The sequence below is a fragment of the Erpetoichthys calabaricus genome, chromosome 2 (genome assembly GCF_900747795.2).
Source record: "Erpetoichthys calabaricus chromosome 2, fErpCal1.3, whole genome shotgun sequence".
NCBI classification, from domain to species: Eukaryota; Metazoa; Chordata; class Cladistia; order Polypteriformes; family Polypteridae; genus Erpetoichthys; species Erpetoichthys calabaricus.
This window is the reverse complement of record NC_041395.2, coordinates 26,053,754-26,125,842: the sequence shown is the minus strand read 5'-3', so window position 1 is coordinate 26,125,842 and position 72,089 is coordinate 26,053,754. Positions and strand designations below refer to the sequence as shown.

The window sequence follows — 72,089 nt, the reverse complement described above, 5'->3', positions numbered from 1 at the left end:
TCGCCTTCGGGTGGGGGGACGGGTCCTAACTGTTGTTTGTGCGTATGCACCGAACAGCAGTTCGGAGTACCCACCCTTTTTGGAGTCCCTGGAGGGGGTGCTAGAGGGCATACCTTCTGGGGACTCCCTCGTTCTGCTGGGAGACTTCAATGCTCACGTGGGCAATGACAGTGAGACCTGGAAGGGCGTGATTGGGAGGAATGGCCCCCCTGATCTGAACCCGAGTGGTGTTTTGTTATTGGACTTCTGTGCTCGTCACGGATTGTCCATAACGAACACCATGTTCAAGCATAGGGGTGTTCATATGTGCACTTGGCACCAGGACACCCTAGGCCTCAGTTCGATGATCGACTTTGTGGTCGTGTCGTCGGACTTGCGGCCACATGTCTTGGACACTCGGGTGAAGAGAGGGGCGGAGCTGTCAACTGATCACCACCTGGTGGTGAGTTGGCTTCGATGGTGGGGGAGGATGCCGGTCAGGCGTGGTAGGCCCAAACGTGTTGTGAGGGTCTGCTGGGAACGTCTGGCAGAGCCCCCTGTCAGAAGTAGCTTCAACTCCCACCTCCGGCAGAACTTCGACCACATCCCGAGGGAGGTGGGGGACATTGAGTCCGAATGGGCCATGTTCCGTGCCTCTATTGTTGAGGCAGCTGACTGGAGCTGTGGCCGTAAGGTGGTCGGTGCCTGTCGTGGCGGCAATCCCCGAACCCGCTGGTGGACACCGGCGGTGAAGGATGCCGTCAAGCTGAAGAAGGAGTCCTACAGGACCCTTTTGTCCTGTGGGACCCCGGAGGCAGCTGATAGGTACCGGCAGGCCAAGCGGAATGCGGCTGCTGAGGCAAAAACTCGGGCGTGGGAGGAGTTTGGGGAGGCCATGGAGAATGACTTTCGGACGGCTTCGAGGAGATTCTGGTCCACCATCCGGCGTCTCAGGAAGGGGAAGCAGTGCAGTGTCAACACTGTATATGGTGGGGATGGTGCGCTGCTGACCTCGACTCGGGATGTTGTGGGTCGGTGGGGGGAATACTTCGAAGACCTCCTCAATCCCATTAACATGCCTTCCAATGAGGAAGCAGAGCCTGGGGTCTCAGAGGTGGACTGCCCCATCTCTGGGACTGAGGTCACCGAGGTGGTCAAAAAACTCCTTGGTGGTAGGGCCCCGGGGGTGGATGAGATACGCCCGGAGTTCCTCAAGGCTCTGGATGTTGTAGGACTGTCTTGGCTGACACGCCTCTGCAACATCGTATGGACATCAGGGACAGTGCCTCTGGATTGGCAGACCGGGGTGGTGGTCCCCTTCTTTAAGAAGGGGGATCGGAGGGTGTGTTCCAACTACAGAGGGATCACACTCCTCAGCCTCCCTGGAAAAGTCTATTCAGGGGTCCTGGAGAGGAGGGTCCGTCGGATAGTCGAGCCTCGGATTCAGGAGGAACAGTGTGGTTTTCGTCCTGGTCGCGGAACAGTGGACCAGCTCTATACCCTTAGCAGGGTCCTGGAGGGTGCATGGGAGTTTGCCCAACCAGTCTACATGTGTTTTGTGGACTTAGAAAAGGCATTCGACCGTGTCCCTCGGGGAATCCTGTGGGGGGTACTCCGAGAGTATGGGGTACCGGCCCCCCTGATAAGGGCTGTTCAGTCCCTGTACGATCGGTGCCAGAGCTTGGTCCGCATTGCCGGCAGTAAGTCGAACCCGTTTCCAGTGAGAGTTGGACTCCGCCAGGGCTGCCCTTTGTCACCGATTCTGTTCATAACTTTTATGGACAGAATTTCTAGGCACAGCCAGGGCGTTGAGGGGGTCCGGTTTGGTGGGCTCAGGATTGGGTCACTGCTTTTTGCAGATGATGTTGTCCTGTTTGCTTCATCAGGCCGTGATCTTCAGCTCTCTCTGGATCGGTTCTCAGCCGAGTGTTAAGTGGCTGGGATGAGAATCAGCACCTCCAAATCCGAGACCATGGTCCTCAGCCGGAAAAGGGTGGAGTGCCCTCCAGGGTTGGTAGCGAGATCCTGCCCCAAGTGGAGGAGTTCAAGTATCTCGGGGTCTTGTTCATGAGTGAGGGAAGAATGGAGCGTGAGATCGACAGGCGGATCGGTGCGGCATCCGCAGTAATGCGGGCATTGCATCGGTCTGTCGATTTACCAGTCGATCTATGTTCCTACCCTCACCTATGGTCATGAGCTATGGGTAGTGACCGAAAGAACGAGATCGCGAATACAAGCGGCTGAAATGAGTTTCCTCCGCAGGGTGTCTGGGCTTTCCCTTAAAGATAGGGTGAGAAGCTCAGTCATCCGGGGGGGGGGCTCAGAGTAGAGCCGCTGCTCCTCCGCATCGAGAGGAGTCAGATGAGGTGGCTCGGGCATCTGATCAGGATGCCTCCTGGACGCCTCCCTGGTGAGGTGTTCCGGGCATGTCTAACCGGGGGGAGGCCCTGGGGAAGACCCAGGACACACTGGAGGGACTATGTCTCTCGACTGGCCTGGGAACGCCTTGGGATTCTCCCGGAAGAGCTAGAAGAAGTGGCCGGGGAGAGGGAAGTCTGGGCATCTCTGCTCAAGCTGCTGCCCCCGCGACCCGACCTCGGATAAGCGGGAGACAATGGATGGATGGATGGATGGGAAAGCCCAGACCCTGAGCTGAGCTGGGAGGAAGGGTGGCTAAGTGTCTGGTAGAGGAGGATTGGTATTGAGTATTGTTGAGAAGTATTGTATAGTGTTTATGAGTAGTGTGGAGTGGAGGGTGCTTGGTGCACATTATTATAATAAAAATAAAGAGTCTTGGACTTTTACCTGGTTTTTGGCGTGGTACCTGAGGGTTCAAGGGAGCAATAGCGCCCCCTACTGTTACACACTCTTAAATGGAACACTGATACAAAAACAAATTTAATTACAGTATTAAGAACATCTAGAACTCTACACACTAAATATAAAATTTTTTTAAATATCAACAATAGAGATAAAAAAACAATTTGCATCAAAATTGAATTTGCTGTAAAACTGAGAATGTTATGAACTTGAGAGTTCCTAAGCAGGGAAATTCCAATAATTGCTCAAAAATGACTGAAAAACTGTCAATATCCTGGCTAGTCAAACAAAGAGCAATGTAGTATCTTTATAAATAAATGTATTGATTATTCAAAATAATAAGGTTCAGTTTAAGAAGGGGAGAATGATGTTAAGGATATGGGAGAAGGATGCTAAGGATAGAGCTGCCAGGGAAGAGGGAAAGAGGAAGGCCTAAGCGAAGGTTTATGGATGTGGTGAGAGAGGACATGCAGGTGATGGGTGTGACAGAACAAGATGAAGAGGACAGAAAGATATGGAAGAAGATGATCCGCTGTGGCAACAACTAATGGGAGCGGCCGAAAGAAGAAGAAGTTTAAGAAAAGCACAAAAAAAAAACCCCACTAAACACTAAAAAATCTAAGAAACAAAAAGGGCCACTAAAAGCCAGAAAATCTATTGAGGGACCACCCACAGAACTCAAGGAACATAAAGGAAGAAGACACAGGTACACAGAAAGCTAATGATCAACAAAACTAACGTAAACCAGGAAATAAAAAGTGAAAAAAATTACAACCCTGACTGGAACATGACACAGATTTATTGAGCTCTAATGTCTCGTTAATTAAGCAATGGAAGAGCCGTGGGGGAGTGAGGGGGGCACCATTTTTGGACTGTGTTTAGGACATCAGTTGGCCTTAATCTCGCAGTGCGCTCATCCTAGTGGCATCAGGTACAAGGAATCAACCAGCCCTCTATGAAGCACCAGCCCATCACTGGGACCTCACACACACACACACACACACACACACATACACACACACACACACACACACACACACACACACACACACACACACACACACACAATGGGCCAAATAACATAACCAGTATGTCTTTGAGAGACAGAAGTACCTGAAGAAAAATCTATACAGACAGAGAGAGAGAACATAAAAGAAGTGATCAAAACATTGTGATCAAGAGCCTAGAAAATATAATCCATTGCTCGGATTTTGTAAATGGTCAACGATTACCACTTGGGCACTAAAAAAATTGATTTTGTTAAACATTTATGGTTTATAGCATTTGTTACGTATTGGAGAACCAACCCAACCTGCAAAATCAAGTATTGTGCTATCATATATTACCTGATACACCTACAGATAGTCATACCACCTGATCATCTTGAACCAGAAGCCGTCCACTTTATAAACACTTTACATACCAGAGTCAAGAGATGGGTTGGAGACTTCCATTGCAACAGGGTGTCTATCGAAGATGGTCCATAATTTGGCTAGTTTTTGACATTAATGACAGAAAATGTCACTAAGAAGCAAGTCACAATGGAGTATTGAAGAAACAGAAGACACAACAGGTTGTGGGAGTTAGCAGAAATTAAAGGGATTAGTTAGGGATCAATTGAATCCACTGAACAATCCAACTTGAGCGAGGTCTGTGAATGTTTGATACCCAAAATGAAGCATCTTCACATCCAGTGTTCCAAAGAGAATCTCAAGCTAATGAATTCTGACTGAGAGAAACTTAAGGAAGTTTTCATAACCTGGGGATGAAATGTTGATCCATAATTATGGCAGAGAGTCCGCATAACAGTCAAATCAAAGGAAACAAGGTGATTCACCAAAGACATTCAAAGGCCCAGACAGTGCCAGCAAGATCATGTATACAATTCCTTAACATCCTTGGCATTAACTCCAAGCCTGTCTCAGGCTCAGAATTCTGTGTAAAAAAGGTCAAGCCCGAGTGTCCCTCGGGTTAAACTGCTATGATCTGATGTAAAGTGTTAAGGCTGAATAACACTGGAGACAGTATTCTGCTGCTGTCTAGTGAATAAAATAACACCAGTCTGAAAAGATCATGAATATTTCTATGCATTTTGCCACACTTTTGTAACTTATCAGTGTTCAGGACACACAATAGCCTGTAAAGAAAAAGCTGTAAAGTCCATTTTAGAACAAACTGAAACTGACCTATTAGTGGAGTCAATCGATAGGAATGACATTGTGAATTGGCTATCAGGTGCTGACACAGATACTGAAACTGATGCATATGGCACTGTACGACTGAACCACCATGATGATCCTGGTGACTTGAGTATCATAAAGTTTTTTTGTTCTTTGTTTCGCCTTATACAATTTCTTGTATTAGGAATTTGGTAGTTTTCGCATACCCCTTGGGGTCAGAGCGCAGGGTCAGCCATTGTACAGCGCCCCTGGAGCAATTACAGGTTAAGGGCCTTGCTCAAGGGCCCAGCAGAGCAGGATCTCTTTTTGGCAGTGACAGGGATTTGAACCGGCAACCTTCGGGATACCAGTGCAGATCCTTAGCCTCAGAGCCACCACTCCGACCCAAATTGCAGCTGGGTTCAGTATTTACATGGCAAAAAGAGAAAATGATTGTGATCAAGTAGAAGGCCTAGAAAGACATTAGTCCCCGTAATCACTGTTCACAATGCAGAAACTGTCAATGTTGACGTCAAGAGAAATGTGGACGTCACTAAGGCTTACACTATGGTAGCCTGCAATAACACCGGCACTGACATTCTATCCTCTTGTGTGCAAGCAACAGGACAAATTTAAGAAAAGTGTGATTGTGACGTTGGGGTGTGAGTTGGTGACAGTTTCAAAATATTTAACATAAAGAAAATATACTAAATCTATATCAGTTGTGAGAGATGGCTGGGGTCCTTGCCCGGCCAGGATGTCTCTTCACTGAGAGGACCGGGACAGCAAGCATGGGCAGAACGCAGATGGCAGCCCCCTTGGAGGGCTTCAAGGGAGATGGAGTTGGACAAAGCCCCGTAGGGATCTGGGGGCGCTGCCAAGGGGTGCTGCAGCTGTTCCTGAGCCCATATGGGTGTTTCTTCCACCACACCCAGGAGTGTGGCAACGAGCACCTGAAGCATTTCTGGGTGACTTATACAAGGGACCAGCGGACAGTACTCAGTGAGTTAGAGTCGGGAGGATGGAGATGAAGTTTGCCAAGGAGGAGAAAAAGTAAAGAGTAAAGAAAGAAGAGAATTGTGTTAAGGTGTTCTGTTTGTGCTTGGACTGTGTTGTGGGCTCGTGAGTGAAGAAACCAAAAATAAAAGCACTCGTGTTTTATAAGTGTACCTCCTGTGTCTGTCTGTGTCGGGTTGGGTGGCTGGCACAGTACAGTACAATACAATTTATTTTTATGTAGCCCAAAATCACACAAGAAGTGCCGCAATGGGCTTTAACAGGCCCTACCTCTTGACAGCCCCTCAGCCCTGACTCTCTAAGAAGACAAGGAAAAACTCCCAAAAAAACCCTTGTAGGGAAAAATGGAAGAAACCTTGGGAAAGGCAGTTCAAAGAGAGACCCCTTTCCAGGTAGGTTGGGCATGCAGTGGGTGTCAAAAAGAAGGGGGTCAATACAATACAATACACAGAACAGAACAAATCCTCAATTCAGTATAAAAATAAAAATATTACAAGTACGGAGCAGAATTTAACAGTAGATGATATCCCATAATACGATTTGGATTTGTTCAGAGTCCTGGAGACCTCAGCCATCAAGCTGCCTCCCCCATTTGGCCATTCCACAGCTAAGGCAGCGCTGGGCCAGTCAGTCCGATGAAAGGACCCCTCTACCCCACGATTCCTGCAATTCTCCATCAGGGATGACTTTTCCTTAGGCAGGCAAAAAACAACTTGGCAGGTGGGCCATGGCACCAAGTGCCACATTTGAGTACCGAGAAGAGAACAAATAAGAATAAACCTCAATGTTAACGCTTGCTGTACACCATCTACTGGAATGTGTTCTGTAATGCATGTAGTAATAAAATAACTTGAACTTATCATTCCAACAGATGGCTATGCATCACAAACATTTATGATAATAAAATGTTTGTGATGTGCAATCAGTTGGAATGAAAAATGTAATGCATATCTATTTATTCTAGGTTTGTGATGCACCATCTGTTGGAATGACAAATGCAGTACATACAGTATGTCTCTGTTATATGGCATTTCTTTTGGGATGGCAAATGCAATGCATTTTATTATTAAAAATATTTGTAATATGCCATGTTTTGGAGAAACAAAGACATAGCAACCAGGAGGACACACACAGAAAGACAAATGGACAGTTTGAGTGACACTGGCTTAGCAACTAGGTGGATTCACTGATACACAGATGATAATCCTTTTATTAAGGTAGATTATGGGTAAGTGTGTGATTGTTTCCTGTAATGAGATCTGGCAGTAGACCAAAATGGTAAGGTGGGCCTCTGAAATACAAGGAGAGGGGTATAGTGTGATAAAGTCCATAAAAAACAACAAGTGACAGCATGCCTGACAGCACTCATTGCATTAGTTCAGCTTAAAGACCCCCCCAGACCTGTGCCTGCCTGTGATAGACTGGGGCTCTGTCTGCCATTTGTCCATAGATTGCGCTGGATGGTAATTTGTGACCCTGAATAGGAGTCAGTGAGTCAGAAAACAGATGGGTGAATGATTTCAGTGACTGCTCAACCTCGAAACACAATGACGATTCACCCAAAATGCTTGTACTTCTGATATCCCTGGCAACCTCTAAAGATCTGTTTGTGTTACTTGAGTTCAACCATCCTGTATAGGAAAAGGCATAATTCTGAATTAGTTTTCTTCTGATTTCTGACTATTTTTTGAGATGAGAAGAACCATCTTGTTCATCTTTTGCCAATGCACTTGCACAATGTCCTTAGACTGAAGTTTGCATAACCAAGAACACCACACATTAGCTGAAAGCAGGTTGCTGCCAATGGAGAAAACAATGAAGACCTTCTTATCTGTGGATGTTAATGTGTAACCACGTGCTACTTTTGGGTACTCAGAGGTTACTCACCTAACTGAAGTCTCAGCTCTTTGTTCTTCCAACCAAACACCAGACACTCATGCCTTTAAAAACCCAGTTACTCACATAATCCTGGTTTCTCAAAATTCCCTCTGGTTAGAGAAGCTGGGATTTTGGTCTCCCAGGAGCCTACTTACCAGATGTAGATTTCTCAACAATAACCTATGCAATTAGTCAAGTAAACTCTTAACCGGGATGTAGTTTGCACGTCCGTCAGCCTGCGCATATGTTACTTTGCACACGCTTACAGCAGCCACAGGTAGAAGATGGCATAGAAAGAAAGAAAGAAAGAAAGAAAGAAAGAAAGAAAGAAAGAAAGAAAGAAAGAAAGAAAGAAAGAAAGAAAGAAAGAAAGAAAGAAAAATTTGTTGGTATCCCTCCACGAGAATAGTAAAACCCATAATTATCTCTGAAATAACTTGAAACTGACAAAAGTAATTGGCATCCATCACTTCTTATTCTGTTATTTAACAAAAATCATGCTTTGCTTTAGAGGTTTGATTCAAAACGATATTTCAAATAATAACACAAATGAAAATGTCTTGGACAGAAATGATGGGACCCTCCATCTAATATTTTGTGGCACAACCCTTAGAGTTTGCAATCTCTGCACACAAGCAATTCCTGTCACTCTCCATGAGACTTCTGCTCCTGTCCACAGGTCATTTGGTCTCCTCGACCTGAGTAAACTGCTCCAGCAATGTCAGGTTTGTAGGGGGTCTTCTCTAGACTGCATGAACTGCAGTTCACGCCATAGGATTCAAATCAGGGATCCTAGAAGGCCACTTCAGAATAGTCCAATGTTTTGTTCTTAGCCATTTTTGGTACTTTTCGCTGTGTGTTTTGGCTCCTTATCCTGTTGAAGGATCCATGACCTGCGACGGAGACAGAGCTTTCTGACACTGGGCAGTATATTTTGCTCCACAATGTCTTCATAGTCTTCATATTTCATTGTTCCCTGCACAGACTTGAGGCATCCCGTGCCAGACACAGAAAAGCATCCCCAAAACAAAAGCGAGCCTCCTCCATGTTTCACAGTATGTTTGGTGTTCTTTTCTTTGATTTTTTTCATCTATGGACATAGAGTTGGGTGGCACTGCCTCACAATAAGTAGACCTGGGTTCACATACTGGGTTATCCCTGCATGGATTTTGCATGTTTTCCCCATGTCAGTGTGAATTTCCTCCCACAGTCCAAAGATTGGTTATACTTAATTGTCCCTAGTGTGGGTGTGTGGGTGTGTGTGTGTATGTTCAGACTGTGATGGACTAGTGCCCTGTCCAGGGTTTGTTCTTGTATTGCACCCTAAGTTAGCTGGAATAGGCTCCAGAAACCCATGCAAACCGTCTTCAGGACAAAGCCAAAAATGACAACATAGAGTTGATATGACTCGCTAAAAAGCTCCATTTTTGTCTCATCTGTCCAAGGGACATTCTCCCAGAAGCTTTGATGCTTGTTAATGTGCATTTTAGCAAATTCCAGTCTGGCTTTTTTATTTTTTTATTGTAACACTGGAGTCGTCCTGAGTTTTTGTCCATTGAACTCACAGTCACTCAAAAAGCTAGAGATGGTATGATCAGACAATGATGGACCTTGACCTTGGAGTCTGTCTTGTGTTTCTTTGGAAATTCTCCTTGGCTTTTTGTCTGTCATTCTCACCATACTTCTGTCCATGTAGTAACTGGTTTTCTTCTATGGAGGTTGGCTACAGTCCTATGGACCTTAAACTTCTTAATAATATTTGCAACCATTGTCACAGGAACATCAAGGCACTTGGAGATGCTCTTCGAGCCTTTTCCTTTATCATGCTTGTCTAACATTTTCTTTCTGATCTCCTCAGACAACTCTCTCCTTTTTTGTCTCTGGTCCATGTACGGTGTGGGACACATGATAGACACCGAACAGTAGGGTGACAACTTATCTTCATTTAAACAAGTTGAATGAGTGATTGCATGACTAGTTTGAACAATCTCTCTCTAATCCAATTATTTAGGATCTTTTCTAGGGGTACAAACTAATGTGTCCAGGCCATTTTAGAAGATCTTTGTAGAATAAGCAATACCTGATCTCTTTTCACACTTTTTTTGCTTTACTTGATGACATATCAAAGGCATGTGGGTATATATGGGACAATCGTTTTTAATTTCATCACTTTTCATGAGGCGTACAACACTTTTTCAATGAGCTGGAATGGCAACCTGCGGTGAACTGGTGCCCAGCCCAGGGTTTGGTTCCTGCCTTGCACCCTGTGTTGGCTGGGATTGGCTCCAGCAGACCCCCGTGACCCTGTAGTTAGGATAGGGCGGGTTGGATAATGGATGGATGGATGGAATGGTACCAATAAATTTGTTCACATCTTTACATAAATAATTGTGGAATGAAAATGTAAGTTGCTGGCATAAAACAGAAAAACTTGCAGACATCTTGCATAAGGCACAACAGGTGGCAATGAAACAGAGTTCGCCTCATGTGAGATACCTACACTTCAAATAAAATGATTAGTGAATAATTAAATAAATCAATCAGATACTATAAAAATATACATGGTGGATTGAGTACCTTCAAAAATTTAGGTTATTTATTCTTGTGTCTTTTGAAGCCAGCCAGCATGTCTAGAACTGGGCTCATGTACAGTGGATTTGGAAAGCATTCAGGCCCCTTCACTTTCTGCTTTAACTTTAAATGCATACAATTGCCATTTTTGCTCATCAACCTACACTCGATAACCCATAATGACACAGTGAAAACATGTTGTCAGAAAGGTTGGCAAATTTATTAAAAATGAAAAACTTAAGTCTCTCATTCGTCTAAGTATACAGACCCTTCATTTCAGTACCCTTTGACTACAATTCCAGCTTTCCGTCTTCTTGGGTGAGTCTCAACAAGCTTTCCACACCTGGATTTGGGCACTTTATCCCATTCTTCCTGGTGGAGCCTCTCAGGCTTTGATGGATAGATAGAAGTGCCTGCAAACAGCCATTGTCTGGTCTCCCCATGGATATGCTGTGGGGTTTAAGTCTGGGCTTTGGTTGGGTTACTCAAGCACAGTTATGCCAGTTTCCCAAAGCCACTTAAGCATTGTCTTAATGATATGCTTAGGGCCATTGTTGTGTTGAAAGATGAACTGTCGCCCCAGTCTGAGGTGGCATGCACTCTGGAGCAGGCTTTTATTTTTTGTATTTGACTACATTCGTTCTTCCCTCAGTTCTTACCAGTCTCATTTTCCCTGCTGCTGAGAAGCACCCCATAGCATGATGCTGCCACCACCATACTTCACTGTAGGTCAGTGGTGGAGGATGCACTCAAAACAATTTATACAAATAAACAAGCAAAAACTTATTCTAGTGAAAGCTGAAGTACCCCATTGATGTTTTTATTTAAGTAAAAGTAAGTAAGTACAGGAATTTGCTTGTGAACATTCCTTAAGTATTAAATAGTACTTGTTGAACATGTTCCCTGAAGCAGAAAGTGTGCCATATTGTGCTAAATACAAAATTAGTACAAACTGTGACATTTTATTTAAGAATGAGGCAGAGTATGCTAAACTTATTTTAATATTGTGGACATCAGGGGACATAAGCAGACGCAAGGCACAAGCCCAGCAAACACAAAGTCTTTTATACGGTGTGAAAGATAGAGGCACTGTCGACCCTCTTGAACCCTCAGATCAGACATCAGACACCAGATAAAAGTCCAATATGACTTTATTTTATAATAATTATGTGCACCAAGAACACTCCACTCCACTATACTCATAAATAACACAATAATAAATCAATAATCAATCAATCCTCCTCTCCCAGACGCGTTGCCACCCTTCCACCCAGCTCAGTTCAACATCTGGGATTTTCCACAGTCTTTTATAGTCCATGACCCGGAAGTGCTCCTGAACCCTTGTCCATGTGACATGTTAGCACTTCCAGGTCGGATAAAACCTCTCCTTCATCATCCCAGAAGTACGTCGTTTCCTCTGTCGCGGTAATTAAGATACACTTCCAGGTTATAGGGCACATGTAAGTCCTTGAGCCTCCCTGCAGCGTCCCCTGGTGGGCCCCACAGTGTCCAGCAGGGTCGGGAATAAAAACTCGATTGCCCATGATTCCCTGCTGGTCTTTGGGGCACTTCCATGCTACAGGTAGGGCTCCATCTAGTGGACTGGGGGTATTGGCCGGGATGAACGACCGGCCATCTCCCACAACGGGAAACGCCTCAAGCAAGAGTTTCCCACAGCAATAAGCACAGTCACAATAAGCACAATAATAAACCACTCAGCACTTCTTTCTTTGCTTTCCTCTCTTCTTCTTTCCTCCTTCTCAATTCACCTCCCTTCCTCCCAGCAAACTCCATCCTCGTCCTCCCAACTCTGGCTCCTGAAGTAGTAGTTAATTTCGCACCTGGGAGTGCTTCTGGTGGCCCGTTAGCGTGGTCTGGAAGCACTTCCAGGATAAGGCAGAATCCCAACAAAGTAGGGCTCTGCAGTCCCTGCAACACCACCTGACGGCACCTAAGGAACCCAACAGGGCTGTGCCAAACTCCAACTCCCATGGGGCCCTGTGGGAATCCAAGGCACCACTGCAACCAGGGGGGCTGCCATCTAGCGCTTTGGGGAAGATAATGCCCTATGTCTGTTCTCTCCTCCAGTCCTTCCATTACTAAGGCATCCCAGCCAGGTAAGGGCCTGAGCCACCCACCACAATTTGCTCATTTACTCTTAAAACAACTAAAATAACAAATTCTTCAAACCAAATAATATGTTCTGATATAAATGTATTTTTACTGCATAGTATTTGTATGATAAGTGAGAGAATGACAGAGTTCATGTTCACCAATGGTGATTTAGCTCTGACTAGAAGGTGAAACTTTCATACATGCTTTAAACATCAAAATGAAAGATGCTGATGGCATCATGCATGCAGTTTATCACTCCTATTGATTACAACTAAATTGATTTTTTTCATTTTTGCAAATCGATTCCTGTTATTCACCAGAAAGATATCATTCAAAAACAACAAATCATTTGTGAGTCACCCATCACTAGCTGGGTTATTATCTGATTAAAAATAATAACAACAAAGTGATGGTGTAATGTAATGCAGCGCTAAGAGAGAGGTGGAGTAATAAGTTGGGATATTTGCTGTAAGATCCATCCATCCATTATCCAACTCACTATATCCTAACTACAGGGTCATGGGGGTCTGCTGGAGCCAATACCAGCCAACACAGGGCGCAAGGCAGGAACCAATCCCGGGCAGGGCGCCAACCCACCACAGGACACACACACACCAAGCACACACTAGGGCCAATTTAGAATCGCCAATGCACCTAACCTGCATGTCTTTGGACTGTGGGAGGAAACCCATGCAGACACGGGGAGAACATACAAACTCCATGCAGGGAGGACCTGGGAAGTGAACCCGGGTCTCCTAACTGCGAGGCAGCAGTGCTACCGTTACGCCCTTAGTTTATTCAATCATTGCTTATTTCTTGTTCTGTGTAATGTTTAACACCTTTATCTCTGTCATTTTGGTTGTTTACAGACAGTGCTATTCATTCCTGTCATTGTTAGATCAGAACCTGCATGCATGGGAAAGGCACTATATAAATAAATAACCCTGCTGTTCCTGTTTCAAGTAGAATAAAGCTGGTTTTGCTAAAGTACTGAGACTCAGCCTCGTGTTTTGGGGTGCAGGACAGGGACTCAAATGTCACAATGTATATATCCATCCATCCATTTTCCAACCCGTTGAATCCGAACACAGGGTCACGGGAGTCTGCTGGAGCCAATCCCAGCCAACATAGGGCACGAGGCAGGAACCAATCCCGGGCAGGGTGCCAACCCACCGCAGGACACACACAAACATACCCACACACCAAGCACACACTAGGGACAATTTAGAATCGTCAATGCACCTAACCTGCATGTCTTTGGACTGTGGGAGGAAACCCACGCAGACACAGGGAGAACATGCAAACTCCACGCTGGGAGGACCCGGGAAGCAAACCCAGGTCTCCTAACTGCTGCAAGATGTAATAGATTAACAGTCAAAAGTATCCACAGCTAAATCTGCTTATGCAAAGTACAAATATCACTGGTCTACAAAAAAATATTTTTTGTTTGCTGCTGGGAACTTCAGAGCAGCTCTTTATGAAGTCTTTTTTACACTGATGTCTTAAATGAAATCAGAATTAAGATAGCACGTCAGGTTTTTGAAATGCACATCATTGCTGTTTTGACACTTTTGAATATCAATATATCAACACGATATCTGGAGTTTGGACTCTGTACCCACCAAAATTGTTTTGATGTGATTATTCTGAAAACAAACCAGAAGACGATACCAGAGACACGTTCAAGTATATTTATGTCAATTTACCTCAATATAAAAGTGAGGTCAGCGTACCCAAAAATGTTGGAGGCCCTCGCTTTTGCGCTTGTACTGCACATCCGTCTCTCTTTGCAAGAACCAACAGGAGTCACCCATCATGCTCGGAGTGAATTTTTCCCGATATCAGTTTTCCATCACCTTTATATCTTGATGAAATCTTTCCCCATGCTCATCTCTGACATCGCTCAGATTTAGTGGAAAAAAGTCGAGATGAGAATGTAAACATTTTGGCTCCCGTAAGCTAATATATTTTCAGCATATTCTCCACAAGCTCAGTATAATTCTGTGCTCAAGAAAATTCTAGACAACCTGCACGAATGAGGGTGCTGATTCAGTGGGCTTCAGTTTCCTTTTGATCTCATCGTCAAGCATCAGTTCATAGATTTCAGGGCCAACAAAAACACCTTCCTTAATTTTGGCTTCACTTTTCTCGAGACCAAACTTATTTCTTAAATGCTAAAATTCATCGCCTTTACTGTCCAGTCACCCAAGTTGTCCAAGACCTGGAGCATCATAACTAAAAAATGGGATGTGCTGAATGAAAACGGTTTTTCAGATTTGGAGTCAGCAAGTGAAATTTGTTAAAAGTACAGATGAAAGAATCCCAAAATGCTTGTTGACCAGTGTATGTGAAAAAGGTACTTAAGTAAAGTAACTCCATCCATCCATTATCCAACCCGCTATATCCTAACTACAGGGTCACAGGTGTCTGGTGGAGCCAATCCCAGCCAACACATGGTGCAAGGCTTTAAACAAACCTTGGGCAGGGTGCACACACACACACACACTCACACACCAAGCACACACTAGGGACAATTTAGAATCGGACTGTGGGAGGAAACCGGAGCACCCGAGGAAACCCACGCAGACATGAAGAGAACATGTAAACTCCACGCAGGGAGGACACAGGAAGCGAACCCGGGTATTCTAACTGCGCCACCATGCCACCCAAGTAAAGTAACTGTACTTGGTTATTTTCCACCACTGCTGTTGGGGTAGCATAAGACAGGTGCTGCCTGAAGAGTTCCGTTTTTTCATATTACACCAGAAAAACTTATGCTCTCAGTGTCCTTTAAATGCCATTTGGCAAACTCCAACCGGTCTGTCATTTGCCTTTTACTCAAGAATGCTGCTGAGATGCTTGTCTTTCCAACATGTTCTCTTCCCATCTCAGCAGATGATTTCTGAAGCTCTGTTAGAGTGACCATAGGTTTCTTGGTCTCCTCGCTGAACAAGGCCAAAATCAGACTCAGAGACTTGGTTTTTGTCCTGACATGCAATTTGAATTGTGGAACTTTACACATACAATGAAGGTGGCACACGGGATGGACTGGCATCCCATTCAGGAACCTTACCTGGACGGGAGAACCCGGGAGAATATAAAGATGTCCCGACTTAACACTGTCCCTGGCCATGGGAAAAGAAGAGGACAGGGAAGAACTGACCCTTGGGGATGTTTATTTCCCCCCAGGCGCTAGATGGCAGCAGCCCTCCATATTGGTGCCCATTCAGGAACCAGCAGGGAATGCTGGGAGTTGTAGTCCGGCAGCACAGCCCTGTTGGGGTCCGTGGGTGCCTCAAGGAGGCACAGCAGGGAGGTGCGCTGCCAAAAATATGACTCGGAAGTGCTTCCATTGGGCAGTAGGCCTGGCACCAAGTCCTTAATAAAAGGGACTGCACTCCCTTATCCAGGCGAGTTGGAGCTGGGAGGAATGAAGGCAACACTCGACTGGTGGAGGGCAGTGCAGTGGTGAGAGGAATTGAGAGGAGAGAATATTAAAAGAGAGAGAAGGAAAACCTGTATTTGTGCTTGTGCTACTTTTGGAGGACTTCTGGTAAATAAACCTTCCATTATTTCAACCCGGGACTGTGCTGGTGTGTTCATGTTGTGGTTTTGGGTTCACCGACATGCTGGTTTCCATCACAACAGGTACACGTGTGGCTTTCTAAATAATGTGCAATCAGTTCACATCAGCCCCAGGTGGACTGCAATCAAGTTCTAGAAACATCTCAAGAAGAATTAAAGCAAACAGAACGCGCCTGACCACAATCTGCAGTGCCTGAGCAAAGGGTGCGATTACTTACAGATATGAGAGGTTTCAGTTTTTGACAAATTTGCAAACCTTTCTGAAAAAATGTCATTATGGGTGATTGTGAATAGAATGATGGGCAAAAAATGTCAGATCTCTCTCTTTCAAATGAAATCTATAACACAGTCAAGTGTGCAATAAGTGAAGGGGTCCGAATACTTTCTGAATACAGAGAAAGTACTGTATATGCGCTCTGGCATTTGTAACTTTGTCCTCAAAGATTGAAACAAGTGGGGCACCTATGCAAAAAAAAAGACAATTCAAATAAATGGGGTTGTGTTGGTCTTAGTGACAGAGTGATCCCTGCTCTTTGCCATTAATTCCGTTACTCAATTTATCCTTTCACTGGGCTTTGTTTTAATGCCCATCCCCTTCAAATACACCTGTGAAGTACGTTACCTCTGTGGCTGGAGAGCTTCCTGAGGTCAGGAATCTATACAAGAGGATTATGCAAATAAAAGGGCCTTGAAGGTTTGTTAGTTTCCCAGCAATACACATCACACTTCTTCAAGTTCTGGGAAACATTTGTGTTTGGGCTTGTCAGTCGATACCTCTGTTTACGGATTTTTTTTTTTGCTGTGCTTAACATCAAACTTGTGAAAGTGTGCTATATATTAGTAATGGTAGTATTAAAGGAGGCAGCCTCACGCTCTGAGCAAAATTCATACTTCAAAATCCATCCAACATAAAACACCTACCCTTCATCTGCCACCATGATAAATGACACATTTTAAGTGGAGGAAATTGTCTACTTTTAATTGAATTTATGCAGTATGTAGAAGAGGTGTTGGAGGGGACGTCATGGGGTGCTTACCCTGTCCTCTATGTGTAGATCCCAATTTCCTAGTGCAGTGACAATGACACTGTGCTCAGGGACATTTTAACAGCATCATAGGCCCCTAGGCTAAGTAATGCACTGGGTCCCCTGCTTTACAAACAGAATCATCCATCCATCCATCCATTATCCAACCCGCTATATCCTAACTACAGGGTCATGGGGGTCTGCTGGAGCCAATCTCAGCCAACACAGGGCTCAAGGCAGGAAACAAACCCTGGGCAGGACGCCAGCCCACCGCAGAGAATCATACCCAGACATCAGGAACATCGTGGGCCCCTGGCCAGTGCCAATTGTGCCCATACACTAAGACGGCCCAAGGCTGATGTCGCCCTTCAGATGGTTAGGTTAGGTTAGGTTAGGTTTCTTTATTTAGTCATGTTTACACAGGAAAACATGAAATTTGCCTTCTCAGTTGCATCTAATAACAAGTAACAGACAGAATGAAATAAAACATACAAATAGAAATAAGAAAGATTAAGGTAAGGCAGTTAGATAAAACATATCTATACCAAAAAAAAAAAAGATGAGATGTAAAACCAAAGGCCTTGGTCATAAATGCTACCTGGACATTTTTTGAAAACAGTAGGGGGTACCCCAATGACTTGACTAAATGGCCCAGCACATTCCAACCCCCCCAATGGTGATTATTCCCTTATTGGCTAACAATCTCTATCACCCCAAACTGCCTAGTGTCCTGGCACAAGAATGGCTGCCATCTCATCATCCTGGTGTACACTGCAGATTGGTGGTGGTTGATGTGGTTCCCCACTGTCTACAGTATGTAAAGTTCTTTGAATAGTTAGAAAAAGCACTATATACAGTACATGTAATTAATTAATATATTAATTAGAATTGTGGGATCTTACATATGATTTGTTTTTATTTGTAAATAATAGTAGAAAAATGTCCACTAAAGTTTCACTTTCTGTTTCAGGAAAGTAATAGTGGGTGCAGTTTTTTCACACCACCCATTCAAAAAACCAGTTCCTACAAATATTAATTATTATCAATAAATGTATTTCTAGGACACATTTCTCAAGCTCAAAACACTAAATTATGGTAAATGAAACTCATTAATTGATCCTACAGCTTGACGCCATTCTCATTCTAGCACGCTCTAGTATTGCCGATTTGCTTTTTCCTGACACCTCATGCACGTGTGGTGTGGACCAGACGGCTTATCATCACAGATATTTTTCTGGAATATGCATTCATGGAAACAGGTGTACTGAGTACTTTAAGTGCATTTGGATGGTGCTCATCAGAGAAAGGGGCTAAATAAAATAAAGGTGGTCTCCTTGTCTGTTTGGTATTAAATGACGAACACACACAGGTGCAAATGGGGCCAAATCAGCAGGTTAGCCATTGTCTCCCTTTGCATGTCATTGTTAATTGGCAGCTGGTGAAGGGGGGAAAGAAACAATTAAGGGTCCTGAATCTTGAAATTGGAGTCTATAACAGTCAAAGCAAAAAAAACAACATCTGTTCCATTAACAGCAATAATTAGTTCCTAATTAAGGCACCACAGTGTCCGTCTCTGACATGAGCACTGATTAAGAGAACTTCACATTTGAGGACACTGATTTACACTCTACACTTTTAGAAATACACTACATAAACTTTACAGGAATTTATATAGTGCAATCCACTGAGGCCTATACGCATTTTAAATTCTGTAACATAGAGCTATGAGCATTTTAAATTTTAATTCTGCTAGTTGTAGGGATGATGCTAAATGTTAAATTCTGCATTAATATTTTGTATACTGTTTAAGGTAATTCTTCTTTGTATTGATCTTGAGTGTGTGTTTATGCCATTAACATTGGCTGTCAAGTGTTGTGTCCTTGCTGTATCTATTGGATGTCTATAACAATGTCTTCTGTTTTTATACTTTACTACTGAAAACAAATTTCCCTAAACCTAAACCTTCTCAGAAGGATAATCCAATGCATCACAGCATTCTCACGCTCACATACAGTGGTGTGAAAAACTATTTGCCCCCTTCCTGATTTCTTATTCTTTTGCATGTTTGTCACACAAAATGTTTCTGATCATCAAACACATTTAACCATTAGTCAAATATAACACAAGTAAACACAAAATGCAGTTTGTAAATGGTGGTTTTTATTATTTAGGGAGAAAAAAAAATCCAAACCTTCATGGCCCTGTGTGAAAAAGTAATTGCCCCCTGAACCTAATAACTGGTTGGGCCACCCTTAGCAGCAATAACTGCAATCAAGCGTTTGCGATAACTTGCAATGAGTCTATTACAGCGCTCTGGAGGAATTTTGGCCCACTCATCTTTGCAAAATTGTTGTAATTCAGCTTTATTTGAGGGTTTTCTAGCATGAACCGCCTTTTTAAGGTCATGCCATAGCATCTCAATTGGATTCAGGTCAGGACTTTGACTAGGCCACTCCAAAGTCTTCATTTTGTTTTTCTTCAGCCATTCAGAGGTGGATTTGCTGGTGTGTTTTGGGTCATTGTCCTGTTGCAGCGCCCAAGATCGCTTCAGCTTGAGTTGACGAACAGATGGCCGGACATTCTCCTTCAGGATTTTTTGGTAGACAGTAGAATTCATGGTTCCATCTATCACAGCAAGCCTTCCAGGTCCTGAAGCAGCAAAACAACCCCAGACCATCACACTACCACCACCATATTTTACTGTTGGTAAGATGTTCTTTTTCTGAAATGCTGTGTTCCTTTTACGCCAGATGTAACGGGACATTTGCCTTCCAAAAAGTTCAACTTTTGACTCATCAGTCCACAAGGTATTTTCCCAAAAGTCTTGGCAATCATTGAGATGTTTCTTAGCAAAATTGAGACGAGCCCTAATGTTCTTTTTCCTTAACAGTGGTTTGCGTCTTGGAAATCTGCCATGCAGGCCGTTTTTGCCCAGTCTCTTTCTTATGGTGGAGTCGTGAACACTGACCTTAATTGAGGCAAATGAGGCCTGCAGTTCTTTAGACGTTGTCCTGGGGTCTTTTGTGACTACTCGGATGAGTCGTCTCTGCGCTCTTGGGGTAATTTTGGTCGGCCGGCCACTTCTGGGAAGGTTCACCACTGTTCCATGTTTTTGCCATTTGTGGATAATGGCTCTCACTGTGGTTCGCTGGAGTCCCAAAGCTTTAGAAATGGCTTTATAACCTTTACCAGACTGATAGATCTCAATTACTTCTGTTCTCATTTGTTCCTGAATTTCTTTGGATCTTGGCATGATGTCTAGCTTTTGAGGTGCTTTTGGTCTACTTCTCTGTGTCAGGCAGCTCCTATTTAAGTGATTTCTTGATTGAAACAGGTGTGGCAGTAATCAGGCCTGGGGGTGGCTACGGAAATTGAACTCAGGTGTGATACACCACAGTTAGGTTATTTTTTTAACAAGGGGGCAATTACTTTTTCACACAGGGCCATGTAGGTTTGGATTTTTTTTCTCCCTAAATAATAAACACCATCATTTAAAAACTGCATTTTGTGTTTACTTGTGTTATATTTGACTAATGGTTAAATGTGTTTGATGATCAGAAACATTTTGTGTGACAAACATGCAAAAGAATAAGAAATCAGGAAGGGGGCAAATAGTTTTTCACACCACTGTATCTCAGTCCAGGGCTGCAGAAGGAGGGAGGCTATCATGGCAGCACGGAGTGCAAGGTACAGGGGATGAGTTCATCACAGGGCTCATCTCAGCCACACAGGGGCCAATGTGGAGTGGCCTGGGAACCTCAGATGTACATCTTTGAGGAAGGGAGAGAAAAATCTACATAAACACTGGGAGAACATGCAAAAGCCACAGGTGTGTGAGCCACATGGAGTACTGCACTACTGTGCCTATAGTCAGTCAGTTAGTCAGCCATCTTCCAACCTGCTATATCCTAACTACAGGGTCACTGGGGTCTGCTGGAGCCAACCCCAGCCAGCACAGGGCAAAGGCAGGAACAAATTCCTGGGCAGGGCGCCAGGCCACCACATAGCACACACACACACACACACACCAATCACAATTTCAGTATTGCCAATGTACCTAACCTGCATGTCTTTGGACTGTGGGAGGAAACCCACGCAGACACGGGGAGAACATGCAAACTCCACGGAGGGAGGACCTGGGAAGCGAACCCAGGTCTCCTTACTGCGAGGCAGCAGCGCTACCCACTGCGCCACCATGCCACCCTTGTGCCTATAGTTCAAAATAAAAGAATTAACTTTTGTGGATAAATTTTACCCAAATGGGCAATTTAAAACCAAAGTTAACATCACAAAGAAAAGCTAAAAGAGATGAGAAATTATTAGCATACATACTAGGATGAGGAATTAAAGTCAATCTAACAAAAGTACTTACAGTAAATCTTCTGTAGTGTGATGTGCCAAGACTTGCATACATATTTTTGTATAAATTATGACACATTATAGTGATTCCACTGACTTATTGTTTTCCTTGTTAGCAAATGAAAGGCATTGTTTAATATAAAATGTGATTTTTTTTTTTTTAAGGCGTTATGCCCTTTCTCTGTTAAAGGTTTGCGGAGAGTTGGATCCTGTTTTGGCAATTTGGAACCAACACTTGAATGGGGCACAAGTCTGCTGCACTCACACACCAACACACACGCACTAACTGGACTGGTGCTCACATTTTTGAGATGTGGGGGAAAGCAGAAATCCTCAGAAGATAATCCGATGGGATATGCACGCTCCACATGGACTCAGTTCCCAGTGCACTTTCTGCCAAAGCCCCTGGAGGTGTTAGGTAGCTAAACTAAGCTAAGTTTCACATATTCTGCACTTTCAGTCTATTTATTCAAGAAATTGTTGTTAAGGAGTAAAGAAACAACACGAAAAGGCAAGTCATGATATTTTAAAAGGGGAATTAGCAACTATGTACTTTTCCGTGTACTATTCGAAAATGCTTCCACCAGCAAGAAGCATGGCTATTAAGTGTCCTAATAGGACCCTCACTCGGCTAATGAGCTTACATATGGCCAATGTTCTGCAACCAATCTGTGTGATGGAGGAGGCACACCTGTAGAACGAGATCCTGACGTAGGCCACCTCTGACTTGCAACATGACAAACAAGCTAATGAAATGGAAAACTAAAATGATCTCCTGTAACTTGCCTACTTTGCAGAACTCATGGCAAAATGCTGCTAATGCTGCCCTGGAGTCACTGACTGCTTAATGAGGTTGGCTCAGAGAGGCCTATAAATGCGACAGCTCCTCAGACACTTGTCACAACTGCTCTGCACTTGTCAACAGCTGCCACATTCCAACTCTCCTCTGTGAAGGTAAGGGTGTGAGTTTACAAAGTGTCTGTGCTTCTCGCTCTCTCAGTCTTACTGTGCTCATCTCTCTCTTCCACTCCACATCACCGGTGTAGCACTAGGAATTCATTGGATTTACGGTTCTTTCTAGAATGCTTGTGAGACGGATCTACCGCGGAAGGCACACCATAAGACAAATTCATTAACTGGGCAAATGGTAACGTGCATAAAGAACTTATACAAAATGCCAGTGTTGGTAGAAAATTATTCATAAATGTTACAAATTAAAAAATACATTGCTTAAGAAATGTTGCTTATAATGTTAAATTTGAAAAATATTTTGTTATCATTCAAAGTAATATAATATTGGTTAAAACATAAGGAAAACAGAAAAACACAGCAATATGCCTGCACTGTGGCACTTTGGTATATCGAATGATAAAATAACACAAAGTCGGTCAAAAGTTGATATTTTACCACCCTGGTGACTTCTTTTAACAGACTTTCTGACTTAAATGTATGAAATTCATTTTACTCCTTAGAATGTCTTTAATCTAACTTGATCTATCAAGGCCAATATGCGATATAAGCTAACTATTGATTGATTATATAATCACAAACGGGGATCTTATGTTTAAAATGTAATTATTTAAAACAATTCATGACTGAATCTAGTGAACTTTAGATCAAAAAGAGAAGAATGCAGTTGTGGGGCAGCTTTTAATTAACACCCCCGTCCCTAATCCTCCACCCCCTGCAATCAGATGGATGCAAATTCTACATTGAAAATAAGACAAAAAGTGTCGCTTTCTAGACAAAACACCATTAACATATTGTTATTCAATTGTTACAAAATAAGTATTGAAGGAGCACACATCTCATTTATCTCACCTAGTAAACCTGATGATTAAATGTTTCTCAATCAACATCTTCACTATTGTTTATTTAAATTACAATTAGAATAATGGCTTCAATATTTCAGTTTACCCATGTCTTTCAAAATGTTTTTTGTAATTTCTCAAAAACCTTAATAAATAAAAGTGAATTAAATGATACTATTAACTGAAATACGTCCTATTTACATTTTATTAATATTCATACTGTGTATGTATATATTATATATATGCACACACACATACATACTGTATATATATATATATATATATATATATATATATATATATATATATATATATATATATATATATATATATATATATATATATAATTTTCTGCAATTTATAAATTCAAAATGTCCACAAGTGTACATTTTTTTCCATATGTGCCCATTTGACACCATTTCAGTTAACTTGACACTGGAAATTTTGCTGTGCGCATACTTCAGAATTCAAAAGGTTCATTAAACTATAATATTACCCTATTCAAAATTTTAATATAACATTTTAAATACATTTTTTTAAATATAATCTAACAAATATTTTGTAATAGAAAATGTATATTTAATTATAATATAATTGGTTTACATATTGCATTATATATATTTCCATGTATAGTAAATTTCTCAGATATTTTCTATTTTCAAAAGTACTTAAAATAGTGATGCAAATTACAATTAACCGAGTGATTCTACTTAACCTTTATTAACATGTAATTTTTTTTTTTTTTTGTGAAATTTAATTTACCAAATACTTTACAGTTAAAATTTACATTAAATAATACTGATTTCAATATACTGCCCCCCAAGATTCCGGGCCTGAATAAGTGGCAGAAAATTTATGGATGGATGGAATGAAAAGTTTCAGTTTACTTTTGATTTTCAGTGTGCTGCTTAGGGAATTTGATTTCTAAAATGCATTGCAGATAAAAAGTGCATTAATTACAATGATATTGATCAGAATATTGCAGTTTTCCTATGTTTATTAATACTTGAGTAATTTCACAGATGTTTTCCATTTTCATCAGAGCATTAGAACATTAGAATTATGATCATCTTATGTTAAATTCTTCCATTTTACTTTGTGTATATTGGTATCATTTCACAGATGTTTTATGGAGTACATTAGAATTACCATCCGATTGACAAACAGTAAATACTACAGGTTACTGTGGTTTGCAGTAATGTCATTTGTGTGTGCATGAATTTTTCAGACAGCTTAGAATTATAAAGACCTTCCAGTGGTAGCACTGTCACTGAAACTCTGACAACATGCAATGCAGGCCACTCTCTGATGCCAGATAAACAGGAATTGATTCAAATATACAAATGTATTTTATTGATAAGAAAACACAAATCAGTTTAGCTGATACACTTCTTACCCTTCCTATCACCTGAAACCCTGTGGGAAAGAATCCTGAGGAAAATTCCATTATACTTAGCAATCGTATAATAACACTGAATGCAATTTTCCAATTTTGAATAATGTTTTAGTGTAATTTATTTTCTAAGCTATTTTATATTTAATAAAAAAAAACTGTCTATTTTAAGGTAACAGATCCCATTCACTGAGCCGTTTTATGTTTAAAAAAGAACATTTGATTTACAGATAAAGTGCATTATTTATAATGATACCAACTTAAATTTTCAAGTTATCTTTTGCTTATTAATGTTTCACAGAAGTTTTACATTTTCAAGAGTACTGTAGAATTGTAATCATATTGACTTTTTTACTGCACCTTTGGTTTTAATATAATGATTTTTGTGTGTAATTTCATTTCCTAGATGGTTTAGAATTAAAAAGTACTTGCAATTATAGCTGTGGGAAACTCTTACTTACATTACTGCCCAACATGCAGCACATCACCACTCTGTCTGATGCCACATAAGCAAGAATTGATTAAAATACAGAATTTTACTTTGTTGAATAAAATATACAAATCAGCTTAGCTTATTACTCCATCCATTGCTTGAAACCTTGTGGAGAAAAAAAATCCAGAGGAAAACTCTAGCATGGCTAGCGATCAAACAGAGTGCATTAACATCCAACGACATTTTTCAATTGTTTTTTTTTTCCTTTAATTAATATGTTTTTTGTTCAATTCAATTTCTGAGCAATATTATATTGAGAACACCTGATAATTTTAAAGTAACTAATATTGTCCATGGAGCTGTTTAATATTTTAAAAAGAATATCTGATAATACCAATTCATTGTGGTCTTTAAGTCCTGTTAGGAATTGTTGATATGCGGCATGCCACAAAGCTCGTGAAATAAATTTTTCTTTCACATTTTATACACAACTGATCTCTTTTAGCTCAGTGATTCTCTTCTGCTCAGTGCCCTGGGGCTGCAGTAGTTGATATTTTTGCGTTTCAATGGGTCCTTGTGCTTAGATTTGAACTTTAAAACCAAGGCAGCTGGCCCAGTCTGCACCTCTGACTCCCTTTACATCAAGTCACCATCAAGTCTCCCAAATAAATAAAAAGAGCAAGACTAATAATCATTATTAGTATTATTTCTACATGAAGGTAGCACAATAGAGCTGTTCCCTCATAGAGAACAAGCTCGAACCCCAGTCCAGTTTATATGTACACCCCTTCTTTTCATGGCTTTTCTGCTGCTACTCATCCAGGGGTCTCAGAATTGGCCTGGTGTGATTATGCCTTGTGATGGACTGGTCTGGTCTTTCACCCAGCACTGACATGGTAGGCTCCGGCTCCCTGAGGTTCTAAATGGAAATAAGAGAGTTAATAAAATGGATGGATTACCAGTTAGTGTAGTGATAATAACGTTTATGTAGCACATTTCCATGACCAGCAGCACCCCATTCCCAATTGTGCACATTTATGTTCTTTAACAACTGGGCCACTGGAAAGTGTAATAATTCCTCTAGGGATGTGCAGTAAGTTGGCATTTGAACTGATAACCTTTACTTTATTAAGACTTTTCTTTAGCAATTACTTTCCAAAGTTCTTTCTACATAGTTCATCCATTTAGCAAACACAATTAATCTAAATCGAAGGTGACAAGCAGCTGTGGCCTTTCTCAACAGTCTCAAGCAAAAGGAAGTAACCCATCATGGACTGGGTGCCCAGTTCTTTTAACTTACCTTGTCAGATATCTTCCATGTCTGATCATGGTGGAGCTCAGACTAAGAGGGCAAGGGTTCCATTCCTGGTTGGAGAATTAGCTGCGCCTGGCAGGAAACACAAGTCCAAATGGTTTCATTGGACTACTAAAGTTGTTCTGCCAGTCTGTCAAAGGGCACACTAATTTCACACAGTCCTTCATCTTTGAGATAGGTGAGGAAATTCAGAGCACCTAGCAAGAAAACCCATAAAGAAATGGAGAGTAGGTGCAAACTGCACACAGACATCAACCGAGCTGAGGTTCAAACCCAGTTTCCTGGAGCTGGAAGGCTGCAGATCTAAAAACTAACCATCTGAAGGTACATGACCTTAATGGAACAGTTTAGCCATTAGCTAGCCAAACAAGCTTGATGGACAGAATGGCCTCCTCTATTTTATAAAATGATACAGGGTTATTAATATGGAACCACACCTGTACAATTGTTTTCAAAGTCCTGGAGCGTGAGCCTTGAAAGTCTATGTGACATTCTCAGAGTCGCACAGTGAGGCAGAAACCTTGTACTTGACACTCTTGTCGGGTCACTCAGCTTTTTGAAGCTCACCGTTTCATGCTTGCCAAAAACAGCGATACTAGAAAATAAACTAAATATTAAGAGAGTGGTCAGCTTGATGCTGCATTGGTTAGTTCTGCTGCATTAATTCTGTAAATTTACTGTATCAGTTGAACTATTTATAATAATAATAATAATAATTCTTTAAATTTTTATAGCACTTTTCTCACCCCTCAAAGCATTTTAACATAGAGAATGGGGGGCCACTTCAACCACTACTAATGTGCAGCATCCACTTGGATGGGGTGACAGCTGCCATTTTTGCACCAATACGTTCAACCACACATTGGCTGGTAGGTGGTGAAGTGGTGAGAGAGATAGCCAATTAGAGACAAGGGATGAATAGGGGGCCAGAATGACAAGGCTGTGGTGGGCAATTTAGCCACGACAAAGAGATACACCCTACTCTTTACAAATGATGACCAGGGATCTTTAATGACCACAGAGAGTCAGGAGGACCTCCGTTTAACGTCTCATTTGAAGGGATGGCACCATTTTTACAGCACAGTGTCCACGTCATTGCACAGGGGCATTAGGATCCACATTCAGACCACAGTTTAAGTGGCCCCTGCTGGCCTTGTCAACACCTATTCCAGCAGCAACCCAAGGTTTTCCTGGTTGGTTTCCCATCCAAGTACTGGTCGGGCCCAAACATAATGGAGGATATGGATAATATGGAATTGTTCCTGCTTTGCACCGGATATTAGTGCTACTGTGCATGTAATAATCATTTGACTTTAAAAAAAAAATATATATATGAGTTGTCAGATAATACAAAGAGCAAACGACATATGTATTGCCCTAATTGGGGCTCATCAGGTGTACACACTTTTGCTTACCCTTGGCGGGATCAAAACTTGGACATCAGCGATGCCTCCAATGTTGCACCACAGTAGCTGATCCGCTTACTTGACAGAGTGTAGCTCGGAGTATTACATGCATATAGGTCTGATCACAATCGGATTATTTGGGTGATTGCCTACCAGGTAATGCTTGTGGTTGGTTGGCCAGTACAGTCTATTCTTCATTCCCATTAAACTAAAAATAAAGATAATTGTGACTAATTGAATGTGTGAATGTGCCCTAGGAAAGATTGGTATTGGACTGGCACCTGTTCAGGGGTGATCTGCGTTTGATGCTACTTTGAGTGTGTTACAGTAATAATTTGTCTTACAATAAAAAAAAAAGAGGAAAAAAAAAGAAAAATGGATAATATAAATTTCTGTTGATATTCTCAATTGACAGCATGCCTGTGAGCAGCGGCGTGCCAGGCGGCACATTTTTTGGGGGGGGCGGCATTATTGGCCAAAAGGCTCAGTCCAATTCGTGTGTAAGCAGCAGGGTTTGGAAAAATATCACGCATGAATGAAAAAAGTAAAATTCTCTGATTTTTATACACAAATGCTTCAAAAATAATTTTCAGACTGTCCTTCTGTGACGGCATCAGACACAGTAGTTGAAATGTATGAGGCTATAACAAAAATAAACATAAACATTACACCGGTAATACATTTCTAGGAGGATAAACAACAAATTTACAATTTAGAATTTTGCTTCGTTATCAATCCGAATGCGTTCCTGCTCTGCGCAGAAAACATCCCCACCTATCACTTGTACACTACACTGGTTCTGGTTTTCACAGCGTAATTATATTAAACTAATAATTAAAACACGGCTTATCAGTGCGTCTATACTATATTCTTGTCTAGTTGATGGTTTTAAATAATTATGTGAAAAATTATTGTTGTTTCTAGATATATGAATAAATATATGCAAAATTTATCTTACTTTTTTCTCTATACGTCATTTTAACTTTCTATTTAAATAGGTTAACATATTCAGATATGTTGGAGAGCAGAGAAAAGCCAAGCAAAATGACACCTTTTATTGGCTAACTAAAACGATTACAATATGCAAGCTTTCGAGGCAACTCAGGCCCCTTCTTCAGGCAAGATGTAATCTTGGAGAGCAGCAAATTGAAGCTGCGCCACTGCCTGTGAGTTAAGCTATTGGGGAGCGCGGACAGCTGCATGCAAAAACGTTTACACCGCTTATTACACATGAAAACTCTATAGAAAAAAAAGATAATCCAGCCTTCAAAACCACTCATATAATAAGGTACTTTATTAATTGTATTAATTAAATATTCATGCACTTACTGGGGGCTTTTTGCTATGCCGCGATGCTACCTACCACAACTTTGACACGGCTTGCACATAGGATAACTCAGTTGAATTAAACCACCTTATATAGCCACTCAGATTGTATTATATGTATGCTTGTGAAAGATCTGCTTCAAGTCCCGACCTACCTGGCCCACTTACTCATTTTTGGCGACTTTTTTTTTTTTTTTTTGCCGAGTAATATCTCAACTACATTTTTGGCATATCAGCTTGGTGCTTTCGGAACCCGTCTTACATTTTTTGCTAAACGAGCACAAACGCGTGGTCACATTGGCAGATTATGCACGTGGGTAAAGCAAGCTGTCTATGGATAAAGCGCCTTAACGTCGCACATGCGCAGTTCCCAGTCTGTAATCCTCGCTTCATAAAATACGGAAAATCCGATTGGACCGTTACTGCTTGTTTAAAATAGAATTGACTTTAGTCGTGACTTTTAATGCATTGAAGGATTTAAACCCGAAACATGATTGTACGATGAACAGCATACCGTTTTGTATGAGAAATAATACAAAAGATTAAAAGTAAATAAATCGGAACACCAAAATTGGCCAAGAAAAACGTAGGGAACAACTCTAACTCATAGTTAATATAAAAATGGTGATATGGCTAATTGACCACGTAGTGTGAGCGAGTCCTGTGATATACTGGTGTTGGACTTTTTTTTTTTTCCTTTTATAACTCTGTAGCATATTAGTCTCATAGGCTCACAGGGTTTTTAAAATATGTTAAATAAGCAACTATTGTCCCAAAAGGATGCAGGTGGCTTAAAGTTATCCTTGAAAAAGTGCCATAAAATAACCGATGATTTAAAGTATGCAGTCGCTTTTCTAAGAAGCAGCATCTGATCTTGATTCTAGACACCATGAATATATTCCATTACAATATTGGGTTTAGATCATCCTAGTTTACCTTTTAAGTAAATCTGCTCGCCCTCAACATCTGCATGGTATCAGCCATATACGTATATCTATAAAAGCTTTCCCTGAACAATAACTGTTAGTATATATGAGATTACAGTGCAGCAGTAACATCTTGCTTGATATATTCCATTGTGGTCTTTGTTAAATAAATTCCCTACATACTTACTGGGGTCCGGAGAGCCTTTGTGTTCTATTGCCGAAGTGAACTGAGGATCAGAAAGAAGTATCGGGGATCAGGAATTAATCCCTAACAGCTGGCACTTGTTCAGAGGTGATCCCTGCTTTGCGCTTGATACTAGGGTGAGTGTGCACTAAAATTGTCTTAAAATAAAAAAGATGAACAAAGAGAGGAAAAAATAAAAAATAGCTAATATTAATGATAATATAGAAGACTGGCGATATTGGTAATTGACATCATACATTATAAGAAATTGCTTCCTGTGGCGGACTGGCACCTGCGTGCGCCTGGTGATAGAGTGTGTAGTAATGAACGGCTTATAATTAAAAATGATATCTTATCTAAATTCGCATTGGAATAATTGGATCAATGATCAACTGATTGCGTACGATACGAGTTAAGTGTGCGCTCTAAATGACTACCCCCTGTCTAAAACTGATTACTCTCTTGATCCAGGTGCAAGATAAAGGGGATTCGGTAATGGTCAAATTTATTGATTTTTTTGCTCCCCCTTTTACCTATGAAATGGTACACTATGCGAGAACTACAATCATCGCTCCGTAGATTGGTAAATTAACTTATATGTCATTGTCAGAGACATCGACCTGTCTCTCTTTAGACCAAGACGAAGACGAAGAAAGCCTCCACACTTTCATTCTCGATGCGCTCTTCCTGACTAAGCACTCAGCCCAAGCCGGGTTTGCCAGATACTGCAGTCCAAACCCCCCAGCAGCATGCCAACTGCACCCCTTTTGAACATTTTCCCCCATTCTGAAAATCTACATTTCTTGAATTATAGATGAATATTTTCACACTCAATAAACTTTTGTTGTAAAGCAAGGGATTGTCATTACTTCATCTGGAACGGTACTGAAATATTTAAAACTATTTGGTGTAAATTCTTTTGTTATTCAAAACAGGCTAAAATATTTGACTTATTTGACTTGATAAACAATCAGTGAATGTATTCTTTGATATTAAAGTTTTAATGATGTACTACGTATATAAATCTCCCATATAGGAAACATCATTGTGAATATATATATATTCAAAAAAATGTTGATTGATGAAGCGCCCACGCTTTTATTTTACGAGTGATGTATGAGAGACTTATTTCTTACTTTTTAGTACACTTTTTAACTTAATATAAGCGTGGTTTTTAAAAAGTATTATATATTATTTTCAACGTTTTCGTCTTGGGTTTGTTTTTAGTATAATTTTGTAATCAATATTTTAACACTTCCTTTAATATTTCTATCCGTTACTAGCGCCATCCATCCATCCATCCATTGTCTCCCGCTTATCCGAGGTCGGGTCGCGGGGGCAGCAGCTTGAGCAGAGATGCCCAGACTTCCCTCTCCCCGGCCACTTCTTCTAGCTCTTCCGGGAGATTCCCAAGCCGTTCCCAGGCCAGTCGAGAGACATAGTCCCTCCAGCGTGTCCTGGGTCTTCCCCGGGGCCTCCTCCCGGTTAGACGTGCCTGGAACACCTCACCAGGGAGGCGTCCAGGAGGCATCCTGATCAGATGCCCGAGCCACCTCATCTGACTCCTCTCGATGCGGAGGAGCAGCGGCTCTACTCTGAGCCCCTCCCGGATGACTGAGCTTCTCACCCTATCTTTAAGGGAGAGCCCAGACACCCTGCGGAGGAAACTCATTTCAGCCTCTTGTATTCGCGATCTCGTTCTTTCGGTCACTACCCATAGCTCATGACCATAGGTGAGGGTAGAACATAGATGGACTGGTAAATTGAGAGCTTTGCCTTGCGGCTCAGCTCCTTTTTCACCACGACAGACCGATGCAATGCCCGCATTACTGCGGATGCTGCACCGATCCGCCTGTCGATCTCACGCTCCATTCTTCCCTCACTCGTGAACAAGACCCCGAGATACTTGAACTCCTCCACTTGGGGCAGGATCTCGCTACCAACCCTGAGAGGGCACTCCACCCTTTTCCGGTTGAGGACCATGGTCTCGGATTTGGAGGTGCTGATACTAGCGCCATCTATTGGTGAAATCTTTAACTATTCTTCATATGAAAATTTAATTTCTTAATTAACATGGATTAATTGACAATTAGTGAAACTGATTATTGATTCATGTATTTTCATCCATCCATCCATTTTCCAACCCGCTCATCGGAAGTGAGTAAGTGTGCAAAATTGTCATTTGGACAATAGGAAGTGGGTTAAATATTGATTACAAGATTTGTCCCAGACAACAAACAGGTGAAGTTAAAATAATAAAATAATAATAATTAATAATAATAAATGCAGTGTTCTGCGCTATGATATTAAGAGTTTATTTTAAAATTGAAAAATGAAACAGTGTTTATTCCAAAGTATAATATGTAATCACAGTTTCAATTACAAGCTAAAAAATTTAGCAAAGCAAAAGAAGTCTTTTAAATAATAATGACATTAACTCTAAACTGGTTCTGTACTCCTTATTGCTGAGCCTCTGCCTGGAGCTTGATGCTTTGGGTGTTGTTATATTGAAGTAAAGATCTGATTCTGTTCTTATCTGGCTTAGCGGACAACTTCACAGAAAGCTTCAAACTCATATTAGCCCTAAATTTGCTCTTGTGTCTAGCTGAAACTGAATGTTGTCAGTGAAATTTAATAATAATAATAATAATAATAATAATAATAATAATAATAATAACAGTACGCTGGAGCGGGGTAAAAATGCCTGTCAGATGGCTTGTCAGTCCCAGCCCACTCCGGCATCTAACCAATTATACGCGAGTTTCGAGAACAGTGGGCAGGGCAATGAGAGGTAGCTGATGGAATTTGTTGCATGTTGGCTAAACTCTTTCTGGATGAGGCTTTCATTAAGTATTTGGGGATTAGAAGATATGAAATATATGGAAACTTAAGACAATTCACATAGGAACACCATCCACCTACAAACAAATCCCCCCACCCCTCATTACCCTGGATTCCTCTAAAACAAGGGGGGAGTTCACCCTGAACTACGCAACAAGTATTGTCAGATAGGAGAGGACGGGACAGCGCATAGGTGCCGAATGTTACAGAAGGTTGTGGGTTCAAATCCCGCTACTGTGTGACAATATGCAAGTCACTTGACCGGTCTGTGCTCCAATGGGAAAACCACTAAGAAATGTAACCAATCTATATATATAAAAATGGAATGGGTGGGTCGTCGGGTGGGCCTTTTTTTCATTCCGTCGTTTTTTCGACGTTTTGAAAATGTAGAATGATTATTTGATTTTTTTGTTTTTATTTGATCGTGTCTATGTAGCCGCCGTCGTAATAAAGTATCGCTAAAATCGTCATTTATCGTAATTTATTTTTGACGTATAACGTCGCCGTCGTCGAGGTCAGTGATACCAGTGCAAAAAATCTGCTTACGGTTGAAAGACACGCCCTACTCACTGGACAGTTAAAAACACCAATCAAACTAACGATGACATCAAGTATTACCCAATCAAAAGTAGGAAAGGAGGCATCTTCATAAAATGCGTGTGGGATGATTTGCATGAGACGCTGCTTTAAAAAAAAAATGATTAAAAAAATACGGGATAAATCCCGTCCAGTATTGATTCAAAACGGGACGCGCAATTTCATTCTCAAACGCGGCACGATTCCGTATTTTAAAGGACGGGTGGCAACCCTACAGTGCCAGGTAACCACCCATACAATCACATTGTGATTCAGACTAGGAATGCAATGAATGTAATTACCCCGATCTACATACAAGGCGAAAGTCTTGCAACATTCAAAGATGATGGTTTGGGATAAGTACACCATACAACATAAAAGAGCTTATGAAGCCTTGAACCGAAAAAAGCAACATCTCAGAGATCGTAAAAAAAAAATAGGAGCTAATGTCGTTTTACTCGCTGTACATTTTATTCAAACATTACCAGTTATTTCACGAGGGAGACCAGCACATCAACTCAACGCGTGTTTAAAATCCATGCTTCTCCCACGCTCGGTTATATGTCGCGTGTTCTCGGGTAGGTACACCAAAAAATTTATACATTTAAGCATGTAATGGGCAAACAAAAAATGAGGTATACCCGAAGGCACAGCAGTAGTACTTAATGTAACTTTACTTCTTAAATGTTAATGTTTTACTGTTTAATAATTTATACGCTTCTTATATGTTGTTCAAATTCTTTTATCAAAATACCAGTGACAGCGCAATGCATGATAACATGGAGTGAATACACCATACGCATCCGCCCACGGCTGCCCTGCTGTGCGCAGATAGGACTTGATTGTACAATAAAATAAAATAAAGATAAAAAGACTAAAACAATCATCACCCATAAAGCGGATAGTAGACGTGACGTACTATATGTGTACCACATTTCAAGTGTATAGGTGCAACGGTTTGCGAGCTACAGGTCATTTAAAATCCTGGACAGACACACAAATTGCCACGGTAGCAAATTACAGAAGAAGATTTTACTGTTTAATAATTTATATTTATATGAAATGTGCTTCTTATATATTACTTCATATTCTCATATGATAATGATGTTAATGTTTATATTGATTTCTGTGTTATTAAAACTGCATGTATGTGTGTATATGTATATATATATATATATACTAGCAAAATACCCGCGCTTCGCAGCGGAGAAGTAGTGTGTTAAAGAGGTTCAGATGAAAAAAAAAGGAAACATTTTAAAAATAACGTAACATGATTGTCAATGAAAGCCCGTTTCACTCAGTAAGTCTTATGTGTGTGTTTATGTATGTGTGTATATATATGTAGATGTGTATATGTAGATATGTATATATATGTATATGTATATAAATGTTTATGTGTGTGTGTATATTATATATATATATATATATATATATATATATATATATATATATATATATATATAATATATATATATATATATAAAAGACAGCAACAGTTATAACAATGACAACACAATTACATTGACAATCATGTTACGTTATTTTTAAAATGTTTCCTTTTTTTTTCATAACCTCTTTAACACACTACTTCTCCGCTGCAAAGCGCGGGTATTTTGCTATATATATATACGAGCTGTATATACCCGGCGTTGCCCGGGGCAGAAGTAACCTAATCGGTCAAACACTTACATATATACCAAAGTAAACCTAATCGGTCAAACAGTTACATATATAAAAAAAGCGAACCTAATCGGATAAACAGCTTCATATATACAGAAGCGAACCTAATCGGACAAACAGCTAATCTATATACATAAGCAAACCTAATTGGTCAAACAGTTACATAAATACAAAAGCAAACCTAATCGATGAAACAGCTTCATATATACAGAAGCGAACCTAATTGGTCAAACAGTTATGCATGTGCAGAATAATTTTACAAAGATTATGCGTGTTAACAATCATTAAAAAGAAAAGATTGAGGAACTCTTCTTCTATATGTGATGAAGCTGGATGAAGCTGACTTGACGAAGACGTAGGTGGCATAGATTGGTTTTTCTAAAACAGAAGAAAAAAATGAGTATCTATTATTATTTTAAATTAGAATGAAAATGAGAACCTTGATTAGAGATAGATTATCCGTATTAAAATATGTGCATGAATAAACTTTTGCTAACTCTCTAGCAAAAGTTTATTCATACAAATTGGCATGGGATGGCTTTGTGAAAAAGTAAAAATTAGATAAAAATAAATTGAGAATGCGTACTTCGATTTGACTGAGATTATCTGTAATGATGAAAAAAAAGTTTAGTATGTTTTTTTTTCCATACGGGAACGATGTAAAACCTTACATAGGCACCCTTCAGCCCGTACTGAAGGGTACTGTCAGATTCTTACTGACTAAAAAACACCCTTTTTATTCCACAGCTACCCCAAAAACCACTATTAGGCATTACTTTGGGGTGGCAGTAGTTTAGTTATGAAACAGCTGGGTCCTGAAAAAAATCTGTCTTATTAGTGGCTTCATCACATATAGAAGAACAGTTCCTCAATCTTTTCTTTTTAATGATTGTTAACACGCATAATGTTTGTAAAATCATTCTGCACATGCATAACTGTTTGACCAATTAGGTTCGCTTCTGTATATATGAAGCTGTTTGACCGATTAGGTTTACTTTGGTATATATGTAAGTGTTTGACCGATTAGGTTACTTCTGCCCCGGGCAACGCCGGGTATATACAGCTCGTTGTATCATAAATGTTGTAAGTCGCCTTGGAATAAGGCGTCAGCCAAAAAAGTAAATGTTGGTAATGTAAAAGTATAGGCGGACTTTTTACATTTTGGTCAGGATAGATTGGCTTTGTGGCAAACCGTAAAAAAAAATTCATTTTTTTGGCAGTCACGGGGAGAACACAGTTTACTGACGTGCAAGGGAAAACTGCGTAGGTAGGATGGAGTTAATTGTGCTATTCGTTGATTATCAACATTTATATTAGCTGTAGGCAAAAAATTAAATAAATAAAAAAATAAATAGTTCTGAGGAAAAAAAAACAACTTTAACTTAACTTTAGTTACTTAGTGCATCCGTTGAGTTGACCATGCTCCTCCGGCCTCCCCTTAAACACCGCCTATCAATCAAATGTTTATGACATTTATGAAATATATAACCGGACAGCCAACCATATTAATATCTTGATATCCACACATATTTACAGTACGTTATAAAGTTTGTTCATTTATTTTACAAGACTACATGGAACTGACGGAAACGAACAGTCAATGCCTTCTCAATCAACATCTTATGCAAGTAGTAAACCAGCCCAGTCCATCAAAAAGTCAAAATTAAATAATCTAAGGGGCGAGGTTTTGGTATTTGTGACCAAACCGGAGAATCTCCGCAAAGGATGCGATGGCTGAAGGCACAAATTCCAAACTGCGACCATTGCGGGGATTTGAAATCAGGACTTTGAAACTGGGAGGCAGAATATACACTAGGGAAGAAAAGAAAAATCTGACTTCATGGCTAAGTAGACGCCGCTAATGTTGCATATCCATCCATCCATTTTCCAACCCGCTGAATCCGAACACAGGGTCACGGGGGTCTGCTGGAGCCAATCCCAGCCAACACAGGGCACAAGGCAGGAACCAATCCCAGGCAGGGTGCCAACCTACCGCAGATGTTGCACATTCAGCCTATAAATTCCTACCGTTTTTGAAAGGCGTTGCCACTTTAACACACAGCCCCACCCATTCGTTCTTTTAGCCAATCACCGAAGACGTCTTGTTAAGTTGTCACCAGGAGTTCACGCAGTTGGGATGCTCTGTACTTATTTGTTATTTTTTTTCCCCTCTACTAAAAGCCAACATGATGCCTCCGGTTTAAAATGATTAAAACAAGCAACACAACACAAAGTGAAAATGGGAAATGAGGGGAAAAACACGAAGCAATACACATCTGCAAGTATGACCTACGAGAGCACTTCACGCATTGTCTAGCACTCGTAAAATACAAACAGTAGCTAACAATGATAATGTTTAAGCAGGAGTTCCACTGACCGATATAAACCACTCGCAGCGAAAACGTGCTGGCACTTCGACCGAAGATCATCACCTGCGGGTAAGTAAATCAGTCAAACGGGCCAGTCAGACGAACAGCCGCTGTGGTGCAAATGTGCGCGTGTAGGAACAAAGGGACAGAAAATGCAGGGTTAATTACTGGCGAGCGTTTCATTTACAAAATGTTTAATTACTAAAAGTAGTAAAGAAGTGCATGTGAGAAAACTCAAACAAGCAAAACATCACAATACCTTTAAAAGTTCTCAGCTTCTGCAAGTAGCTCTATATTTATGAATGTTCTAGATCAGTTAAGGCTCTTTAAGAAAGAAGTAGCTAGTAATACAAGCAGTATAATAAAAACAAATTCTGAAATGTTTTTTGGAGGCAGTGGATTTACTAAGCAATTCTCTTAATAGTATTTCCCATTATAAGCATAGGACAAGCAAGGCAGGAAGAAGAATAATACATGGAATACCAGTCCATTGCAGGGTGCACTTGTACAAACAGTCAATAACCGATTGAGTTAAAACATGTTTAAACACATCAGAAGTTAAAACACATCTTTAGTGGACCCTGGCAGAACGTGCAAACTGGGCATTTAGACAAGTTTTGAGAGTTGTGAAGTAGTGGTGCTGAATACTCTGCTGCCATCTACTGCCAGGCCAGGCTAGGCTTGGTGCTGTCCCACTTCCCATCAATTACACGGTCGTGGGGAGCCAGATGGCACAATAGTGTGGTTGTAGTTCTGCTGCCTTGCAACAAAGAGACTGGGGTTTTGCATCTTGATTGCATGGAGTTTGCATGTTTTCCCCACGTCCATGTAGCTTTCCTCTCGGTGCCTCGGTTTCCTTCCACAGTCTAAAGACTTGCAAGGTTAGGTGGATTGCCATTGCTAAATTGTCTCTAGTGTGTGCATTTGTGTGCAAGTTTGTGTTTACCTTGCGATGGATTGGCACCTGTTCAAGGATTGTTCTAGTCTTAGACCCTGTGCTTGGTGGGATAGGCTCAAGTGAACTCCCCCTCCCCTCCCCTGTTCTGGAAAAGTGGGTTTGGAAAATTGGTGGATGGATGGGATACCACCCAAGTACACCTGCACTCCGGAATAGGTAATCCACCCGAAACTAAATATTTTTGCACCTTGCATGTACTCAGATGAGAGACCAACCATGAAAGCTTGGGTTGCTACTAGAAGAGGTGTTGGTGAGGCCAGTAAGGGGACACAGAGCTGAAAAACTGGTGAGATGAGATGTAGAATTGATGTCCTGACTCTTTGTGATCATGAAAGACCCCTGGGTATCTTCTGAAAAGATTACGGTCTACCCTGATGTCCTGGCTAAATCTGTCATCACCACCGTGTCTATTCTGATCCCTCTATCATCCCCTGTCTCTAATTGGCTGTTTCTCACAAAGATTAATTCTCATACTAAAAGCTGTAGGCATCTGAAGTAACCTGCAGAACTTGGTCTTAAGGTGGTCAACCAGCTGGGCAAAAACAGTTCAGATAAGAGAACACTGTTCCCTGTGGAGTGAGGACATCAGTAGAGCACCTCACAGGTCTGTCCTTGGATTGTCACTTTTCCAGATTTGTACTAATGCCATACAGTAGATTCCAGTATAGTTAGTAAACTTCTCAAATTTGCAGATTATGCTAAAATTGTAGGAATGGCAAACACTGAGATGACCGTAAAACAATTCAGAAAGACATGGACAAACTTCAGAACTGGGCAAACACTTTGAAAATGCAGCTTGATGCATGGGAAAAAGGGCAGTTAATTATAATACAAGATGAGAGACACAGTCCTACGGGAAGCAACCTTTGAAAAGGGTTTAGGGGTTTATGATTATACAACATTGTCATTATCTAAGTAATGTACAGAATTGATTAAAAAGGCAAATAAAATGCTTACATCGTAAATATTGTTGAATATAAATGAAGGGATGTTGTGCTCAAACTATATAATACAATAGTAAAACCACATCTGGTGTGTTGTGTGCAGTTCTGGTCACCACAATACAAGAAAGGCCTAGCAGCAATTGAAGCTGCGCAGAGGAGAGCAGTCAAGTGTATCCCGGGACTTCAGGACACGTCCTACTGTGATAGACACAGAGAATTAAACTGTTTAGTCTCGAGCAGAGGAGACTGCAGGTCAGGTTAGGTTGAGGAGCATGCACTGATGCAGAGCATTGCTGCACCCACCACACAATGAAACAGCTCAGGATCCTGGGTGGCAACTCCTCAGACAGACACGCGGTCCAGTCCCACCCTCTGGGAATGACCCTCTATCTGCTGCAGCCAGGTATTACGTGGGCGTCCCGTTGGCCTTGTCCAGCCACTCGGGTCCTGTGAGCCAGATCACCCTCAGGGAAACATGCCACATGGCCGTTGTGCCATAACTGACGCTCCCTCACAATGCAGGTAATGTGCCTCATTCAGGACTCTGTGAGAAAGACAAAGTCAAACCAGCGATACCCAAGGATTTTCCGGAGAGGCATAGTACCAAAGGAGTCCAGTCTTCATCTAAGGTCACTGGATAGCGTCCACGTCTCACAACCATATAGCAAGACCGGAAGCACCAGGACTCTAAAGACTTGGACCTTCATCTTTAATAATAATAATAATTCTTTGCATTTAAATAGCGCTTTTCTCACCACTCAAAGCGCTCAGTAATTTCAGGTTAAGGGCCTTGCTCAAGAGTCCAACAGAGCAGAGTCCCTATTGGCATTTACGGGATTCGAACAGGCAAACTTCCGATTGCCAGTGCAGATCCTTAGCCTCCGAACCACCACTCCTCCTTTTCATCTTTGTGAAATCAGGAGCATCACGTACCCATTTCCAGCAACCCCATGACCCCCCCATGCTCTCCCAATCCATCTAGTGACTTCATAGAAAGAGTCACCAGAGACATGAATGTCACTGCCAAGGTAAATAAACCTCTCGATGAGGTTGACACTCTCTCCGCAGACAGACACACTGCTGATATCTGTGCCCAAGAGGTCATTAAAGGCCTGCATCTTGATTTTTATCCAGGAGACTGCGTGAAGACCTAATCCAGGTCCTTACAATTCTCACACGGATTGATAAAGTAAATCCAGTAGAATTCTTTCTATGGTGAATCTCATACTCGAGGGCATCACTACAGGGCTCTCTTAACAGCTTCATAGGCCCCCGGACAAAGCTGTATGCTGGGTCTCCTATTTTGATAGCAAAACAGAAACATACATAAGCATCACAAACATTGTGGGCCCTTATGCTCCTGGGGCCCCAACTAGTGCCCGTTGTGCCCACACGTTAAGACGGCCCTGCAGAAATTAAGGGGAAGTGAATTGAATGAAGTCAGGAAGCACTTCTTTACACAAAGAGTTGTGGGAATTTGGAGCAAACTACCGAGCCTTGTAGATGAAGCACAAACCCTGACAACCTTTAAGAGGAATCTCCGTGAAATATTGGGGACAGCTTAGCTATTAGCTAAACAAACGGGCTTGATGGACTGAATGGTCTCATCTCACTTGTCAAATTTCTGATGTTTTTCACCACCTAACAGCTAATGTGTGCCGAGCAGACATTCGGGTAGGAATTGCTGCTGTCACATCCTCCAAGTGGAATTGGCTTCCCTCTGTCTCTGTAAAGCACTTTGAGTAGCTAGCAAAACATGATATAAATGAAATGAATTATTATTTTTGTGAGAAGCTTGGAGTATGTCCTGGCAGCAAGTGTCAAAATCCTGAAACCAATCTTGGCGGGCACCCCAAATCCATTGCATCTTCCCCACACTTTCTTATTCTGGGCTGATCTATCTGATGTAATTATGCTTTGGTTTTGGGAGGATGCCAAGAGAAGACCAACAAGAACTTTGTAGACACAGATTTGAGCAGGCGTCCGCTTTAGTGGGTTCAATCATTGGCAAACTGGAGTGGGTATTGAGTGTTAAAGACAAGGTGGCATCAACACAAAGGAAGAGGTTGGGAGCATGCACTGATTACAGCACCTTGCCGTACCCACCACATGGCGATCCAAGTGCTGCCAGTGAAACGGGTGACACCTCAGCACCACACAGAGAGAAATAACTGCAACTAAATATAAGTGTTAGTTTAACCCCTCCTTGGTCTTATTAGTATCAGGCCATAAAAAGGGGTGCAGTGCTGCCGACTGAGTGGAACACGGAGTCCCCAATCCTAAGGATGATGTATATTGACTGAAATGTTTAGATACATAGATAGATACTTTATTAATCCCCAAGGAGAAATTCACATACTCCAGCAGCAGCATACTGATAAAACCAATATTAACTAAAGAGTGATAAAAACACAGTGCAAGTTAAAAAGTGCAAGGTGGAGAGTGCGAGACAGGTATAACAGTCAATGACTTTGTATAATGTTAACGTTTACCCTCCGAGGTGGAATTGAAGAGTCGCATAGTGTGGGGGAGGAACGATCTCATCAGACTGTCAGTGGAGCAGGACGGTGACAGCAGTCTGTCGCTGAAGCTGCTCCTCTGTCTGGAGATGATCCTGTTCAGTGGATTCTCCATGATTGACAGGAGCCTGCTGAGCACCCGTCGCTCTGCCACAGATGTCAAACTGTCCAGCTCCATGCCTACAATAGAGCCTGCCTTCCTCACCAGTTTGTCCAGGAGTGAGGCGTCCCTCTTCTTAATGCTGCCTCCCCAGCACACCACCGCGTAGAAGAGGGCACTCACCACAACCGTCTGATAGAACATCTGCAGCATCTTATTGCAGATGTTGAAGGACGCCAGTCTTCTAAGGAAGTATAACTGGCTCTGTCCTCTCTTACACAGAGCATCAGTATTGGCAGTCCAGTCCAATTTATCGTCCAGCTGCACTCCCAGGTATTTATAGGTCTGCACCCTCTGCACACAATCGCCTCTGATGATCATGGGGTCCATAATGGGCCTGGGCCTCCTAAAATTCACCACCAGCTCTTTGGTTTTGCTGGTGTTCAGTTGTAGGTGGTTTGAGTCGCACCATTTAACAAAGTCCTTGATTAGGTTCCTATAATCCTTCTCCTGCCCAGGGCCGGATTTATATGAAAAGAGGCCCTAGGCTATTCCACTTATGAGGCCCTTTCACCTTCCATTTTTAAGTTTGTAAATTACATGAGAGATAATAAAATACGTAATACGCGTTGATCTTAACCAATACATTTTTATGTTTGTTTATTAGTCATATGCGTAGAATTTCTCCTTATTTTCGGTTCAGTGTTTTAGTGTTCACTGTTTTTAGAATAGTGTAATTTTAATTTTGCTAACAATTTGAATGTAGGCCCCTCTTGATCTTGAGGCCCTAGGCTGAAGCCTAGTTAGCCTACAGGAAAATCTGGCCCTGCTCCTGCCCACTCGTGATGCCTATACGTATTATTTATTGCCTATACTCCAGGTTTACTTTAAATCACAAGCTGTTCATTTCTGAAATTAATATTTGTGCTTCTTAACTTTATAACACGAGTCAAACAGATGGATTTAATATTATTTTCATTCTCTCATTCTTGTTTCTGCAGCACACCTGAACACCTTTGCCATGGCCTTTCTTCAAGTCTTCTTCTTGCTTGCCTGTCTCGTCCTCTCTTCCCCACAGGCTGCCAACGCAGCCGCTAACCGGCACCTTTGTGGCTCTCATCTGGTGGAGGCACTTTACTTAGTTTGTGGAGACCGAGGTTTCTTCTATATTCCTAGCAAAATGAAGAGAGACACTGAATCAAGCTTCGGTAAGAGAAACATCAAGCTGTCCCTTCCCCAGATGAGGTCTCCAATCTTGTGCCATCTTGACATTATCTATGACCTTCTCATATAATCAGACCATTTTTAGGAAAGCATGTTACGCAATAAGAGATTTGGCTAGCTGATAGACTAATTCAGGGGTCCTGGAGGTCCGTAGTGGTGGCATATTATCAATCTGATTGGTAAATTAGAAGCTAGTCCCTGTCAGTAACAGATCTTATTTAATTTTATGGCTTGTTAGTAGGGATTGGGCATTTGACACAGAGGTTGTATCACTTTGATGAGGCACATAGCTTCGAAACATCATGTTGAAGCTTTTTGATCACGACTGAAGTACCAGGAACGGCCAGACTGCTTTGAAGCTTTGCCTTGTCCAACATGCTATAAAAAGGAAATGCGAAACTACCTGTCGTGTTTTATAAAGAGATGATATTAAATTAAATATGGAATGCAGGTGAACATTGGGATGGTGCTACAATATTCATAATGATGTAGCAACATTAAACAACATCTTTAGGAGAACACATTTAAACATTATGTTATAGCTGGAAATTCTCACCCATGCTAATGTGCATTTATTCCAGCATTTAGTAAACACCATGATTATCATAAGTTCAGAATGAACACAAGGAGTTTTCTTGAGCTGTTAGTGCACCTGTCCGACTGAAACTATGCAATTAACAAGGTCTTGTGTGTGTGCGCTTACTCCGTCAGCCTTGTCGAAGTCGTGGCTGCTATGATTTCTTAAACCACTAGATGTCGCTGTTTTCCAAGCTTTGGAATTTGGTTTCCAGCACAATCGGAACAAAGCATCAAAATCCTCAGTAGTACAGGGTGGCGCAGGGAAACGAGAATTTTTCAATTGACATTCATTGCACGAATAAACACCTTATATAATACATTTAATGATGAAATGTATTGTACAGGATATGCAATTAATGATGGTAATCAATATTCCATTTTATGTTTTGAAGAAAACATCACCAAGATGTTGTCCATTTGTCACATTCTGACAGCCTGTTGTGGAAATTCTGCATGGCTCGATGTAACATGTCAAAAGGAATGGCAGCGATTTCCTCTTCAGTCCTCCTTTTTAGTTCAGCAGTAGTTGCAGGACATGTGTGGTACACTTGGCTTTTAAGATGGAAAAAAAAAATCACAAACAGTGAGATATTCACCGTTGCGTGAAATAACGCGCCTTCCAAACAATCGTTGAATAGCTGCCATCGATTGTCGGGCAGTATGTGAAGTGGCTTCACCTGGGGACTTCTTGTTTTAAGGCTGAACCCGTCTCTTCGAAGTTACGCACCAATATTGAAATCCCATGAGCTGACGGGACATGATCATGATGTCCTAACTGGCGTTGACGTCAAATTTCCCTTTGTGCAGCAGTCACACTATCTCCATTCTCATAAAAGGCTTTCACAGCGAACGCTCGTTGCACACCACTCCACTGGTCCATTAAAACTAATGGCAAGGGGCTCTAAACAAGGTGGCATTGGTCCCAAATAACTGCCGACGCCCCAGGGTCACCAACACCTCATTCTAAAATTTCCCGTTTCCCTGCGCCACTCTGTATCAGTGATGGACACACGGAGCCCATTGAGACTTCTTCATGATTGTGCCAGAAAAAGATCTGAAGCTTCGAAAACAGTGACATCTGGTCAGTTTCAGAAATCATAGTAGCTGTGAGCTAAACACAGCCCAAGTACCTCAATGATGGCATAGTTACAATCAGACAGGTGCATGAAAGCACTAGAAGCTTAACATCACTCTGCGTGTTCATTTTGATCTTTTGATAATCATGGTGTCATTATTATTACAAAGTGCAGTTCCACTAGCGTATCTGAAGCTGATTTCCCCAATTTGTACATGAACTTGATGTTAGCACACTGTTCGAAGTGCGACATTGCGCTGAATGACTATGCATACCTCTAAGTCAAACGGTAACTAAAACAATACTACACAGCGAAATCCAGTCCTGTTGTAACTGGTCTACAGACGTGCTGCGCTCCCCTCCACAACCATGTGCGCCTAATCTGATCTCTCACTCTCCCGCTTAATCATAATTCTGTGAACTTTTTGACTGCCCCTCGTATTTGACTGACACGGCTGTCCCAGTGACCCACAAAATCTGAGATACAATTGGCTGCATTTCTTTTGATTCTCCAATTGGAGCGCTGGTAGGTGACGTGACTTGCTCAGGGTCACACAGTGTCAGTAGCAGTTGGTGTTTCCATTCTACCATATCACAGATTTTTTTTTTCCCCAAAGGACATTATCCAAATGATTTGTAGCCTGGAGTGGCTGAGTAATCCTTAGTCCTTCATTTTCCTTCCAAATATTTTATTGAACCAAGGAATACACACAGGTGTGGATGGAGACCTGGTTCCTTTGTCATTTCCATTTTATTGCTAATTAAGAGCCATTAGAACAGTGAATGCAGATGTTTAAGACTAAAATAAGCAATTAAAGGTGGGAAATCTGATTAACAAGGGAGACCATTAAAATGTAGCATTAAAATGTCACTTGAGGAATAAATGCTTTCAGAGCAATGATTGACTTCTCATTAAAAATTGGATTGGAAGAAAAGCTTGTAGCCACTGTGGCCCTCCAGGACAGACTTTGCTGAGCCCTTAATGTATGTGAAAGTAAAAACGTCTTGCAGATTCTGTCTGTCTGTCATATAGTCCATCCATCTATTTTCCAACCCGCTGAATTCGAACACAGGGTCACGGGGGTCTGCTGGAGCCAATCCCAGCCAGCACAGGGCGCAAGGCTGGAAACAAACCCTGGGCAGGGTGCCAGTCTACCACAGGACACACACACACACACACTAGGGCCAATTTAGAAACACCAACTATTATATAGTGCCTTTCATGTCATCTATCTATCTATCTATCTATCTATCTATCTATCTATCTATCTATCTATCTATCTATCTATCTATCTATTATATAGTGCCTTTCACTCTATCTATCTATCTATCTATCTATCTATCTATCTATCTATCTATCTATCTATCTATCTATCTATCTATATTTCTAAATATTCCAATTTGTCCAATTTGTAAACTGCACATCTGCCAACCCTGTGCCCGAGGGAGTTCTGGGCAGGCAAACCCAGAGGTTCAGTAGGGTTATGACTGGTCCAGAACTTCTTCAGAGGAGAGCAGAAGTGACCCCTGTAGTACTCCAAGGATGTGACATAAAGGTAGCCAGTGGCCATTGCTCTGGGTAACTTAGCATCAGGTGGAGAGTCGATGAGAGTTTACCTGGCAGAAGGAGGAGGAAGTTGGAATAAAGAAGTTAGGAAGAAGGTGCATACAGGGGGAGATGTGAACAGTCTTTTTATTTTTCCGTCATGCTTAATGAATTGTATTTGTTGCTTCTAAAGTCCTGTACCTTTTCTTTGTTATTGCATTTATCTGTAATGAAACCTTCCCTTTTAACTTTCTCATATACAAAGTGTAGGGAAGTATTGTATTCATCCAAAAATTTGATATTGAGAGTTTGATGAATCTCAATGTTTTAGACCTCGCTGAGTCCAAAAATACCATTTTCATTGGAATTCTATCTGTGTGTGTGTATGTAAATGTGATAACTTGAGTACGCTTTCACTTCGGTCAACCAAATTTGGAAAGTGGAAGTGGTACTTTACCTTATATTCATGCAGCTGCAGAGTCTGATTTATTCAACTTTACTTTTATAATAATTATTTATTATATTCATTTGATGGTTCTTTGATGTACATACTATAAAAATATAAATCATTGTCTTGCGGTTTACATATCCATCCCCATATCTGAGTATAAAAGAGAGTCTAGGGGAGACTACTCCTGATTTTTTTCTCTTTGTCCCCTAGACGCCCCAACTATAACTTCAGTCTGTTCATTATTTGCAAATGAGTGAGCAGAGCTTTACTCCTCTGTATTTAATCCAGATCACAATGGTCACTTTGAATGTTTCCTTTCATTAGGTTTGCTTTCTGGAAAGACTGGATCAGAGACAGAAATGGACGATTTTCCATTTAAACAACAACAAGGCCAGGCCAAAGCAAAGCGAGGCATCGTTGAACAATGCTGTGACACACCCTGCTCCTTGTATGACTTGGAAAATTACTGCAACTAAAACAGAGTGGTTTCTAGCTGATGTGGTAACTTATGTGACAGTGTGAATAAATCGGTTAAATAAAATGGCTTTTGTCTTGTTCTCAATCTCTTTTAGTCAATGTGTTTTTTCTTTTTATTTTATGAAGCTTACTCAATAGAAAGCGCCATCTTAGGACACATTATAAAGCAGGGGTCCCCAACTCTGGTCCTGGAAGGCCGCAGTGGCTGCAGGTTTTCATTCTAACCCTTTTCTTAATCAGTGACCTGTCTTTGCTGCTAATTAACTTCTTTTGAATTAATTTTAATGGACTTGTTTTTTAAGATTTGTTCCCCTGAATTTCTTCATCATTTCTCTCAGTTGCTTCATTTCTTTCCTTAAATGGCACCCAAACAGAATTGAAATGTGAAGTGAGGGAGCCAACAGAAGACCAACTAAGTCAGGGCCGCAAACTTCAACCGATTTCACTCCAAGCAGTTGCTTAATTAGGAGCCGAGTCTTGTCGTTCATTAAACCCGTTCTTTTATTCCAAACTTAGTGTGGGCAAATTTAAATATGGCTTGTTGCTGCTCTCATTGTGCAATAGCAGACATTTCTAAAATTGTTGTTCTTCTCTTTTCTAAGAGCTGTGATAAAATGTTTTGTGGACCTGAGCAGATCAATATTCCTTCATCTTTCTTTACTTTCAGATATTAATAATTCATTACATTTATATAGCACTTTTCTCAGTACTCAAAGCGCTATCCACACAGGGAGGAACTGGGAAGCAAACCCACAATCTTCCACAGTCTCCTTACTGCAAAGCAGCAGCACTACCACTGCGCCACCTGTGAGGTTGTATGAAGGTCACAGTTTGCAGGTCCTGCTTTGGCTCATTTTGTATCTCATTATTGTTTGGCTGCTAATTAAGGAAAAAGAAACAATTAAGGGGTCTGAGTCTTTAAGAACAAGTCAATTATAATTAAAAGAAGCCTGAGACAAGTTAATTACAATTAAGGCCCAAAGAAGTTAATTAGCAGCAAAAAACAGGTCACTCATTAAGAAAGGGTTAGAACGAAAACCTGCAGCCACTACAGCCCTCCAGAACTCGAGTTTGAGAACCCTGGAATAGACCATATTGCAGACTTTAACATAGGAAGAAGCTACAAGAAGTTGAGGCCAGAAGGTTTGTGGTACGTGTCATGGTTGTAACCCCAACCCTAACCCTGTCGGACAAGCTGTCAGATTGCAGATCGAGGTCTTTCTTGTAATGTTAGCAGTGTGATCTGTAGATTTGACTGAGGAGTATCGGCAGGCCGAATAGACAGTAGCTGCAATAGTGGTGGAGGACAAGAGCTATGCATTGGTGGACGTTGATGAGACAGTACTGAATACCTGACAGATGTCCTCAAAAAGTTCTCCAAGTCCTCAAATCATGTAATGAATCAGGAAAGGTAGAGTAGGATAGGGCTGAACTCAGTTGGAGGCCTTAAGAGATGGAATAAGCACTTTGAGGAACTTTCAAATCCAGTGGATACACCTTAATCTGAGGAGGTAGTGTTAGGGCTCGTTCATACTTCACGCTCAGAACACTTATGCGCACGCATCATGGCTTCCACGCGTTCATTTGACACGTCCTCTGAGCACATCTTCAGAAATTAACTCGACGTGTGCGTGAGTTGCAGTACCAGCAAAAAGTTTTTGGGGGCAGTGTGATGAAAGTTGGAATGTGACGTCAGAGTCTCTGTTTACTATCTGCATGTGACAGAAAGCCTCTATGCGGAGCCTAGTAGGTTTGATGCGCGTGCTTCGATGTTTGATAAATGGTTCGATGTGGTGAAGCAAAATGCCAACATACAGATGCATTCGTGGTGCTTTTATATTCAAGCGTCACATATTCCCGATCGTAATGACACGATACATTTGAAAAGTCACACCATCTTTTCTGCCGTCTTCTTTTTCTGGGGCTTCCTCCTGACCTGACAGCAGCGGCAAACAGCAATACATCACCACACAGAACACATTAAGTGTATGCTATTCCAACTCTCTGCACATTTAGAACCCTTAGATTTATACTTGATATCACTTTCATGATAAAATGCATTAAAGTATGTATGTTACATTTTACAGATAAATCGTTAATTTTGTTTAAATAATGAACAGTGTTAATAATTACACACATGGGGGTGACACTGTGGCGGAGCGGTAGCACTGCTGTCTTGCAGGGAGTCACGTCGCTGGGAATCCCTGCCTGGAGTTTGCATGTTTTCCTGCTGGGTTTCCACACTGTGCTCTGGGTTCCTTCCTTTGGTGACACTAAAATGAGGCTAGTGTGTATGTGAGTGTTTGTATTCACCTTGCGATGAGCTGATGCCCCGTTTAGGGATTGTTTCTACTTCGTGCCCAATGCTAGCTGGAATGGACACATCCCTGGATTGATGGATTTTTCAGAGATATTGCAGTAAGGTGTCATCAGAATTTAATGGGTGTTCCAGGCAATTCACAACACAGCGAAGCCAAACCTGTTCTCACCGTGATAATATCTCACACTGCCACCTGGTGGATTCCTCCAGATTTACATAAAGTACCCGCGCAAGTATAAACAGTACAACGCTTGCGTACCAGGAGTGTCCGCTGGAGCATGTATCACGTGACGTGAAAAATAAACCCAGTCTTGGAAGCACTGCTTGGGGTTGAATCTGTCTTAGTGGCTGATGCCAAAGCGGTGATTAAAAAGCTTGGTAGTGGTAAGGCCGATAAGGTGATAAGATGTGAATGGACAAACTGAATGTTTTGGATAAGCTCTTCACTGTCACAAGAAAAGAAGAGGAAGTGCCCTGATAACAAGATGAAGGTAAACGTCCACAAGGACTTCTCACTAGTTTTATTTGTTGCTGCTAAAATCAGAGCAGGACCCTTACTTTTTCCTATATGTTTATTATGGAGCTACCACCAATGATGAACACAGTAGAATGACTGCTTTTTCGTTCAATAATATTTACACAAACTTGTTAATCTATAAAAAAAAGCATAAACTTTAACTAAACTTATTTTCTACGTATTTTCTAAGTATTTTCTATGTATAGCACACATTAAAAGAGTTTAAACTATCCATCCATTTTTAATGTTGCACTACACTGTCTGAACATTGACACTGACAACCACCTCAACTTGATTCTTTAAAGGCTATAAAGTAGGCCCAGCATTCTCACTGGTGTTTTAGGCACATGTTAAAAAATGAATAATATGTATTTAAAAAGAAACTTTGTAATAAATAAAGGCAATAACAAAATATGTTGTAAATATATTTCAAAAGCAAAAAGCAAGGTTATTGGGGCATACAGTCATATGAAAAAGTTTGGGAACCCCTCTCAGCCTGCATAATGATTGACTCTCCTTTCAACAAAAAAGATAACAGTGGTATGTCTTTCATTCCCTAGGAACATCTGAGTACTGCGGTGTTTTCCGAACAAAGATTTTTAGTATCGCAGTATTTAGTTGTATGAAATTAAATCAAATGTGAAAAACTGGCTGTGCACAAACGTGGGTCCCCTTGTAATTTTGCTGATTTGAATGCCTGTCACTGCTCAATGCTGATTACTTACAACACCAAATTGGTTGGATGAGCTCGTTAAGCCTTGAACTTCATAGACAGGTGTGTCCAATCATGAGATATAAAGGTATTTAAGGTGGTCAATTGCAAGTTGTGCTTCCTTCCCTTTGACTCTCCTCTGAAGAGAGACAGCATGGGATCATCAAAGCAACGCTCAAAAGACCTAAAAACAAAGATTGTTGAGTCTCATGGTTTAGGAGAAGCTACAAAAAGCTATCTCAGAGGTTTAAACTGTCAGTTTCAACTGTAAGGAATGGAATCAGGAAATGGAGGGCCACAGGCACAATTGCTGTTAAGCCCAGCAGGTCTGGCAGACCAAGAAAAATACAGAAGTGGCATATGTGCAGGATTGTGAGAATGGTTACAGACAACCCACAGATCACCTCCAAAGACCTGCAAGAACATCTTGCTGCAGATGGTGTATCTGTACATCGTTCTACAATTCAGCGCAATTTGCACAAAGAACATCTGTATGGCAGGGTGATGAGAAAGAAGCCCTTTCTGCACTCACACCACAAACAGAGTCGCTTGTTGTATGCAAATGCTCATTTAGACAAGCCAGATTCATTTTGGAACAAAGTGCTTTGGACTGATGAGACAAAAATTGAGTTATTTGGTCAAAGCAAAAAGCACTTTGCATGGCGGAAGAAGAACACCGCATTCCAAGAAAAAACCCTGCTACCTACTGTCAAATGTGGTGGAGGTTCCATCATGCTGTGGGGCTGTGTGGCTAGTTCAGGGACTGGGGCCCTTGTTAAAGTCGAGGGTCAGATGAATTCAACCCAATATCAACAAATTCTTCAGGATAATGTTCAAGCATCAGTCACAAAGTTGAAGTTACGCAGGGGTTGGATATTCCAACAAGACAATGATCCAAAACACAGTTCGAAATCTACAAAGGCATTCATGCAGAGGGAGAAGTACAATGTTTTGGAATGGCCGTCACAGTCCCCTGACATGAATATCATCGAAAATCTATGGGATGATTTGAAGCAGGCTGTCCATGCTCGGCAGCCATCAAATTGAACTGAACTGGAGAGATTTTGTATGGAAGAATGGTCAACAATACCTCCATCCAGAATCCAGACACTCATCAAAGGCTACAGGAGGACAGCGTCTAGAAGCTGTTAGATTTGCAAAAGGAGGCTCAACTAAGTATTGATGTCATATCTCTGTTGGGGTGCCCATATTTATGCACCTGTCTAATTTTGTTATGATGCATATTGCATATTTTCAGTTAATCCAATAAACTTAATGTCACTGCTGAAATACTACTGTTTCCATAAGACATGTCAGATATTAAAAGGAAGTTGCTACTTTGAAAGCTCAGCCAATGAGAAACAAAAATCCAAAGAATTAAGAGGGATTCCCAAATTTTTTCATATGACTGTAAATCTTATACAGTATATGGATTCTGTCATGTTTGATATTGGATGATCCAAAGTCAACAAAAACAAACAAAAGCATCAAGCAAGGAAAAGTGACCACTCAAAAGAGTGCAAATGCTTTAAAAAAAGCCCCCGAAAATACTGATATGAGATCAGTTTCATCCAATTATTCATCTGGTGCTCTGATCAATAAAGGCTGAAAACTGTGAGAGCATAAAGACAGATGTTTCAATTTTTATACAACCAGAGGAACAAACAAACACATAAATAAACAAATAAAATGAATTATATTTAAGAATTTATTTTTAATACGGTGGCTTGTTATTTTACTCGTCACTTCAAACCCACACGTCACTTGTCTTGGCTGAGCTGAAATCATAAAATTATAATAAAGGAAAAAAGTAAGTCGCTACTGCCATCTTGTGGTTTTAAGTAAATGTTCAACATTTATGTCAATGTCAGTAGTGCTAGGGTGTTGTACCGTGTTAGCCATTATGAATGTAGAGAAAAGCCAAGCAAAATGACACCTTTTATTGGCTAACTAAAAAGATTACAATATGCAAGCTTTCGAGGCAACTCAGGCCTCTTCTTCAGACAAGATGTAATCAATTTTGTCAATGTCAAATTATTTATACAGCACATTTAAACAACATCAGTAATGCTGTAGCCAAAGTGCTTTACATTAAAACATACAATAAACATAAATAAAAAAAAATAGAAATTAAATACAATAAAACACAATTTGAACAGCATTAACATTGAAACAAAAAAATGACAAAGAGGATGGAATCATCAGTATCACTGAATAGAAATGCATTAGAGACATTAGAAAGCCTTCTTTGAAAAGCATGAGAATGCAGTGATGACCAAGAAAAGCACGTGTTGCGATCATAACCATTTCAACTTTGAAATCACTTCAGGTTTTTTATTTTTATTTTTTGGCCCAGTGACTCCTCATTCACCAGCACGAGAGAAACCCCACCTGCAGCTTGCTGATCTTGACATGTTATTATGCAAGACATTCCCTATTTTTGGCCCACTGGACCTGAAAAGTTGTAGGAAATTGTTAGACCAAGAAATTATTCCTTTATAATAAGGAGTAAACCAATAAGCATCTTAAGCGAAAATGATCAGAAAGATTTGAAGTTATGCATACCATTTCAACCAGTCCCAGAGGTTCATCCTCAAATGAGAGAAGGGGATAAGGGGTCAAAGTTACTCCTTTTCACAAACTTCAAAAAATAAATAGATAAATAAATAAGAACCAGTACTAGTGGCAAGTGGAGTGCCATTTTAAGGATGCTGATCATTTTGTTGATATTTGATTTTTTACTGGTGGTCCTAAACCACTAAAAGTCACTCCCAGGTGTTTAAACGTGACAAAATTCAAACATAAGCCTGTGGTGTGTCCTTTTAGACTATCTCATGGTCAATGATTACAACTACGATATTATTTTTGATTTTTGATCCTCTACTAAGGATGTAGCCCCCTATGAAACTCTATCAGAAGGCGAAAAATGACAAATGGCTGTATCTATCGATTGTGGCTAGTGTCTGTGAATATGATCAAAGAAGAACAGACTCCGTCACATTGCATGATATTAGCTATGGGTGGATGCAGAACTCAAAGAAAGTGGCCACTAAGTCATCATTATCTCTGGAATAATGGCTGTTTACCAGGTTTACCTACTGTAGGTTTGCCAGTTGACACGCAGGTCTTTTTCTTCAACTTACTACAGTCCTACAACTTTCCCAGACTTGCAAACTTAATGTGGGCAAATTTAAATATTGTAGAAGTGCAATGTTCTTGGCTGATCATTTAAGAGCCAAACAGGCATGATGCTGCTGCTAAAATGAACATGTCCATGAATGAAAAACAATCATAAAGCATTAACTACTGATATTTATTTCAAAACTGGATCACCTCAGACTGTGGACCGCTTAAAAGAACTTGAGGATACAGGGCTGAGAGATGTCATTCAGTGAGATCTGGCAATTCTTACACCTTACCTTTGCATGAGACAATTGTTTCACCTACCAAGGACTCATATGAAAGGCACAAGTCTCTGCGGCCTGAGCAGCAGTGACACTGACAGGGGACTGCTGGACATTGCTGAACCCTGCTACCTTGGTTAAACACACAATTAAAGACATACTGACATGAGTAATATTTTGCAATTGACAGCCGTATATACAGTATATATATATATATATATATATATATATATATATATATATATATATATATATAAACTGCAGTTGTGACCTACTGGGCTGGCTACTTTGAGCAGTTGTCCAAAGCTGATCCTCTGGCTAGGACGTTGGATATTTCTGGGTCCACGGTTTTTGAGACTGATCCTCCAATTAGCTGTGAACCCCCACAGTCTCACTGAGATTGCACAGGTGGTCAACCAGTTGAGGGTAGGGAAGGCTGCAGGGATATGTGGTATTCGGGGTGAACTTCTCCAGGCTGGTGGTAAGGCTGTCCTCCTGGCATTGCAAGCAATCTTTGCTTCCATTTGGGAGATGGGTATCACCCCAACTGAATGGAAAACGGGACTTGTCCCTATCTGGAAAGGGAAGGGTGATCGCTTGGATTGGGGCAACTACAGGGGGATAACACTTCTGTCAGTGCCGGGTAAGGTCCTTGCTAGGGTTGTCCTCAATAGGATCCGTGATCATTTGCTCACCTACCAGTCTGGTTTTACACCTAAGAAGTCTACCATCGACCGCATCCTGGCGCTGAGGGTTCTCATGGAGTGCAAACGCGAATATCAGCAGAGTTTCTTTGCAGCCTTTGTCGATTTTTGTAAAGCATTCAACTCAGTTGATCGAGCTGCCCTGTGGGACATCCTGAGGGTTCATGGGATCCCTTCAAAATTGCTGGATATCATGGCCGGCCTGTATACTGGTACTGTGAGTGCTGTGCAGAGTGGAGGCAGAACCTCTGAGTTTTTTCCAGTTGATTCTGGGGTCTGTCAAGGGTGTGTTCTGCTCCTGCTCTGATCAATGCTTGCTTGGACTGGGTGTTGGGCAGGGTGGTGGGGTTCAGTGGCTGTGGGGCATCTGTTGGTGAAGAAATATTCATGGATCTTGACTTTGCTGACAATGCTGTGATCTTCACAGCTTTGCTCCCGATATCTGTGCAAAAGGACAAAGTTCCAAGTCTTCAGAGTCCTGCTGCTTCCTGTCTTGCTATATGGTTACGAGACATGGACGCTATCCAGTGACCTGAGAGGAAGACTGGACTCCTTTGCTACTGTGTCTCATTGGAGAATCCTTGGGTACCAATGGTTTGACTTTGAGTCCCGAATGAGGCACATTACCTGCATTGTGAGAGAGTATCAGTTACAGCACTACGGCCATGTGGCATGATTCCCCGAGTGTGATCTGGCTCGTAAGATCCTCATTGTTGAGGCCAAGGGGACACCCATGTAACACCTGGCTACGGCAGATAGAGGGTAATTTCCGGACGGTGGGACTGGACTGTGTGTCTGCCTGGGGGGTTGCCAACCAGGATCCCGAGGTGTTTCATCATGTGATGGGTGCGGCAATGCACTGTACCAGTGTATGCTTTCCAACCTGACCTGACCTGACACACACATGAGGTGGGTGTAAGGCCTCTAGTGATTAATGGCTATGTCACCACCAACGTCACTTCTGGTGTCCATCAACCTGGGCCTGCCTCTTCCCGCCAGAAGGACTTAAGACTGGAACATCCGCTGTCTTGAGGCAGTTCAATTGAGAACTCTCATTTGTAAAGATTTCTATGCAATTATTGTGAGTTTTCTTTGTTGTTTTTAACTCAAGTTATACGGGGTCATCAAGGTGGTGCCCCAACTCTTTATTGTAGTCTGTCCTCTTACAATAAATAATAATTATACTGTGTGTCATCAGAAAACAGAATCAAAGACTTATTGCTTATTGGGCTTGTTGGCAGCAGCTTCATCTTTTGAATGTTTATCAGATAGAAAATAAGTTGAACTGGCACCATACACATTTGCACTCACTTGAAAGGTGAAATCAATTATTGAAATAATAGTTCACACCTCAAATAGGTGACTACCTTCAACATAAACAAAAATAGGTATATGAAATAATGAGAAATTTGATTATAACACTACCACTAGGTAAATGTCAGTCAGTCATCGTCCAACCCGCTATTTCCTAAACCACAGGTGTCGAACTCCGGTCCTCGAGGGCCGCAGTGGCTGCATGTTTTCATTCTAACCATCTTCTTCATTAGTGTGCCAATTTTACTGCTAATTAACTTCTTTTGCTTTAGTTTTAATTAACTTGTCTCAGCCCCCTTAGTTGTCTCTTTTTCCTTAATTAGTAGCCAAACAATAATGAGACAAACAAGCCACCATATGACCAGCTCACCTGTGCCCATCACACAATATCTGAAAATAAAGAAAGGTGAAGGGCTCAGGTCACCAAAACATCTTGACGGTGTTCTTAGAAAAAACAGAAAAATCAACAAATTTGAAAATATCTGCTCTGGCAGAATGAGAGCAGCAACAAGCCATTGAATTAAAAATAATGGGCTTAATTAACATCAAGAATCAACTTCTCATTAAGAGACTGTTTGGAGTGAAATTGGTTGGAGTTTGAAATCCCAGTTTAGCTGGTCATCTGTTGGCTCGTTTCACGTCTCATTTCTGTTTGGCTGCCATTTAATGAAGAAACAAATCAATTCAGAGGACTGAATCCTTAAAAACAGGGCTATTGAAATGAAGGGAAAAGGAATTAATTAGCAGTGAAAACTGCTCACTGATTAGGAAAAGGGTTAGAATGAAAACCTGTAGCCACTGCGGCCCTCCAGGCCCGGAGTTCGACACCCCTGTCCTAAACACAGGGGTCTGCTGGAGCCAATCCCAGCCAGTAGAGGGTGCAAAGCAAGAACAAACCCTGGGCAGGGCACCAGCCCACTCTAGGGCACACACACAGGACAACCAACCAACCTGCATGTCTTTGGACTGTGGGAGGAAACCCACAGACACGGGGAGAACATGCAAACTCTATGCAGGGAGGACCCGGGAAGTGAACCCAGGTCTCCTTACTGCGAGGCAGCAGCACTATCACTGCGCCACCGTGCCGCCCTAGCCAAATGTCTTCCCAGTAAATATTATTTTATCAGTTTAAACTCTGGTATCACAACAGCACCAGACCATCTTTGGATTTTGTGCCAGTCCAACACAGAGCACGTTACTCCATTCAGCCTCACTTACTCAAACCAGACCAATTGACACTGGAAGAGCAACTTAATGTCAGAATTTGAACACAGTCTCCTGGTGATGTGAGTGACCATTGTGCCAAGTACACTCTGGTACTGTTTCTTTCTCTCTAACCCTTCAGAGCTCACGTTCCATGTCACTGAATTTGAGTTGTGGTTTGATATTTAAATTCCAGATCTATGAGACAACAGCAACCTTGCTGAAAAGTTGTACTCACTAATATGGAGTACTGGCACTTACTCTTTCAGCTGTCTACTGGGAACTAAAATGTCGCCCCTTGTTAACATATATACTTATGCCATCCTACCCAAGCTGAAGAAGCCTAAAACCAAGGAATATACTGTATATACAATGAAATGTATGCAAATCCCCTTCAATGAAAGCCTGCTTTATGCACTTTAATCACGATGTCTGAATTGTTTGCTTTGTAATTTTAAACTGAGAAGCAGAAATCAAGGAAAAATGTAACTTTGTCCCAAAAATTATAGAGGGAAGTGTATTTGTATTTCTTTCTCAATGTTTACATGCTTACTTTAGTTTTTCTGTTTCTTCATTCACCTTTTCTCTGGGGCTCCTTGTTCAGGGTTTGTCCCGGCCTTGTGCCCTGTGCTAGCTGGGATGGGCTCTAGCACTCGCTTGATGAAACACTTCAGGACTAAGTGTGTAAGAAAATGACTGACTTTTCCTCCGGAGTTTACTTTTTTAATTGTATTGGAATAGAGACAACTCATGTTGGGTAGAGGAGACACCAGTGCTAATGACACTAAAAAGAGTAACTACTTCAGTGTTGCCCACTTTTGTGTTTATTAGTAAATAATTTGCTTAGTAACCAGATCAATAAAAATAAATTCACTAATAATATAACATAACCAGATTGCAATTTCCAGATGGTTGCCAACTATCAACTGCCAGACAGTGATCAGAAGCCATTAAGAATGCAAACAGAATGTCAGGTTATATAGCGCCTTGATGTGCTGAGTACAAGTCAAAGGAGGTTCTGCTCAAGCTTTATAACACACTGGTGAGGCCTCATCTGGAGTACTGGGTGCAGTTTTGGTCTCCAGGCTACAAAAAGGACCTAGCAGCACTAGAAAAGGTCCACAGAAGAGCAACTAGGCTGACACCAGGGCTACAGGGGATGAATTATGAGGAAAGATTAAACGAGTTGAACCTTTTTAGTTTAAGCAAAAGAAGATTTAAGAGGAGACCTGACTGAAGTGTTTAAAATTATGAAGGGAATTAGTGCAGTGGATCGAGACAGTGACTTTAAAATAAGTTCATCAAGAACACGGGGACACAGTTGGAAACTTGTTAAGGGTAAATTTCACACAAACATTAAGAAGTTTTTCTTCACACAGAGAATGATAGACACATGGAATAAGCTATCAAGTAGTGTGGTAGAGAGTTGTACTTTAGAGACTTTTAAAACTCGATTTGATGTTATTTTAGAAGAAATAAGTGGATAGGACTCGCAAGCTTTGTTAGGCTGAATGGCCCATTCTCATCTAGGTTGTACTAATGTCATAATGATTGTAAATAACATAGGAACTTGCTTAATTAATGTAGAGTTCCAATTAAGAGAAGAAGTGGGTTGGAACAAAAACTTGTAGCCAGGGGCAGCCCCCAGGACTGAATGTTGAGAGCCGGTGGCCTAATGTGACATGGCCTTAAAAAACCCCTGTAGCTGTGACACAGCAGCGTTAAACAGTCCATTATGTAGATTTACACGCTATTCAGGGAAATTACTTTGTACTCCAAAGTCATGTTATTTTCTTTTATATGGTGTCACACACGTGCGACTAGGAGCGAGGTAAGTGGACCAAGTGAAGGTAATCATCCGCCAGGCCAGGGGGTGGCAGGGTGCTCTAAACCTTTTTAAAAAAACCTGCCTAGTTTAACACCATTTCCTGTTCCGGCGCCCAGACAGACGTCATTTCCTGTTCCGGTCTAATGACATCACTTCCGGTTTCCAACATATAAAACCTCCATGTTGACAGATCAGTTCAGTCCATTTTGGGAACTCAACCAGAAAACATCCTTGTGTTTTCCTTAAACCTTTTGCAGCCAGGGACAATATACGGGTGGCTGCCCCAAACCGTTCCAGTGTGTTGAGACTCATTCTTTTACAATGGTTACATCAGTAGAAAGTTGCAAAAAAGGATCAAGGAAAGCAGTTTAGATGTTGTGACGGGCGGCCATTAGTCCAGTGGATAAAGACGGTGACTTTAAAATGACTTCATCTGCGAACATGGGGACACAGTTGGAAACTTGTTAAGGGTAAATTTCACACAAACATTAGGAAATTTTTCTATACACAAAGAACGATAGATACATGGATTCCAAGCAGTAACCATTTTTAAACTCGACTTGATATTTTTTTGGAAGAATTAAAGTGATAGGACTGGCGAGCTTTGCTGGGCGGAATGGCCTTCATTGTTCTAATGTTGTAATTGTAATGGTTGTAAAAAGCATAGAAACTTTCTTAATTAAAGTAGGAGTTGGAGGAATGGTGGCTTCTTCATTACGTCCAAATGGTACTTCGTCCATCCATCCATTTTCCAACCTGCTGAATCCGAACATAGGGTCCTGGGGGTCTGCTGGAGCCAATCCCAGCCAACACAGGGCACAAGGCAGGAACCAATCCCGGGCAGGGTGCCAACCCACCGCAGGCTGGTACTTCACCACCTGCTTATTTTTGAATAATGATGGTGATGTCTAGTTAATGGGGTTGAAGAATGGTGTAATGTTAAGAAGACAGGGGTCTGTGGGGTAGTTACAATACAATACAATGCAGTTTATTTTTGTATAGCCCAAAATCACACAGGAAGTGCCACAGTGGGCTTTAACAGGCCCTGCCTCTTGACAGCCCCCCAGCCCTGACTCTCTAAGAAGACGAGGAAAAAACTCCCAAAAAAACCCTTGTAGGGAAAAAAATGGAAGAATCCTTAGGAAAGGCAGTTCAAAGAGAGACCCCTTTCCAGGTAGGTTGGGCGTGCAGTGGGTGTCAAAAGAAGGGGGTCAATACAATACAATACACAGAACAGAACAAATCTTCAATACAGTATAAAATAAAAAAAATGTTTTAGAAGTAAAAAAAAAATAAAAATCTTAGAAGTACGGAGCAGAATTTAACAGTAGATGATATCAGATGATATGATTTGGATATTTTTAGAGACCTGGAGACCTCATCCATCAAGCTGCCCTCCCCCATTTGGCCATTCCATGGCTGAAATAGCGCTGGGCCAGCCAATCCAATGAAAGGACCCCTCTTTCCCACAATTCCTGTGATCCTCCATCAGGGATGACTTTACCTTAGGCAGGCAAAACAACTTGGCAGGTGGGCCGTGGCACCAAGTGCCACATTTGAGTACCGAGAAGAGAAACAGAATAAGTGAGGGTTAGTATCCAATTCTAACTGTCATGTTACTTATGTTTTAGTGCTAATGACTAACAACAGAGATGCAGTCTGTACAGTTAATCAGCAGCTCTAGTCAGGGTGTGCGAAACTGAAGTAGTGAGTCTTCAGCCGGGATTTAAAAGCTGAGACTGAAGGGGCATCCCTTATAGTAGCAGGCAGACCCTGACTAGTGACTAGTGACTAGTTCAATACTGTCACCTCCTAATTTCCCCAGACTCATTTCCCAAGCCCTATGCTCATGGAAGACATTTCCTTAAATGAAAACAACAAAGAAGGAAAAGCAGAGTGGGCCAGTGATAATGCCTTTGGATCCTGAATGTTGAAGACACAGACGTTTTTGTGAATTAAAAAATACAGTGTCACCTCTCAAATAGAATGTCAGGTTATATAGCACCTTGATGTGTGGAGTCCAAGTTCTAGGAGTGTCTGCTAAAGCTTTATAACACACTGATGAGGCCTCATCTGGAGTACTGGGTGCAGTTTGGGTGTCCAGGCTACAAAAAGGACATAGCAGCACTAGAGAAGGTCCAGAGAAGAGCTGGCGATAAAATATATGGAAAGATTAAAAGAACAGCACTAGAGAAGGTCCAGAGAAGAGCGACTGGGCTGATTCAGGGCTACAGGGGATGAGTTATGAAGAAAGATTAAAAGAGCTGAGCCTTTACAGTTTAAGCAAAAGAAGATTAAGAGGTGACCTGATTGAAGTGTTTAAAATTATGAAGGGAATAAGTTCCGTGGATCGAGACTGTTATTTTGAAATGAGTTCACCAAGAACACGAGGACACAGTTAGAAACTTGTTAAGGGTAAATTTCACACAAACATTAGGAGGTTTTTCTTTTCACAGAGAACCACAGACACCTGGAATCCAAGCAGTATGGTGGACAGATGGACTTTAGAGACTTTTAAACTTGACTTGATATTTTTTTGGAAGAATTAAGGTGATAGGACTGGCGAGCTTTGTTGGGCGGAATGGCCTTCATTGTTCTAATGTTGTAATGGTTGTAAAACGCATAGAAACTTTCTTAATTAAGGTAGAAGTAGGAGAAATGGTGGCTTCTTCATTATGTTTGGCTGGTACTTCACCACCTGCTTATTTTTGAATAATGATGGTGATGTCTAGTTGATGTCACAGATTTCCTTAAATGAAAACAAAAAAGCAGGATAAGCAGCGTGGGCCAGTGATGATGCCTTGGGATCCTGAATGTTGAAGACACAGACGTATTTGTGAATTAAAAAATACAGTGTCACCTCTCAAACAGAATGTCAGGTTATATAGCACCTTGATGTGTGGAGTCCAAGTTCTAGGAGTGTCTGCTCAAGCTTTATAACACACTGGTGAGGCCTCATCTGGAGTACTGGGTGCAGTTTGGGTCTCCTGGCTACAAAAAGGACATAGCAGCACTAGAGAAGGTCCAGAGAAGAGCTGGCGATAAAATATATGGAAAGATTAAAAGAACAAAGGGAAATTAAGAGGAGACATGACTGAACTGTTTAAAATTATGAAGGGAATTAGTCCAGACGTTTGAGACTGTGACTTTAAAATGAGTCCATCAAGAACACGGGGACACTGTTAGGAACTTGTTTAGGGTAAATTTCACACAAACATTAAGAAATTTTTCTTTACACAAAGAACGATAGATACATGGATTCCAAGCAGTATGGTGGACAGACATTTAAACTGATCTTGATATTTTTTGGAAGAATTAAGTGGCTAGGACTGGCGAGCTTTGTTGGGCAGAATGGCCTGTTCTCGTCGTCATTGTTCTAATGTTGTAATTGTTGTAAAAAGCATAGAAACTTTCTTATTTAAGGTAGGAGTTGGAGGAATGGTGGCATCTTCATTACGTTCACTTCCTACTTATTTTTGAATAATGATGGTGATGTCTAGTTAATGAGGTTGAATAATGGTGTAATGATAAGAAGACAGGGGTCCGTGGGGTAGTTCAACCCTGTCACCTCCTAATCCCCTCAGACTCATTTCCTAGGCCAAATGCTCATGGCAGACATTTCTCTAAATGAAAAACAACAAAGCAGGAAAAGCAGAGTGAGCCAGTGATGATGCCTTGGGATCCTGAATGTTGAAGACACAGAAGTATTTGTGAATTAACAAATGCAATGTCACCCCTCAGTAGCCACCATTCAACTCACAGGCATTTCACCTCACTTGACGTTTTGTCACAGCTTCTTTTCTCAATCTGCAGGCGCTGTTGTTAAAAGCTGAAATCAACAATTTACTCATAAAATGGAATGCAAGCTGAGATTCTTCACCCTGTTTTTTATTTAGACGGTTCCTTTTATAAATTAGCTCCAACTGCCATCTCGGAGCATGTTGTGAAAGATTAGAATGATTGGCCTCTTCTTTTTTTTTGCTGTCTCAGTTAAACCTGCTGCATTCTGATCGTATCTTCCTGAGAAATAAAGAAAGAGCTGTCATCTTTTGGATGATATATGCAATGTTAACCAGGCTTCCTTAGGAAGGAATGTCAAACATTGCATAACCGCCTCCCTTTTTGGACAACCACAACCTCCAGCCCTCCTTGTTTACACTTTTTAACTTTCAGCTTCTTAGGGTGGCACGGCCTTGTTTTAAAATAAATGATAATGATACCAGGTTTTGGAAGAATTTCAATAATTCAAATATTTGTGTAATCTGATTATTTCTTTGCCTTTATGTTAAAGCCCTTGATATTCTCATCCTGGCTGCAAGTAATTCTGGCTCTTAAACAAGAATTCAGAGTACAGTAGGTGTAAAGTCCTTTTTTGCCCTTTTTCTGTTTGTTCTACCATCGGACCCCAAAAAACAGAAAGTTGCACTCAATTTAACTTTACCAATATTTAATAAAAGTATAAGGTGCACATTACCTGCATTTAGAGTATGGCTGCTGACATATAAGTGCAACATTAATTGATTACATTTCCCTTTAGTGCCCATCAATCTACACACGACAACCTATGATGCCATTTTGTAAGAAGCTTAATCCAGACCAGGGTCACGCTTGGATTGAGCCTGTCCGAGCTGGCATTGGGCACAATTCAAGAACAAACCCTGGACAGGGTGCCGGTCCAGAGTGGAGTACCATGTTCTAGGGCCAACTTAGTGTTGCCAATTCACCTAACATGCAGTCTTTGGACTGCGAGAAGAAACCCACATGGACACGGGGAGAACATGCAGACTCCACACAAGAAGGATGTGGGGCACCAACCCTGGTCTCCTTACTGTGAGGCAGCAGCGCTACCACTGAGTCAGCATGCTGCCCCACAACATCCTATAGTAACAGAAACATGTTTTTAGGAAAGGTTTGCAAACATATGAAAATCTAAAACTGAGATCTCTCATTCCTGTAAGTATTCAGACCCTTAATTCAGTAATTTTTAGAAGTCCCTTTGGCAGCAATTCGAGTTTTGAATCTTCCTAGGAAAATCTCTACAAGCTTTGCACATCTGGAAAATCCTCTCAAGCTCCATTAGGCTGAACGGGAAGCATCTGTAAACTGCCATATCCAAGTCTCTCCACTGATATTCTATGGGGTTTAACTTCCTTAGCATTATTTGTACATGTCAAAAGTACTGAATTGTTCTCAACAAGAAAAAATGTTAATAAGTGTTACAGAAACATGTTAATATGAGTAACTAAATACAGCACAAAGGCATGCCTAGTGTCCACTGCTGTACCAATGCAAATTCAGTACACGTCCTTATAATATTTTTCCTGTTGTTTGCACATGAGAGGGTAGAATGTCACATTAGGGTGGAGTGGTGGCTCTGAGGCTAAGGATCTGTGCTGGTATCCAGAAGGTTGCCGGTTCGAATCCCCATCACTGCCAAAAGAGATCCTACTCTGCTGGGCCCTTGAGCAAGACCCTTAACCTGTAATTGCTCCAGAGGCGCTGTACAATGGCGGACCCTGCGCTCTGACCTCAAGGGTTATGTGAAAACTAACAAATTCCTAATACAAGGACAATAAAGAACAAAAAAAATCTTGATATGCTCCCTTTGTATTATTGTAGGCTACCACAGCACAAGGCTTAGAGACTTCCACATTTCCCCGAACATTGACAGTTGCTGCATTATGAACAATGTTTAGGGGAAGTAAGTCAAACCCAGCCGGGACACTCAAGACACGGAAGGATGGGGGAAGGCAGCTTTTTTAGAGCACTGCCTCCCCCAAACCACAAGATGGCAGCACCCCTGGATTACAGCAGTGCCCCAGATTACCACCGGGCATCATGGGACTTGGAGTTCTTTATCGCAGCCCTGTTGGGTGTTGTGCAGCTCCTATCTTGGGGTGTCAGTAAACGAGACTGAGCAACCAAGGAATGGAGTAAGAGAGACTCAGACTAAAAAAAATATTCAAAATCAGGAATCTGTTTTATTCCAGCAGTGTCCATACTATATTTACAAAGGAATGTCTTGCAAAAAAAAATATTTACAAAGTCCAATGCAAAGACACTTCCCAAACGAAAAATCAGTGCAGGTGATACAATACAGTCATATGAAAAAGTTTGGGAATCCCTCTTAATTCTTTGGATTTTTGTTTATCATTGGCTGAGCTTTCAAAGTAGAAACTTCCTTTTAATATCTGACATGTCTTATGGAAACAGTAGGATTTCAGCAGTGACATTAAGTTTATTGGATTAACAAAAATATGCAATATGTATCATAACAAAATTAGACAGGTGCATAAATTTGGGCACCCCAACAGAGATATGACATCAATACTTAGTTGAGCCTCCTTTTGTAAATCTAATAGCCTCTAGACGCTGTCCTCCTATAGCCTCTGATGAGTGTCTGGATTCTGGTTGGAGGTATTTCTGACTATTCTTCATACAAAATCTCTCCAGTTCAGTTAAATTTGATGGCTGCCAAGCATGGACAGCCTGCTTCAAATCATCCCATAGATTTTCGATGATATTCAAGTCAGGGGACTGTGATGGCCATTCCAGAACATTGTACTTCTCCCTCTGCATGAATGCCTTTGTAGATTTTGAACTGTGTTTTGGGTCATTGTCTTGTTGGAATATCCAACCCCTGAGTAACTTCAACTTTGTGACTGATGCTCAAACGTTATCCTGAAGAATTTGTTGATACTGGGTTGAATTCATCTGACCCTCAACTTTAACAAGGGCCCCAGTCCTTGAACTAGCCACACAGCCCCACCGCATGATGGAACCTCCACCACATTTGACAGTAAGTAGCAGGTGTTTTTCTTGGAATGCGGTGTTCTTCTTCCGCCATGCAAAGCGCTTTTTCTTATGACCAAATAACTCCATTTTTGTCTCATCAGTCCAAAGCACTTTGATCCAAAATGAATCTGGCTTGTCTAAATGAGCATTTGCATACAACAAGCGACTCTGTTTGAGGCATGAGTGCAGAAAGGGCTTCTTTCTCATCACCCTGCCATACAGATGTTCTTTGTGCAAATTGCGCTGAATTGTAGAACAATGTACAGATACACCATCTGCAGCAAGATGTTCTTGCAGGTCTTTGGAGGTGATCTGTGGGTTGTCGGTAACCATTCTCACAATCCTGCGCATATGCCACTCCTGTATTTCTCTTGGCCTGCCAGACCTGCTGGGTTTAACAGCAACTGTGCCCGTGGCCTTCCATTTCCTGATTACATTCCTTACAGTTGAAACTGACAGTTTAAACCTCTGAGATAGCTTTTTGTAGCCTTCCCCTAATCCAGCAGACTGAACAATCTTTGTTTTCAGATGTTTAGAGAGTTGCTTTGAGGATCCCATGCTGTCACTCTTCAGAGGAGAGTCAAAGGGAAGGAAGCACAACTTGCAATTGACCACCTTAAATACCTTTATATCTTATGATTGGACATACCTGTCTATGAAGTTCAAGACTTAATGAGCTCATCCAACCAATTTGGTGTTGTAAGTAATCAGCATTGAGCAGTGACAGGCATTCAAATCAGCAAAATGACAAGGGGACCCACATTTGTGCACAACCAGTTTTTCATATTTGGTTTAATTTCATACAACTAAATACTGCGATACTAAAAATCTTTGTTCAGAAAACACCGCAGTACTCAGATGTTCCTTGAAAATGAAAGACATACCACTGTTATATTTTTTGTTGAAAGGAGAGTCAATTATTATGGAGGCTGAAAGGGGTTTCCAAACATTTTCATATGACTGTATTTACAGTAGCTTCCAAAGCAAAAGTGAAGAAAAGACCAAAACAGAATAAAAAAGTCGGATCACAAAGGACAGACAAAAAATAAATAAATAATCAAAACAAAAAGATTTTTGCAAATTTATTAAAAATCAAAAAACTGAGAAATCCCATGTACATAAGTATTCACAGCCTTTGCTCAATACTTTCTCGATGCACCTTTGGCAGCAATTACAGCCTCAAGTCTTTTTGAATATGATGCCACAAGCTTGGCACACCTATCCTTGGCCAGTTTCACCCATTCCTCTTTGCAGCACCTCTCAAGCTCCACCAGGTTGTCTGGGAAGCGTCAGTGCACAGCCATTTTAAGATCTCTCCAGAGATGTTCAATCGGATTCAAGTCTGGGCTCTGGCTGGGCCACTCAAGGACATTCACAGAGTTGTCCTGAAGCCACTCCTTTGATATCTTGGCTGTGTGCTTAGGGTTGTTGTCCTTCTGAAAGATGAACCGTCACTCCAGTCTGAGGTCAAGAGCGCTCTGGAGCAGGTTTTCATCCAAGATGTCTTTTTTCATTGCTGTAGTCATCTTTCCCTTGATCCTGCCGCTGAAAAACATCCCCACAGCATGATGCTGCCACCACCATGGTTTCCTCCAAACGTGACGCCTGGCATTCACACCAAAGAGTTCAATCTTTGTCTCATCAGACCAGAGAATTTTCTTTCTCATAGTCTGAGAGTCCTTCAGGTGCCATTTGGCAAACTCCAGGCGGGCTGCCATGTGCCTTTTACTAAGGAGTGGCTTCCGTCTGGCCACTCTACCATACAGGCCTGATTGGTGAATTGCTGCAGAGATGGTTGTCCTTCTGGAAGGTTCTCCTCTCTCCACAGAGGACCTCTGGAGCTCTGACAGAGTGACCATTGGGTTCTTGGTCACCTCCCTGACTAAGGCCCTTCTCCCCTGATCGCTCAGTTTAGATGGCCTGCCAGCTCTAGGAAGAGTCCTGGTGGTTTCAAACTACTTCCACTTACGGATGATGGAGGCCACTGTGCTAATTGGGACCTTCAAAGCAGCAGAAATTTTTCTGTAACCTTCCCCAGATTTGTGCCTCGAGACAATCCTGTCTCAGAGGTCTACAGACAATTCCTTTGACTTCATGCTTGGTTTGTGCTCTGACATGAACTGTCAACTGTGGGACCTCATATAGACAGGTGTGTGCCTTTCCAAATCATGTCCAATCGACTGAATTTACCACAGGTGGACTGCAATTAAGCTGCAGAAACATCTCAGAGGAAACAGGATGCACCTGAGCTCAATTTCGAGCTTCATGGCAAAGGCTATGAATACTTATGTACATGTGCTTTCTCAATTTTTTTATTTTTAATAAATTTGCAAAAACCTCAAGTAAACTTTTTTCACGTTGTCATTATGGGGTGTTGTGTGTAGAATTCTGAGGAAAAAAATGAATTTAATCCTTTTGGAATAAGGTTGTAACATAACAAAATGTGGAAAAAGTGATGCGCTGTGAATACTTTCTGGATGCACTGTATGCACAAAGCACAGTATGTCTCTCCACTACTCAATTAAATAAATCAGTAGCACAGATCTACACTACAGGTTGAAGACCTGGTCAAAAGACCTCTGGCGCTCAGACCCTGGTTTTATATCGTGAGCCCTTTTGACCATCCAATCCGCCTTTCCAATAATCATACATGGCAGGACGTGCACCATTCAACAACACCTGCTCAGGTACAGTCCAGCCTATTTAAATGTTCTATATAGGGGAACCATATGGCACAAAGTTTCCACCTAACAGATCACATGGGTGGAAGAGCAGAAGCACTTCTGGGTTGGCCAATATAAAAGGACTGGACTGACCTCACAGGAATGAGCCAGAGTCAGGTGGAAGGGGGAAGAGTGGGGGAATAGAAAGAGGGAGAGAGAGAAATCATAACTGTGTGCTGTTTTGACTTATTTACTTGTGGCGGAGGTGGTGGGAGAAGCATTGTGAAGAGTTTACAAAAATAAAGACGCTCTTGGTCCTCAGTGTCTGTGTGTTGGGATTGAGGAGTGATATTGCCCTCTAGTGTCCACAGGGGCTAATGTCTTTTTGTTTTTCTTCTTCATCACAATCATTTTCCCTTTTTCTCATGCAGCTATTTGCACCATGGTGAATCACGTGTCATGTCATTTCGGTTTGGTCGTACAGTGCTGTATGCATCAGTTTTACTATCCGATGACCAATTCACAATTCAATTGTTATCATTGGTGCTTGATTCAACTAATTAATTATTCAGTTTCAGTTTGTTCTTAAACTGGCTTTACAGATTTAATATTGATGAGTTACCTTAGAAGGCAAAACACATATAAATATTCATGATTTTTTTTCAGCATAATGTTACTCGACTTGATATTTTTTAGAAGAATTAATTGGGTAGGACTGGCAAGCTTTTTTGGGCTAAATGGCCTGTTCTCATTTAGGATGTACTAATGTTGTGATGGTTGTAAATAACATAGGAACTTTCTTAATTAATGTAGGAGTCCAGTAAAGAGAAGAAAAAAACAAAACTTGCAGCCACAGGCAGCCCCCAGGACTGAATGTTGAGAGTCAGTGGCCTAATGTGACATGGCCTTAAAGTCCCTGGAGCTGCGACACAGCAGCGTTAAACAGTCCACCATTTAGATTTACGCTCCTTTCAATGAAATTACTTTTTACACAAATGTCATGTTCTTCTCCTTTATATGGTTACATCAGTAGAACGCTGCAAAAAAGGGTCAAGGAAGGCAGTGTATATGTTGTGGCAGGCGGCCACAGCCTTTAGCTGGCCATGACGGCAACTGTATGGAAGGACTGGAGGAGAGAGCATCGGCAAGGCAATACCTTCCCCGGGACCACCAGGGGACCCCACGGAACCCAACAGGGCTGCACCACACTCTAACTCCAGCATACCAGGGGAGGTATTGCCTCTCCAATGCTCTCTACCCCGGTCCTTCCATTCCGTTGGCGTCCCAAGTAATTGCCATGGCCAACCATCACACCTAATATTTCTAAACCTTTTCCATCCATCCATTATCCAACCCATTGTATCCTAACACAGGGTCACGGGGTTCTGCTGGAGCCAATCCCAGCCAACACAGGGCACAAGGCAGGAACAAACCCCGGGCAGGGCGCCAGCCCACCGCAGGACACACACACCATGCACACACTAGAGACAATGTAGGATCGCCAATGCACTTAACCTGCATGTCTTTGGACTGTGGGAGCGCCCGGAGGAAACCCATGCAAACACGGGGAGAACATGCAAACTCCACGCAGGGAGGACCCGGGAAGTGAACCCAGGTCTCCTTACTGCGAGGCAGCAGCGCTAGCTCTGGCCACCGTGCTGCCCACCCAACCTTTTTCCATTTCACAAATAATGAGGCCGCATGACCCTGGGTACACTCAAAGCTTTAGTAATTACCTCATATCCTTTGCCCTGATCAGTGCATCACCACAATTTGATGGCAGAGAGCTCCTTCCTGACTTGATTTTTGTCCTGACAATGCAGTGTGAATCGTTGGACCTCATATACACAGGTACACGTGTGCCTTTCTAAACAATGTCCTCACAGGTGGACTCCAGTCACATTCTAGAACAATCTCTAGAAGAATTAAAGCAGACAAGAAGCACCTGAGCACAAGTTGGAGTGCCACAGCATATGGTTTGAGTACTTAAAGAAATGAGAGATTTCACTTTTCGATTTTTAATAAACTTGCGAATCTTTCTGAAAACGGGTTTTTACTTTGTCATTATGGGTTATTGAGTGTAGATTGTTAGGAAAAAATGGCAAATTTATCTATTCAAAAATAATCTACAACACCATAAAGGGTGCAGACAGAGAAAGGGGTCTGATTTCTTCCTACAAATCACTATGTATGTATTGATGACTCAGGCGCCGCCGAGAGTGGCAGCCTTTTCAGCAGCTCGTGTACGACTTTATTTTTCTATTTTTCTGCTTTTATTTTTCTCTTTTTTATTGATCACTCCTATCACTTTATTTTATGTGGATTCGTTCCCTGGACACACTTACTTTTACAACGTGGGCATGGATTTTTACACGCCGAGACTCATCTATTCAAGTACTCAACTTCGAGTTCCCCTTGGGATTAATAAATTATCTATCTATCTATCTATCTATCTATCTATCTATCTATCTATCTATCTATCTATCTATCTATCTATCTATCTATCTATCTATCTATCTATCTATCTATCTATCTATCTATCTATCTATCTATCTATCTATCTATCTATCTATCTATCTATCTATGTACTGTATATGTATTCAGAAGTGTAGAAGGAAAAGAAATGAAACCAAACATATCTCAGATGTTGTAAATCGCCTTGAATAAAGGCATCAGTCTAGTAATAAGTAAACAATACAAAGTCTTGAAAGAGATCATGTTGTGGAAAAAACTTTTCTCTGTTTTCAAAGAAGTCGCACACAGAGACCAGATGATAATGCAGAGCAGTTCTTTATTTGCACATAGTTATGCACAAATGTCTCAGTCCATGGAGTGAGCAATCGATACCATTCATTCCCTTTTTATACTGTTTCAGTTACCATTACCTTATCTAATACATCACATCATCTGACTCTTAATACGCAGAATTCTATCATCTTAGCAAATCGACTACAGGCACCAGTAACTTCGTATACACAGCTTGTTCAT

The 72,089-nt window shown here is 41.4% G+C and overlaps 1 protein-coding gene and 1 long non-coding RNA gene across 4 annotated transcripts; both read left to right on the top strand.

Moving 5' to 3' along the window:
- The first annotated feature begins 22,401 nt into the window (after positions 1 to 22,401).
- ins (preproinsulin) lies at positions 22,402 to 47,705 on the top strand. Of its 3 annotated transcripts, none has more exons than XM_028791114.2 (3): positions 22,402 to 22,462; positions 43,291 to 43,497; positions 47,489 to 47,705. In XM_028791114.2, exons 2-3 carry the CDS (start codon positions 43,311 to 43,313, stop codon positions 47,638 to 47,640), a joined length of 339 nt encoding a protein of 112 aa, XP_028646947.1. In that variant the 5' UTR covers positions 22,402 to 22,462; positions 43,291 to 43,310; the 3' UTR covers positions 47,641 to 47,705. The 3 variants fall into 3 exon arrangements, with proteins under 3 accessions (XP_028646947.1, XP_051779593.1, XP_028646939.1); XM_051923633.1 differs by lacking the exon at positions 22,402 to 22,462 and adding an exon at positions 30,220 to 30,439; XM_028791106.2 differs by lacking the exon at positions 22,402 to 22,462 and adding an exon at positions 37,515 to 37,837.
- Positions 47,706 to 58,846: 11,141 nt separating this feature from the next.
- LOC127526810 (uncharacterized) lies at positions 58,847 to 64,070 on the top strand. Its single transcript, XR_007934248.1, has 3 exons — positions 58,847 to 59,178; positions 62,084 to 62,286; positions 63,067 to 64,070. It is a non-coding gene; the product is annotated as an uncharacterized LOC127526810 (long non-coding RNA).
- The last annotated feature ends 8,019 nt before the right edge of the window (positions 64,071 to 72,089 follow it).

Bases quoted from the DNA above. Each gene is read 5' to 3' on its own strand.
- ins (XM_028791114.2), top strand. From the start codon at position 43,311: ATGGCCTTTCTTCAAGTCTTCTTCTTGCTTGCCTGTCTCGTCCTCTCT. The intron at 43,498-47,488 runs GTAAGAGAAACA...TCCTTTCATTAG, and splicing joins AGACACTGAATCAAGCTTCG to GTTTGCTTTCTGGAAAGACT.